Source organism: Dromiciops gliroides, chromosome 3, assembly GCF_019393635.1.
Source record: "Dromiciops gliroides isolate mDroGli1 chromosome 3, mDroGli1.pri, whole genome shotgun sequence".
NCBI lineage: Eukaryota > Metazoa > Chordata > Mammalia > Microbiotheria > Microbiotheriidae > Dromiciops > Dromiciops gliroides.
This window is the reverse complement of record NC_057863.1, coordinates 603643696-603715428: the sequence shown is the minus strand read 5'-3', so window position 1 is coordinate 603715428 and position 71733 is coordinate 603643696. Positions and strand designations below refer to the sequence as shown.

General features: G+C 41.8%; 1 protein-coding gene across 2 annotated transcripts; it reads left to right on the top strand.

The window, feature by feature from the left end:
• The first annotated feature begins 24718 nt into the window (after positions 1 to 24718).
• YTHDF2 (YTH N6-methyladenosine RNA binding protein 2) lies at positions 24719 to 64270 on the top strand. 2 transcript variants are annotated; one of them, XM_043994996.1, is made up of 6 exons: positions 24719 to 25051; positions 25491 to 25515; positions 26023 to 26102; positions 29037 to 30626; positions 52621 to 52686; positions 63402 to 64270. In XM_043994996.1, exons 1-5 carry the CDS (start codon positions 25025 to 25027, stop codon positions 52648 to 52650), a joined length of 1752 nt encoding a protein of 583 aa, XP_043850931.1. In that variant the 5' UTR covers positions 24719 to 25024; the 3' UTR covers positions 52651 to 52686; positions 63402 to 64270. The 2 variants fall into 2 exon arrangements, with proteins under 2 accessions (XP_043850931.1, XP_043850932.1); XM_043994997.1 differs by lacking the exon at positions 52621 to 52686.
• The last annotated feature ends 7463 nt before the right edge of the window (positions 64271 to 71733 follow it).

Here is a 71733-nt window from a genome sequence, read left to right as displayed (position 1 = left end):
TAGTCTGTTGTCTGCCCCCGTCTTTTTGGTACACTGAATGATAGCCTATTTCAAGCTGGAAGGGATGGGGGACTATATGAGGTAGGCCAATTCCCTCATTTTGCAGACGAGGAGCCTGAGGCCCAGAAGGTCCCACAACAACTGAGCTGAGATGTGAAAGCAGGCCCTCGTACTCAAAATCCAGCATTCCTGTAACATCTGAGTGCTGGACCTGGGAAACACATCTACATTCTAAAGCATAATAGTGACACTTAATTAGCATTAAAGGTTTGCAAACCGCTATATATAATCCCCCTTGAGTCTCACCATAACTCCAAGATAGGTGATATTTACCCCAAGGATGAGTCACTCGGCTAGTATCTGAGCAACATTCCAGACACAGCTCTACCTTACTCCGAATCCAGGACACTAACCACTGGACCACCTAGCTGCCAATGGGTCTGGAGTTTTCTCTCACTAGTTAGTGGCACGACAGGCCAACTTTGGCTTCCTCTGAAACACACACTAATCCCACAGGTTGGGTCAAAGGGAAGCAGCTCTGCTATGGGAGAATCTAGGTTCAAATCTTGGGTCTTTAATCCTAATTGGATGAAATTTATCTTTGAAGTCCTTTTCAACTCTAAAATCTCAGTAAGTAGCCTAAAGTGAAAAACACCCCCCCTCCCCTTGCACTGTTGTTCATGGTGCTTTCCCAACTGAAAGATCTCTAGCCAAAGGTGAAATCCATTTTTCTTCCCTAGCAGAGTTGTTCTCCTGATGAAAATAAATAAGCTTTGCTGCTTTTCCATCTTTTGCTAGCCCCTCCTAACCAGTCTGTTGCCAAGGCCAGGCTGAATGCCCATTCTTTCCTTGCAGCAATGGGTGATCTGCCGCCCAAACTTCCCCCTAGTTCACTCATCACTTCTCCAGTCAAGGGCTGAAGACCTGCCCTTACACATTTCTAAGCAGTCGAGTTCATCCGTGCAGAAAAGAAAGGAAAATAAATATGCTTGCTAGGTGCCCAGCACAGTGCTAAAGACTTGAATGAAAGCATGATAAAGCATTTACATGTTTACTAGATGCCAAGCACTGTGGGAAGTGTCTAGGAAAATAAATAACAAAAGCAGTTCTGCTGACTGCAAGACCCTGGGCTAACCACTCAAACCTCTCTGGGCCCTCAATTTCCTTTGTAAAATGACGGGGTTGGACTCAACCTCTAAAAGCCCTTGCCAGCTCAGTGGTTGGTAAGCTTTACAATTTTTAGAGCCAAGTGGGCAAGGTGGGTTGTGAAGATGGGAAGAGTTCTGGGAGGGAAGAACCATGGAGCTAAGAGTCAGAGTAAACCTTGTAAGTGCCTACTATGTGCCAGGCTAAGGACAGTCTCTTCTAGGAGCTCCCCATCTAAGGCGGGCAACATAAAAAGATGGGGGAAACTGGGGGGGGGGTGTCAGGTGGGAAATTATTTGAAGAGGTGTGAGACCCAGAGCTAATTCCATCTGGCAAAATGATGAGTTGGAGATCCGTGAAGTCTGGGAAAGCAGCAGGGTAGGAAATGAAGGAGCTTATTTAGCTCTTCTAGGACTGTCGGGTTTGGGGAGTGGAGTAACAATTCAAGAAGTTTCCCCATAGTCCTGCTGCTTCTGTCCCTGCTGTTGGGGTAACAGCAGGACCACATTGTCCTTCCCAGAGAGCCTCGATCTGGAGGGGAGCTATATGCTGTCTTCAGCCTCTGCTAAAGACTTCTCATTTGGCTAGGAGCCCAATCCTACCTTGGGAAGATGGCATCCACTGCTGATCCCCCTGCACCTCTCCAGGAATGAATGAGTGAATTGAAATGAAAGCATTTAGGTGGCGTAGTAGATAAAGCACTGGCCCTGGATTCAGAAGGACCTGAGTTCAAATATGACCTCAGACTATTGACTCTGACTAGCTGTGTTACCCCTGGGCAAGTCATTTAACTCTCATTGAATAAACACCTATGTGCTAAGCACTGGGGGTGTGAATACAAATAAGCAAGGCCGTCCAGCCAGCAAGGAACTTCCATTCTTTTTTTTTTTTTTTTTTTTTTTTTTTTTTTTTTTTTTTTTTTTGCGGGGCAATGGGGGTTAAGTGACTTGCCCAGGGTCACACAGCTAGTAAGTGTCAAGTGTCTGAGGTCGGATTTGAACTCAGGTACTCCTGAATCCAGGGCCGGTGCTTTATCCACTTCGCCACCTAGCCGCCCCCTAGGAACTTCCATTCTAATGGGGGAGAAACAGTTATTTGGGAGTGGGTGGCCTGGGCCCTGGGGGACTCAGAAAGTTAACAGGACATCTGGTGGGTGGGACTACAGTAGACTGATAACTCCTAAAAGAAACAAAGGCCAAGTGAAATTTTGGCTTGGGGCTCCAAAACTGGAAAGGGAAAGGGGGCGGAGGTTGGAGAGATGGTAAAAGAGGCGGTGGGAGCCTGCTGCCTGTTTTCTGCCCAGAAGCCTGAGAGAGACAGTGCAGTGGAAAACCCCGAGTTGGGATTCATTCTGGTTTTGTTGTTGTTGTTGTTTTGGGTTTTTTTAGTGAGGCAATTGGGGTTAAGTGACTTGCCCAGGGTCACACAGCTAGTAAGTGTTAAGTATCTGAGGCTGGATTTGAACTCAGGTCCTCCTGACTCCAGGGCCAGTGCTCTATCCACTGCGCCACCTAGCTGCTCCTCATTCTGTTATTTTACCCAGAGCGTGATTTTGAGCAGGTCCTTTCCCTTCTCTGGACCTCATTCCTTTGTCAGATGAGGGGCTTGGTGTAGATCAGGGCTTCATAAACTTTTTTCTGCTTGTGACCCCTTTTCGCTCAAGACATTTTTACTCGACCCTGACTATATAAAATGGGTATGCATAACCATTTACTGTTGCCAGATTTTTCACAACCCCCACCTTCAGTGGCCTATATGGGGTCGTGACCCATCATTTAAGAAGCTAGCATCTAGGTGATCTCTGTGGTCCTTTGGGTTTCACTCAGGTCTGCCGCTTGAAAAGCATGGGGAAGGGGGCCGAAGCAAAGAAAAGGCTGGGTTTTTTTAAGTGGGGAAGGAGGGAGGAGAGAGTTGGAGAATACAATTTTAGCAACTGGATGCTAAGGAAAATGGCACTTGAGGATGGAAGTCATGCTGTGGGGCCAACCTCTTGGTCTTTTAGACACCTCTCCTGTCTGCATCCTAACCTGCTTCTTTTCTTTTTTTTTTTTTGCTGGGCAATGAGGGTTAAGTGACTTGCCCAGGGTCACACAGCTAGTAAGTGTCAAGTGTCTGAGGCCGGATTTGAACTCAGGTACTCCTGAATCCAGGGCCGGTGCTTTAACCACTGCGCCACTTAGCTGCCCCCCTAACCTGCTTCTTTAGCCGGGAGACTCACAGGCATCTACTGTCCACTTACCTGGCTCACCCATTTGACCTCAAAAATTCTTCCCACAGCTCAGCTTGTTCTAAGGCAGTACACACTCCGGAGCTCTTCCCTTTCTCTGGGGACCAAGCAGGATCAGGGAGAGCCCCCTATAGTTGGCTACAACCCTCCCTAGGCTTCCCACCCCTAAGGCGCCCTCTTTCTGGGTTCTCAGTTGTCTGTAGGTCATTCTTCCAAGCTTAGAACTACCTTCCTTTCGCTTGAAATTCTCCTTAGGTCATTTCTGACACTTAATTTCCACATGTCAAAGATATAATTCATGCATTCATTTAACAAATATTAGGATAAAATAGAATCTCTGTCTCTCTGTTTCTGTCTCTGCTCTCTATCCTCTGTGTGTGTATACATATATACATACAGACATACAGAGAGAGGTATATAGGCTCTTGTCTTCTGGGAGCGCTCAGTCTTTTAAAGGATTAAGACACAAACAGACAATTTACTATGCTTGTTGGTTAGTGTCTTGGAGAGTTGCTACAAAATAAATACGTGTGAGGGGCATCTAGGTGGCGCAGTGGATAGAGCACCGGCCCTGGAGTCAGGAGGACCTGAGTTCAAATCCGGTCTTAGACACTTAACACTTACTAGCTGTGTGACCCTGGGCAAGTCACTTAACTCCAATTGCCTCACACACACAAAAATGTGCTCTGTCTTTACAATTATCATCTCATTTGATCCTCACAACAACCCCGTGGAGTAGGTGCCACTATTAACCCCATTTTACAGTTGGGAAAACTGAGGCAGGCAGAGGTTGAGTGACTTGTAGTAAGTGTCTGAGGCTGGATGTGGACTCAGGTTTTCTTGACTCCAGGCCTAAACCACCCAGCCACCAGTCTTGTGACTCCAAATTCATCCCTCCCCCCCCCCCCCACCATGGTCTCCCACGGCCCTGTCTGTTCACTTCACCCAACTCTAAGATTGGGATTAGGGCCTAAAGATAGAATTCCCATGTTTGGGTTTTTGGAGCTGCTTTCTCCTGATTATACAACAGGTGGACAGATTCCTACCAGCTTTACCACCCCCTCCCCTCTTTCTCATCCCAAGTATTGGCTGGGGCTCTGCATTACCCAAGAGCCTGTAGGAATTATAAAGACAAACCAGAAATACGTTGTCCCTGACAGAATGTAAGAGTCTTCCATGGCTGACCATCTTGTTTATGAGGAGGCACCTGCTGCTCTCTCTGGCAGGGTCATGGGATAGAGAGAGAATAACCCCTGGAGTCAGACCAAAGCGTTCCTCCGCACTAATGGCCTGTGTGTGACCGTAGGCAAGTCCATCCCTGAACCAATCTGGGCCTTGGTTTCCTCGTTTATAAGACAGCTCTCAATGCCTATAGTATCTTAAGGGGGTTGCTGTGAGGATCAAATGAGATAAGACACTTTGCAAACCTCTGAGAAATGTGAGCAGCAAACCCTGGCTTGCCTGTGCCTGAAATGGATAACAGATCCCACTCAGCACCAAAGTGAAAGGGAATAAGCATTTATTAAGTGCCCACTATGCACCAGGCTCTCTAGAAATACCTCATGTGAGCCTCACAAGAACCCTCCATAGGTAGGTGCTATTATTATCATCCCCATTTTACAGATGAGGAAACTGAGGTAGACAGAGGTGAAGGGACTTGGCTAGGGTAACATAGCTAGTAAGTGTCTTGAGGCAGGATTTGAACTCGGGTCTTCCATCAGGTCCAGGGATCTCTCCACCGAGCTAGAACCAAGAGTTCTGGCGCTGGGCTCAGATGACAAAAGGAATAACAGCAGGAGAGGCGTCCCTCAATCCACAAAAAGGGTGATGCCGCAGAAGCTCATTTCTAAGTGGGTTGTTTGGGAATTTTTTTTTCTTCCCCAGCAGAAGCATTGTGGTCCCCAGGGATGGCAGGGCTCCAGATCCTAGCATCAAAGCCCATCTAATTGACAATGTAGCTGAGGCACAATCTTACCTGAGAGGCTGCATGAGGTCATGCTTAAAAATCTGGACCTGGAGCCGGGAGCTGTAACCTCTCCTCTGAGGCTCAGACACCTCTCCAGGACCCTAAATTAGAAAATGAATCTGTGAAGCGTTCTGCTAAGTCCTGGAGATACAAATAGAAAAGTGAGACAGTCCCTCCTCTCCAAGAGCTCACATTCTCACAGAAGGAAACATCGCATGTAGGAGGTTTCAGCTGCAGCAGTCAGGCAGATGGTAATGCCTCCTCTATAATGTCATCCCCACTGATAAAAATCACATCCGTTCCTGATACCGAGCCCTCCAAGGTGCTGCTGAGAGCCTTCTTTCCAGAGTCTTTGGTTAGATGTGGCTAGGCCCATCTCCGAGATGGTGGCCACCCAGGAGTTTGGCTAGATGCAGGACCTGGCGTCTGAGCTATGGGAGAAGGGTGCTGATGCTCCCAGAGGCTCTTGGGTTTCCCAGCCCCCCACCAACTCTCAAGTTACAGGTCCCTAGCTTTCTCAATTCAGGGAGAAGGGAAACAGGAGGAGGAGAAGATGAATCTTCCTTTGAAAAGAAAATACATTTCTTTTAGAAATCACAAATCCTGGGGGCAGCTAGGTGGCGCAGTGGATAGAGCACAGGCTCTGGGTTCAAGAGGACCTGAGTTCTAATTCGACCTCAGACACTTAACACTTACTAGCTGTGTGACCCTGGGCAAGTCACTTAACCCCAACTGCCTCACCAAAAAAAAAAAAAAATCACAAATCCTTGAGGTACTGTCAGAAAGCTCAAGCACAACAGCTTAATGCCTGGAACTTGAACCTTGCCAGCCCAGCTAAGTATGTGTCTGTAGACAGAGGCATTTCCTGGTCCTGCCTGGGAAGCCAGGCATTATCTCTTCCCAGGTCCTGCAGGATCAGAGACTTGGGCCTCCCTCTACTTCTCTGTCTGCACAGAGGTGGGAACAATATCCCTGTCCTTCTCCGAGCTACTGGGGGTGCCTCCCTTGGCAGGGCCTGCAGAATGGCTGAGGGCCCCCAGGGTGAGGAGTCAGGATCTCTCCAGGCATAAGACTCAGTGTGTCTGCTCTCAACTATTATAGTATAATATATGGAGGACTGTACTGGAAGTCATGAGGCCCTGGGTTCAAATCCTACCTTAGGCCTGTGGGAGCCTGGGTTTGTTCTCCCCCTTTCTAAAATGTGGGAGTTTGACTCAATTTCCAATTCTAAATGTATACATCGTTCTGTGATCCCTTCTTTCTTACTTGAGGTCTGGTACATTAGCCAATTTTTTTTTTTTGGGGGGGGCCGTGAAATGAGGGTTAAGTGATTTGCCCAGGGTCACAGCATTAGCAAGTATCAAGTGTCTGAGGCTGGATTTGAACCCAGATCCTCCTGAATCCAGGGCTGGTGCTTTATCCACTGTACCACCTAGCTGCCCCCATTAGCCAATTTTATAATAAATAATAATAATAATAAAGCAGCTAGTATTTATATATTCCTTACTATGCAGCAGGCATAGGTACTAAGAGTTTTACAATTATTATCTCATTTGATCATTACAACAACCCTGAGAAGTAAGGACTTTTCCTATCCCCATAAAATGGGGATAATGAGGCAAACAGAGTTTATGTGATTTGCCCAGGGTCACACAGCTAGTAGGTGTCCTGAGACTGGATTTGAACTCAGATCTTCCTGACTACAGGCCTAGTGCTCCCATTTACTTCCCTCTGTTTTGTACTGCCAGGTATGGTTTCTTTCTTTCCAAGGCTCATTGCAGAAGGAGCTTGGTCTCACAGCTTCTCCTCAGCCTCCAGTTCCTGAAGGCGGCTCCTAGTCTTTTTGAGGTGTTTGCAGGCCTATTTTTTTGTTTACTGCTTAAGACTAAGAAATGGATTTTTTTCTCCTTTTTTTTAGAAATGGATTCAGAACTGCTACATCATTTCTGTGGAGAACTCCTCGGACAGATGCAGCTCAGTACTTCCTCTTAGACAGGGGTTTGGGGGGTATTGAGAGGTCAAGCACCGGCGGGATGGGTCACCCAGATGGTTTGTGTTAACTCTGCTGACACCATCAGGGCATCTTCCAGCGGCCTTGATTTGGAGGGGGCTGAATTGAGAGGGTGCTGACAACAATTGTAGTCCCTTCACGAGTGCAAAAATAACTGAGATTAGCACCTAGTTAGCAAGAATAATGAGTTAAAAATAGGAAGCCAACAGATGGCAGGATGGAATGAGCTTTTCTGGTATCTCCTTCAACCCCCACCCCCAGTTTGTTTGGTTTTTTTGTTTTATTTTGCAGGGCTATGGGGGTTAAGTGACTTACCCAGGGTCACATAGCTAGTAAGTGTCAAGTGTCTGAGGCCAGATTTGAACTCAGGTCCTCTTGAATCCAGGGCCAGTGCTTTATCCACTGCGCCACCTAGCTGCCCCCTCCCAGTTTTTTTGTACACGGGGAAGTTAAATGACTTTTCCAAGGTCTCACAGCTAGAAAGAGGATTGGGAAAGAAAGTGGAAGGGAGGGAAGGAAAAAGGTCTTCAGATAGTCCTAGAGTCTGCAGGTGGGAGGAGAAAAGGAAGTGGGGAAGGGGGTGGAATTCTCAACAGCCAAAGCTTGGGACAGGCCCAGAGTTTCTGAGACTACCTCCAGTGAGCAGCTGTTTGCAGTTGGCCTTGTTTGTAAGAGGGACTTACTGACTTGGGTAGGCATAAGCAGAACTCTGAGAGTCAGTCAGGTTTGGGATTGGGTTGGAGTTAGGGTGACCACAATGAGAACTGGGGCTAGCACCAGGTTTAGAAGAAGGGTGTGTGTCTTTAGACCCAAAATTCTTGCAGGAATTACGTCAGGAGAGCTAAGCATGTATATATATAACCTTCAAAATTTGCAAAGCTCTGTAACATTATCTCATTTGATGTAAACCAGACACATCAATGATCAGTTCCTGAGATCCTTGCACACCCACCAAAAGCATGTTCCTCTCCCTCAAACTAATTGCAAAGGTAATTTTCATTTTTCTTAAAAATTATCAATGACTTCATGGGGTAGAGAGGTTTTAAAAAGCCCATAAGTTGGGCCCGTGTGTCTCCATATTCAGCAATTCAGTTTAGTACGATCCAATTTTTATTAGGAATTGTGCTAAACCTGGGAATAGCCAGTTTAAAAAAAACAATGAAAAATTTACATAGTTTTTCCACCTTCCCCCCCCCAATACATCATGCATATTACAGATAACATAAGGGAGAAGGTGGGTTAAATACACAATGTGCAATCAGATCATTTGTTTTCATAATTTTGCCCATACTCATCAATCATTTATCAGTCGTGGGCAGCTAGGTGGCGCAGTGGATAGAGCACCGGCCCTGGATTCAGGAGTACTTGAGTTCAAATCTGGCCTCAGACACTTGACACTTACTAGCTGTGTGACCCTGGGCAAGTCACTTAACCCCCATTGCCCCACAAAACAAAACAAAACAAAAATCATTTATCAATATGTGTCCTGGCATATACTGGCTTGGGGGAGAAGTGATACTTATCATAATTATACTCAAAAATAGTAACAATAATAATGACTATTGAATAGGTCATATCAGTTATCAATGTTGGGGCAGCTAGGTGGTGCAGTGGATAGAGCACTGACCCTAGAGTCAGGAAGACCTGAGTTCAAATCTGCCCTTGGACACTTCCCAGCTGTGTGAGCCTGGGGAAGTCACTTAACCCCAATTGCCTCAAAAGAAAAAAAAAATTATCAAGGCAGTTCTAGTAGAATCCCTTATAGAATTGGGTTAAGGCTTCTTTATGAAATGGGATTATTTCATATTTATGTATATAGTTCCTAGCCTTAGCATAAGCACTTCATATATAACTACTTAATGATTGTTTCATGAATTGAACTGAACTGAATAAAGATCCGTGTACCAAATTTATAAATAAACTTCAACCTCTCAGGGGAAAAAATAGTATAATATGAGGTAGGGCACAATAGAAATAAAGGAAAGACTCAGAATACTCTAGGGAAGAGTAACAAAGGAGGAAGAAAATCCTGAGAGGGCAAGAGATCATGGAAGGCTTCCTGGAGGAGGCAAATCTTGAGCCAAGCAGAGCTGAGACTAAAGAAGAAAAATTGTGACAGGTAGAGACAATGCATTAGGTATGAGACAGAGTCCCATGCATTCAGGCATCTTGATATAGAGGATGGAATCCTGGGTTCAAATCCCATCTCTGACCCTTTCTAGCTGTGTGACTAAGTCACGACTGCTAGGAGTTTGTTTTTCTTTTTTGTAAAATGGGGGCAAATACCATCATTAAGCTCAGCAGAAATCAACTAGCAAGGAAAGCCACATCATTTCACATTTCCCAAAAGGATTCAGGCTCAGTGCAGTTGTTTTTCAATTGTATGTGACTCTTTGTAACCCCATTTGTGGTTTCCTTGGCAGAGATACTGGAGTGGTTTGTCATTTCCTCCTCTATAATATTTTACAGATGAGGAAACTGAGACAAACAGGGTGAAGTGACTTGCCCAGACTCACACAGCTAGTCTGAGGCTGGATTTGAGTGCAGGGAGATGAGTCTTCCTGACTCCAGGCCCAGCGCTTTATGCACTATGGTGCCCCCTAGCTACATTAGGTAGAATCCCATTAGACATTTTTGTTTTAGTTTGGTTTGGTCTTTGTATTTTCAGTACTTAGGTAGCATTGAGAAATAGCAATCGTTTATGTTTTGGCCAGAAACTCTGAGGGTTTTCCTCTCCCAGGTTGATTTTTTTTTTTGAGTGGATAAAAGAGGCCATTCTTTGCCTCGTTTCTTACTTAGCCTTTATCCTTGAATGGGTGTTGCCTCAGACAAACTGAGACCTGGGAAATACCTTAGCTTAAAAAGGCCAAGGTCTCCTAGTGCATCCGGGGCCATCTCCAGTCATCCTGATCTATATCTTGCCATTGGATCCAGATGGCTTCAGAGGAGAGAGTGAGGCTGGTGACTGCACAGCCCTTCCTCACTTAAATCCAATTCATTGCAAGTCATGACATCACCTCCCCATGTCATTAGTCTTCTTCAAGAATGAAGGCAGCTGGGGCAGCTAGGTAGTGCAGTGGATAAAGCACTGGCCCTGGATTCAGGAGTACCTGAGTTCAAATCCAGCCTCAGACACTTGACACTTACTAGTCACTTAACCCTCATGGCCCTGCAAAAAACAAAAACAAAGAATCAAAGTACGAAAAACTTAGGTAGTAATTGGCAAATTGTTCATCCCAGTCATGTCTATTCTCTTGCCATTTCCTTCTCCAGCTCACTTTACAGATGAGGAAACTGAGGCAAACAGGGTTATAAGTGCCCAGACTCTCACAGAGCTAGGAAGTATCTAGGGCTGGATTTGAACTTAGAAAGAGGAGTTTTCCTGACTCCAAGCCCAGCCCTCTATCCAATGCTCATCCCAGCTCCCCAGGATTGGAAGGGAAAATTATTTTGGTCCCCCTGGCATCAAATCCTGCCCTTTTTTACAGGGAAGACATGCAATGAGGATGGTGATGAATATGAAAACTATTAAGGAGGTGAATTCTACCAGACCCAGTAATTGATGGGATGTGAGAGACACAGGAGAGGGAAGGATCAATGATAACCCTAAAGTGAGTGGATACCACAGACCACAGCAGAAGTCAGAAAGGGGATCAGGTTTAGAAGGGAAGATAGTGAACTTGGTTTGGGAAATGTTGAGTTCAAGGAAGCAGGGAGGGGGACATCCGAGGGAACGACTGGAGGTAGGCTTGGGACTCATCGGTGCAGAGCTGATAGTTGGAACCTTGGGAATAGTAAATGAGATTGCCAAGGGGGTTGTAGCAAGAGACAAGAAGCTTGAGAACATACCCGGGGGGGACAAGGAAAGGGAGAAACAGAGGGCTAATTAGGGAGCTACAGGGGAACCAAGAGAACAGTGTTTCTGAAGCTAAGAGCAGAGATTATGGGGGAAGGAGCAGGAGGGAGTAGAGCGGGAGAAGAAAGAATGATTAATATGTCAAAAGCTGAAGCTGTCTAGGAGGATGGGGACTGAAAAAAGGTCACAGGATTAGGTGATTCGGGTCACTGGTGACCTTAGTGCAGTTTTCAATGGAGCAGCGAACAGAAACGCTTGTGATTGAATTAGCACGGTCTGAAGTTTCCAGTGAAGAGAGTATGTGAGTTCAAATCTAAGCTCTGCTACTTCCTAAGTCTGTGACCTTGAGGACAGAAGTCAATAGATAATTGGTAAACATTTATTAAGTGCCAACTATGTGTTGAGTACCTTGTGTTATCTCATTTGACCATTGGTCATATGGGTATTTTGGGGAAGGTGAGACAGAAGTCTGTGGGGTCATCACTTCAATTAGAGAGATGTTGAGGAACTCAAGTCCTGTGATAATTTATAGGAAGACAAAGAGCTCTTAGTCTCTTTTGGTCAGTTTGGCCTGGGTGAAAAAAACATGAAAACAGCTTGATTCAAAATTAGGTCCTTCATAACTGAGTATTCAATAAATGTGTTTAACTTTAAAAAGATAAAAAATAAAAATTTCCTTGGTGCCCATCCTAATGAAATGTGAAAGAGACATAAGGAACCAAAGAAGATATTGACCTTTTTTTTTGGCCCAGTCTCTGAGATTGGACCCTGGCCCCAGAAGCCAGAACTTGGGGGGTTCTGGGTCACAGGTTGCATCTTTATTTGAACTTCAGTCATTTTTCAGTCATGTCCAACATCCTTGTGATTTCCAGCTCATTTTACAGATGAGGAAACTGGGGCAAACAGGGTTAAGTGACTTGCCCAGGGTCACACAGCTAGTAAGAGGCCCCAACTGAACTCAGGTCTTCTTGACCTCAGGCCCAGCACTCTATCCATTGTGCTTCCTATTTAAACTGCTGTTATTATAAACTCTTAATAATAAAAACAGCTACTATTTGTAAGGTACTTACTCTGTGCCTAGTGATATACAATTATCATCTAATTTAATCCTCACAACAACCCTAAGAAGTAGGTGCTAATGATGTGGGATGGGATTTGGGGTCAAATTGATTGTGAGTTGTCCCAAAAGAATTACAAGACTCAGTGACTCAGTTTCCCAAGTTTTATTGCAATACTGTGGGTGATCACAGGGAGAGAACCAGAATATTGGAAAGGTATCTCTCAAATAGAGAAAGGAAAGACAGTCATATTTATAGTATAGATAAATTGATTATCAGTCTCATTATAATCTCCACCTTGGGGAGGTACAAGGGAGGGCCTGTCCTACTCATTATAATATTCTCCACCTTGGGGTGTTTCAGGGGAGGGCTTATCCTAATTTGGAGTTCCTGGGGTACCTTTTTCAGTGGAGGTATGTTTTGGGGGTTTACACGTCATAAGGTGAATCTGGTTTTGTTGGGGTTTTTTGTTTTTGTTTTGTGGGGTAATGGGGGTTAAATGACTTGCCCAGGGTCACACAGCTAGTAAGTGTCAAGTGCCTGAGATCAAATTTGAACTCAGGTTCTCCTGAATCAAGGGCTGGTGCTCTATCCATTTTGCCACCTAGCTGCCCCCATAAGGTGAATCTGGGGACAAATTTGGTCTTTTCTGTGCATGTCTCTTTCTGATTCCCATGGCTAGTTTCAAAATATAATCATTTTTTATTAGAATTTCTATAGGTTGTCTTTTCCTTTATTGTTATTTTGACCTGACCTGCTTTGGTCCGTTATGGATGCTGATTACTGTGGGTACGAGAACCTAGCATAAGTTATCCATTAACTGGGGTCTGACTCCCTTTTAGAGCTAATATCTGAATTAGAGGTTGGGTCTTAGGTTTTTCTGTTAACCCCTCTTTGCCTCCTACATCACTATTATTATCCCCACTTCACAGTTGGGGAAACTGAGGCAAACAGAAATAAGTACAGTTACTGTCTGAGGCTGAATTTGAACTCAGGACCTCCTCATTCCAGGGCTGGTGCTCTATTCACTTTGCCACCTAGCCGCCCCAGTATACACTTAATAATACACCTAGCCGCCCCTAAGTATACACTTAATAAATGCTTGTTGACTGAGTGATGTACAGAGGCCCCACAGTGGGAGGGACAGCTTACATCTCCCACACAGCAGGGCAGGGCAGAACACCTTGGCTAGGCTTCCCCATATAGCTGCACTCGATGATCTTCTCAGGTCTGGTGGACGATGGTCTAAGTCCTTTTCTTTTTCTTTTTTTTAATAGTGAGGCAATTGGGGTTAAGTGACTTGCCCAGGGTCACACAGCTAGTAAGTGTTAAGTGTCTGAGGCTGGATTTGAACTCAGGTCCTCCTGACTCCAGGGCCAGTGCTCTATCCACTGCGCCACCTAGCCCCTAAGTCCTTTTCTCCAGAACAGCCCGGTTCTTCCAGAGGCATCAGCATCCTCTTCCTTGGACCAGCAGAAAGTCTTCCAGGGTGTCTTGCCTCAGAGCTCTGCTGTCTCTCTAGCCACAGCCTCCAGGAACCAAACTTTCTTCCCTTTCTTTCCTTTCTCTCTTTGCCCAATCTCTGGGCTCCAAGAACTCTCCCCTCTCTCTGTTAAGACTCCCAAGGGTAGGGGCAGCTAGGTTGCGCAGTGGATAGAGCACTGGCCCTGGATTAAGGAGGACCTGAGTTCAAATCTGACCTCAGACACTTGACACTAGCTGTGTGACCCTGGGCAAGTCACTTAACCCCAATTGCCTCACCAAAACAAACAAACAAACAAAAAAAGCTGAAGACTCCCTAGGGTGCAGCTCACTTGCCTTTGTCTCCAAGGCTGTATTAACTGCTCCTGGGGGAAATGCAGGGATGGGGAGGGAGGAGTTTCCTTCTTTCCCTCCTTTAACCCTCCCAAGCATTCTGGAAAAAAAAGGGAAAGAAAGAAAAAAGCTACAAGGGAAAAGTTTTTTAAAAAAAGAGGTGCCTTTGTACAAAATTATGGGAAAGAAAAAACAGACATTAAATGCAATATTTTGTTTTGGGGTTGTTTTTTTTGGATGGGGCAATGAAGGTTAAGTGACTTGCCCAAGGTCACACAGCTAGTTAAGTGTCAAGTGTCTGAGGCCGGATTTAAACTCAGGTCCTCCTGAATCCAAGGCCGGTGCTTTATCCACTGCACCACCTAGCTGCCCCCTAAATGCAATATTTTACAAGCAGCATTTCCCAATTTCCGACCTTCCATCATTCCCTTCTGAGACAGCACATATCTTGTATGGTCCAGTTATCTCCCCAAGCATTTTGAGCTCTCAAGTTCAGGTACTGTGTTTTTGACTAACTTTCTGTCTTCCGCACTTAGCACAGTAACTGGTACATGTTGTTTGGTCATTTCAGTTGTGTCCCACTGTTCATGACCCCATTTGGGATTTTCTTGGCAGAATTCTGAAGAGGTGGGGCAGCTAGGTGGCGCAGTGGATAAAACACTGGCCCTGGATTCAGGAGGATCTGGGTTCAAATTCAGCCTCAGACACTTGACACTAGCTGTGTGACTCTGGGCAAGTCACTTAACCCTCATTACCACCCCCCCCAAAAAAAAGAAATACTTAAGAGGTTTGCCATTTCCTTCTCCAGCTCTTTTTACTGATTAGGAAACCGAGGCAAACAGGATGAGGTTGATGACTTGCCCAAGGTCACACAGCTAGCAAGTGTCTCAGTTATTCTGGTGCCCTGTGCCCTGCCATCTAGCTGCCCTCCAGGGCACGTGGTAAACACCTAATAAATGCTTGTTGAATGACTGAAGGACTGAGGATCACCTTCTAATTCCTGGAAGCCAAGCTTCTCTCAATGAAGTTAAAATGACCTAGAATCTAGGGAGCAACTGACCTTCTTTACAAAGATTCAATAGCTGCTACAGAGAAAGTAATAGGGCAAGGTTCCAAGGAGATTATCCCACCTCCCTTTCATCATCACATGCCCAGGCTCAGCTGAAGCTCTCTTTGTCATTCTCACTCATCCTCGTTGGAGATCACTATTTAGGGATTCTTCAAATACATCTGCATTAAATTATGATAATCACCTTGCTTTGGGAAATCCTCGTGACTTTTCTCTGAAATGTTTAAGGACCCCTCAGAGAGGAGCTGTGAACATGTACTGCTCTTCCTTCTTTGCAGACATGGGGGGGGCTATGAGTCTTGAGCGTTTTATATATAGTGTCAGATGCTATTTTAGAGGTCCTTGTAAGTGTCTATTCTAGGTTGGTGACAGTGGGAAGAAGGAAGGCAAAGATTTGAGGTCAAATGACCAGAACCTGGTAACTGATTGGATGTGAAAGGGAGAGGAAAGACTAGAAACTTGGGAGATCAGGTCTACGGTAGTCCCGTGGACAAAAGTGATGAAATCAGAAGCGAACACAGGTTGGGGTGGCAAGGAAGATGATAAACTCAAGTTTGGATATGTTGAATTTGAGGTGGCCAGGGGACATTCAGGTAAAGACAGCAGCCTGGAAAAGTCCGAAGTGGAGACAGTGATTTGAAAGTTAGTGGTGGCAGCTGAAATGAGGCAGGTTTGTGAGCAAAACAAGAGTCAGGGTGACGGAGGAGGCTAAACCCATCCCCCACATTAAGGGGAGAGACCCAAGTTGCAGTTCCAAGAAGTGGAAGACTCTAGAAGGGACCACTGCAGGGGAAGGGAAGGGGGAACAGACGGGAACTTCTGGGGTGCAAATAAAGTCACCTTAGGGAAGACTAGGAATATTGTCTTTCCTGGGACTAGAGAGAATGAGGAGAAAAGAGGAGGGGGACGAGAGGGAGTTATGATGCTATGCTACCGATGGAAAGTTACCAGTGGATTCTGAAGTCAGATAACCTGGGCTGGGGCACATCACTCCACTTCTGGCCTCAGTTTCCTTAAAAGCACAATAAGAGGGGGTAGGACTAGGTGGCCTCAGAATTCCCTTCCTGCTCTAGTCCTCCTCCACATATCTGTTTGCTGGTACCCCCATTAGATTGTGAGCCTCTGGAGGGCAGGGGCTGTCTTTTGCAATTCTTCTTATCAGAATTGCTGATAGGAAGGGCTTAATAAATGCTTATTGACTGACTGATCCTGGGAGACTTTGTGGGTTGGCCTGAATTGAGAGTGGTTTATCTGCTCTAAGGGTGGGGCTTGATAACTAGAAGGGTTGGGAACACTGTCCCACTGAGAGAACTGAAGGATGGTTAGAGGCAGATTTGTTGCCCAACTTCTTTTACAGGGAGCCTTTCTCAATTGCTCAATTGCTCCCAATTCTAGGACCTTCCCGCTGTTACTTTTTTCCTATTTATTCTGTATATAGCTGGCTTTCTATTTATTATCTCCTCCATTAGACTGGAAGCTTCCCGAGGACAGGTACTGTCTTTTGATCCTTTTTGTATTCCAGTGCTTAACACAGTGCCTGGGACATAGTAAATGTTTATTGATTGCATGTTAGAGCAGGAAAAGGATGAGTTTAGGAGAAAACAGACCGGTATTTGAATCCTGCTTCTAATACCTGTGTGACACTAGGCAAGTCTCTTGACCTCCCTGGGTCTCAGTTTCTTTATCTGTAAAATGAAGGTTTTGGACCAGATGGCTTCTGAGGTCCCTTCTACCTCCAAGTCAATGATCTTGTAAATCATGGGAGTTTATCCTGTGATTTCTTTCACCAAACCTCAGCTGCCCTGCCACAAGCATGGAGAAATCAGGGGGCTGGCTGGACTGGCCATCCATTGCTGAGATTAAAGGGGCTTCTGAGAAGACTTCAGAGAAGAGCAGGCATTGCTGAATGCAAGGGGTCCTTTCATTTGGTGTGTTTGAGGAGAGGCCACATTGCTGAACTGGAGATGAACTGGAGGGGGGAGGTACCCAGATAGTAAGTAGTAGAGACAAGATTTGAACGCAGGACCTCTCAATCTAGAACTGGTCCTTTGGTACCACTGTACTATGGTACCTGTTTGCCCGTCATCCAAGGGCCAAGGATCCTCCACTGAAAGAGAGGCAAGGACAATAAGAGATGTGTACTAGGGCAGCCTGCTGAACCCCATAACGGGGGCCAGGCCTGATACCTGAAGGACAGAGAAGGGACAGGATCAGGGATGCTAACAGGAAAGCTGAGGCACTGTGACCTTCAGGCTGTGGCAGGAAGAAGAAGAAGTCTATCATGGCCTTGTGAACAGTTCTTCTGGGCCAACACTGGAGATGTAGATAGGAAAGGGCTTGAATGCCACTCCAAACTTTAACATTTGGGTGTTAAAGTAGAGGGTGAAGGCTTTCTTTTGTTTTTCTTTTTTAGTGAGTCAGTTGGGGTTAAGTGACTTGCCCAGGGTCACACAGCTAATAAGTGTTAAGTGTCTGAAGCCGGATTTGAGCTCAGGTCCTCCTGACTCCAGGGTTGGTGCTCTATCCACTGCACCATCTAGCTGCCCCAGTTATTTATGTTTTAAACTAAGTTACTAGAGGTGAAAAGATTTGTGTTAAAGGAAAAGGTCAGGTCAGACCACCTCATTCCTTTATCTAATCCAATGATTTCCTATTGCCTCCAGGATCAAATAGAACATTTTTTGTTCGGCTTTCATTCTGTGAGTCAATAAACCTTCTTTAAGTTCCTGCTCTGTGTCGGAGCTTCCCAGAGAAGGGCTAGACTGTGCCTGCCCTCAGGGAGCTCCTGAGCTAACAACTATGCCTGAAGCAAACTAGATAAAGAACAGATAAGGAAATAATCAACACAAGCAAGTCACTAGAATGAAGAGGGGTTGGGAAGCCAGGAGAGCCAGGAGGCAGAGATGAGAAGGGAGAGTATGGGGAAAGCCAGTAAAAATGCATGGAGTTGGGGCAGCTAGGTGGTGCTGGAGTGGTTAGAGCACAGGCCCTGAAGCCAGAAGGAACTGAGTTCAAATTTAGCCTCAGACACTTACTAGCTGTATGACCCTGGGAAAGTCATTTAACTCTGATTGGCTCAAAAGAAAAGAAAATGCAGGGAGTCTAGACACTGGAAGGGAGGCCAGTGTCACTGGATCAAAGAATACATAAGGGTAGGGAAAAGGTTTAAGGGGTTAAAAGGATTGGCCTAACAGTCCACACAGAAACAAACACAACTAAGTGGATGAAGAATGTCAGTTGCCAAGCTTGAAAGGGTGGTCCATAGATTGAATCCCATCAGTACCTCTGTCTTAGACAAGAAAATGGACAAAGAACTAGGCCCAAAATTGAGCATGAGCATGAGGAGGAGGAAAGGATAGTCTGGAATTTTATCTGATAAATTTTACATCATTTACATAATTAGAAGATGTTCCCCAATGTAGAAACCCATCTTTCTTTTCTTTTTTATGTTTTTAAAACAGTAATATTCCCCATATGATGCAAATTGCCCTTGATATTTATGAGTAAGTCTCTCTTAACCTCTTCGAGCCTCTGCTTATGGTGGTAATAATAATAATAATGTAATAATAAATAATCTACCTTAGAACGGTGTTTCGAGAATCAGATAAAATCCGCAAAGCTCTTTCCAACCCTTAAAGGACTGGATGAATGTCAGCTAGTCATATCAGTGAGCCAGACCAAGAGTTTGATCGGGGAAGATCAAGCTGGTTTGCATTTGGGAAAATGCTCATTCATTTTGATGCTCACTTAAGCTCTTTCCTGAGAATAATTCACCTTTCTAATGCCCATCGTCTTCCAGTGATGTGATGCACTGGGGGTCATGGAGCACGATCACCTTGGAAGAATAAAGTTTGCAAGCCACTCCTAAGGGCACTGAGGACATCTGGTAGGTGGGAGGAGGCTGCAACACGTTTGCCAGCAAAGGCTTGTACATGATAAGTAGAGGGAGGGAATAAGTGTTTATAGAGTGCCTATATCAACTATACACCAGGTGCTGTTAAGTGCTTTTCACAAATATTATCTTGTTTGTTTTTGCTTTTTGGGTTTTTTTGCAGGGCAAAGAGGGTTAAGTGACTTGCCCAAGGTCATACAGCTAGTGAGTGCTTGAGGTCTGATTTGAACTCAGGTCTTCCCGATTCCAGGCACAGAGCTCGATCTACTTTGACACCAGCTGTTTTCCATGATAACCCAAGTGGCTGAAAGGACCTTAAGGATTAAGGATGTGTGTGACTAGAGAAGAAAGTAGACTGTAGGGCTCAGCAGCAGTTATATCAGCAGAGGGTAATAGGTAATAATAGGTAGCATTTACATAGTGCTTTAAAGTTGGCAACTTTACAAATATCATCTCATTTTGTCCTTCCAACAACCTTGTGAAGCAGGTGTTATTATTATCGCTCCTATTTTACAGGTGAGGAAATTGAGGCAGCCAAATTTAATGACTTACCTAGGGTCACACAGCTGGTGTCTGAGGCAGAATTTGAATTCAGATCCAATGCTTTAGCTACTGGCCATCTCCCTGCTTCTACCTTTCTTTCATCTACCACAATTTTTTGGCCATTCTTCAATAAATAGCTTAACACCTGCTTTGTTCCTGAACTTTCCTGCCTTAGATCCTTCCTGGATGCATGGAGCTGGACAAATGATTTAACCTCACTGAGGCTGTAAAACAGAGGTGACACCTGTAGGAGTCCTCTCACAGGGTTGTTAAATGTCTTAAATGAGCTCACCTCTTGTATTCAGAAGGAATTTTAATTTTTAATTTTTAGAGCTTTTAAGGGATATGTGTGAGTTGGAGCAGTGGAAACACAGAGAGACAAAGACAGAGACAAAGAGAGAGACAGAGCCTTCTTCATTTGAAGGAGGGAGAACTGCCGACTGGACGAGTACATCCTTACTCTAGGAGGCAAACTAAACCTTTGGGAGAGATATTTGATCCATGCCTAATAGCTTTGGGTTGTAACAAGCAGTAGCAATCTGATGAATGATGCATTAGGGAGGTGTCCACCTGACACCACCAGACAGAAGCCCAGATGCCTCTGAGTGGGCTTATTGCTGTGGGCACCATTTCCATGGATCCTTCTGGGGATTTCTGATCTCATCCATGAGATACTTCCCTCTAGACCAGGGCAGCCCCTAGCCAACAGTTGGTAAACATTTATCAAGCACCCACTAAGTGTTGGTCCTGGAGCTTACAAACTAATCTAAAATAATACACAAGAGGAAGCTGAAAAGGGGTATAGGGGTGTGGGGAGGGGGGACTCTTCTCTAGAGTATGAAGCACAGGCCTCCCTCTAAGTAGTTTCATATTTCAGAGGTCAAGGGTACCCAGTGTGATCCTAACCACAAGAATAGCTAGCATTTTTATAGTGCTCTATGGTCTGCAAAATGCCTTTTGAAAATATTCTCTCTCTCTCTCTCTCTTTTTTTTTTTTTTGGTGAGGCAATTGGGGTTAAGTGACTTGCCCAGGGTCACACAGCTAATAAGTGTTAAATGTCTGAGGCCAGATTTGAACTCGGGTACTCCTGACTCCAGGGCCGGTGCTCTATCTACTGTGCCACCTAGCTGCCCCAATATTCTCTCTTTTGATCTTCACAACACCCCCGTGAGGTAGGTGCTGTTATTATTACCCCCATTTTACAGTTGAGGAAACTGAGGCAGACAGTGGTTATTTCCCAGGGTTACCCAGCTAGTATCTGAGGCTCCCATTCTCTCCCTCTTCCACTCCAACTACTGACCTCCCTGGCTTCCTCTACATCTCAACTACAATCCCACCTTCTAGAAGAAGCCTTTCCTAGCCCCTCTTAATTCTAGTGCCTTCTCCCTTTTGATTATGTCCTGTTTATCTCACATATAGCTCAATTTGTAGGTATTTTTAGCATGTCAAATACTCCATTAGATTGTGAGCTCCTTGAGGACAGCTTGTCTTTTGCCTCCTTTCTGTATCCCTGGTGTTTAGTGGCTATGCATGGCGAATAGTGGGTGCTTAATAAACGTTTATTGATTGATTGATTGATTAGAAGAGACAATCATGGGGACAATTAGGAGTCACTGGATGTGATCCAGTGTCACTGGATGAAGAGTATGGGTTTTTGGGAAAGGGAGGAGGAGAGGGAGGTTTTAAAGGCTTTGAATGCCAAATAGAACATTTTGTAATTGCTGCTGGAAGCAAGAGGAAGCCACGGGAGTTTATTGATTAGGGGCAGGAGTGATATGATGTGTTCTTTGCTTTAGGAAAAAGACCTTAGCGGCTGAATGGAGGATGGATTGGAGTGGGGAGAGACTTGAGGCAGGCAGACCCACCCCGAGGCTGTTGCCATAGTCCAGGCTTGAGGTGATGAGGGCCTGCACCAGAGTGGTGGCAGTGTCAGAGAAGAGATCATTGCAAAAGTGAAATTGGCAGGTTTGGATATGGGGGGGTGGAGGGGAGGGAGAGATGGTCAGTAATCCAGGGCTGAGGGAGTGAGAGGTTGGTGTTGCCTTCTGCTGTGAATGTCCCTTTATTTTCCAAAGGGACCGATGACATCATGGGGTGATGGCTCGACTTGAGAGTGAATTGGAATTAAATGTGGCGGAGCTGCACAAAGTCCGCAGCCCCACGCTCTTTTCCAGAGTCACTGGAATCCAGGGGCAAGACAAAGACCCCCGATGTCCCTGAGTGCCGTGGATGACCCTGGCATCTTACAAGTCTGACCAGACTCTAAGCTGCTTCAGCCACCTTCTTGACTAGTTAGAACAGATTGTTCATATCCACCCATTCCACCAGGGAAACTCTTTCTACATGCTTGGGGTAGTCTCCCCTCCTCCCTCCCCCATTTCACTTGATGGGTTTCAGGCCTGTTGGGGTTATCCTCAACCTGGTTTAGCCCATCTGCTGACAAGGTTCACCGGAGCGTGGTTGCTGTGCGTGCTTCTTGGAGCCATGGGTGAGAGTTGAGTATTGGGTGGACACCAAAGGTGGATGAGCCGTCTTCCCAGGACTCCCCGTACACCCTGTTGCACTCTAAAGTACAAGGGAAGGTAGATGGGAAGGAGGGTTTAGGGGGAAAGATAATGGGTTCTGTTTTGAACGGGTTGAGTTTAAGATTGTTTAGACTGGGTATCCAATATAGACTGAAATGAACTGAAAGGCAGTTGGAGATGTGAGATTGGAGGTCAGCAAAGAGATTGGGACAGGAAAGGTAGATTTGAGAATGAATCATCAGCAAAGAGATGATGATTCAATCCATGAGAGCTGATAAGATCACCAAGTGATGTAGTACAGGGGGAAAAGAGAAGTCCCTGTGCCTTCCCTTTGTTATCTCCATGTAGCTTGATTTGTATATATGTTTCCACATTGTCTCTCCCATTAGATTGTAAACTCCTTGAGGGCAAGTACCTTTATTTTGGGGGAGCTCTTTTTGTATCTCCAGCTTAGCACAAAGTCCATCGAATAACAGACACTTAATAAATGTTTATTGATTGGATTTGAACTCAGGTCTTCTGAATGCCAGGCCCAGAGCTCCATTCACTGTGCCTATGCCACCAAGTTGCCTAAAAAGATTGGGATACTGTGTATAACAGGGTAGCATCTATTCAGTTTCAGTTCAGCCAAGTCAAATCTCTCTGCAGGTGTGGGGGCATCCACCTGGGTTTTTCTGTTTGGGGTCTTCTTCAAGTCTAGCTTCCTCTCTACAGGTCTTGGGTGGATGGGGTGGGGGACTTCTTGGCTCTGAAGACTTCCTGAGTGATTTTGTTCTTAGTGAATGGTTCGGAGTAGTGGGGTAAGGACCAGCCTCTCAGGTTTTCTCTCTGGCTAGTGTGCAGCTCTATGGCTTGCTTTCTCAGCAGAAGGTGAAGTACTAAAGAAATGAGGAGGGCAGCTAGGTGGCACAGTGGATAGCGCACCGGCCCTGGAGTCAGGAGTACCTGAGTTCAGATCCGGCCTCAGACATTTAACACTTACTAGCTGTGTGACCTTGGGCAAGTCACTTAACCCCAATTGCCTCACTAAAAAAAAAAAGAAAAGAAATGAGGAGGGTCCTGGGTGGTTGGGGGATGCCCGAAGTATTGACACAAGCTGTGTGTGGAATAGGTACAAAGTCCAGGTGGACTCTGAGTCTTATCTAAATATTTCCAGCCCCTCTCTCCCCACTTTCTGTATGCAATTAAGACAGCTTGGTTTAGTGGGAAAAACCCTGGATTTAAATCAGAAAACCTAGGTTCAAATCTCAATTCTATTACTTTTCTCTTCTGGGCCTGTTTCCCCAATCTGTAAAAAGAGGGGACTGCTTCAAACCATACACTTTTCCAGCTTTATGTTGCTTACTAAAAATAACCTCAGCTTTTTGTAGTTTAAGTTTGGTCTTTTAAGGAGACACATTAGGCCCCATACCACATTGGGTGGACAACCCAGGGTCACACAGCTAGTATCAAGTGTCTGAGGCTAGATTTGAACTCAGGTCCTCCTGAATCCAGGGCTGGTGCTTTATCCACTGCACCACCTAGCTACTCCCCCCCCCCCAATTAGCTTTTTTAAAAAAGAAAAAGGGAAGGGGAAATCCCCAAACCAACCCACTTTGAACCTGAGTTTAGTTTCTGCCACCCCTCCTTAGATGCTTCTGCCTTTTCTGGGACCCCTAGGTATTCTTTGTTTACGTTTGTTTGTCCTGTTTGTACTAAGCTGTTTGCACGTTCTCTCTCTTAGTAGAGTGTGGGGTCTTTGAAGGCAGTGCCTGCCTGTCTCTGGTCATTTTTTGTATTTCCAATGTTTGGCACAGTGCCTGGCATTTAGTGGGCACTTAATAAATGCTTACTGACCAGACTGCTACTATTGCACCAGCGAAGTGTCTTTTAACAAATGAAATAAATTCTTGTAGGGGTCCACGTTTGAGAAACGAGCATGGAGATGTCTTCATTCTCAATTCTCCTTGGCCCCGTGAATACTCCAAGCTGTCGCACGGCGGCACCCGGCTGTGTGACCTTGGGCAAGTCCCTTTCTTCTCTGTGCTTCGGTTTCCCCCGTGCAAAAGGAGGCGGCTAGGCTGGATGACCTCTAAGATCCTTTTTCTAGTTCGGGAACCCAGGATTCCAGGTGTTTTGGGGGACTCCGCGGGTTGGGTGGGGGTCAGGGCTACGAGTCTAATCGGTCCTTCTGGTCTCGCGCCCCAGGCAGCGCTGTCCGGAAACCCCCGAGGCCAGAAGCCGGGAACTAGTGAGGGCGGGGGTGGGGAGGGCGCCTTTCTCTCTCCCTTGGTCTCTCTGTCGCGCGCGCCTGCGCGCGGCCCTTTCTCGATCCTCCCGCCCTCTAGAGGGCGCTGCGGGCACCTCGCCGGCTTGCTTCCCGGTATGCCTTGCGCTCGTGAGGAGAGGCGTGGGGGAGGGGCTCCTTCCGCGTGTGTGAGTGAGTGAGGAGGGACACCGAGGGAGAGGGAGAGAAGTGGGGGGAGAGACGGAGACAGAAGGGAGATAAGAGAGAAAGAGAGAGACGGACGGACAGATAAGAGGAAGAGGAAAGGGCGCGAGCGGCCTCGAGAGGAGCGCGCGCCTCCCCCACGCTCCCACGCGCGCGCGCTTCCCGCCCCCTCCCCCCTTCCCCCGCCCCCCGCCGCCTTGGCGCCCAGAGCTCGTTCGGGCCCAGCGGGAGCGCGCGCCGCAGGCATTCGAGACGGGGCGTTGAGAAGCCGGGCTAGAGCGTCGCGGAGTCGGAGGCAAGAGCCCGAGCCCGAAGCCGCGCGCTTGTGTCTCCGCCGCGTCCGCCGAGGCCCCCGGAGCGTCAGGGACAAAGCCGCTGCCGCCGCCGCTGCCGCTCCGCTCCCGCTTTCGCCGGGGCCCATCCGCCGCCGCCGCCCTGAGGAGAGCCCGCCGCCGCCGCCGCCTTCCCCGCGGATCCCCGAGCCATGTCGGCCAGCAGCCTCCTGGAGCAGGTACGGCCCGGGCCACCCGGCCCGCATGCCTCGGCCATTGTGTGAGGCGGGAGCCCGACTAGGCCCCGGCGCCTCAGCGCGGCCGGGCCGGCAGCTCCCCTCGCCCCGGTGGCGTCTCGCGTGGGCTCGGGCCCGGACCCGGGCCCGCTCTGCCCTCCCTGCCTGCCTCCCGCCCCGCCGCCCGCCCCCGTCCCCAGCCTCCCCCCTCCCTGCCGTCCTCCGTGCCTCCTCCCCGCGGCCCGGCCCGGCCCGGCCCGGCCCGGCCCGGCCCGGCCCGGCCCGCTCCTTTCTTCCCCCTCGGCGGGCCCGCTCTCATATCTCGTGTCTTTTTTTTCCTCCCTCTCCGCTCCCTGTCGGCGGCTCCTCCGGACAACCTGGTGCCTGGCGACGACTCTTCCTCCCGCCCTCGCTCCCTCCCGGTCTGGGCTCGTTTCTGCAGAGACCGAAAGGTCAAGGCAACAAAGGTGAGCCGCCCGGGGGGCCAGGGCATCCCGGGGCGGGCAGCGGAGGTGGGGTCCCCGGGAAGCGCCCCGCGGAGGGGGGGCTCTCCTCGGGCTCCGCAACCCCGGGCGGGCCGGGGCGCCTCCGGCCGAGGGTGTTTGGCTTCTTTGGGAACAAGGAGCAATTCATGGCCGCCCCCGGGGTGGGGGCGGGCTGGGCTCCGAAATGTCCCAGGTCTTTAGTTTCCTGTAGGTCTTAGAGGGCCTTTTGTTTTTCCTCCCGGTGGATCAGCCTCTGGAAGGGCAGGCTGGGGATGGGGGGGAAATGGGGGTCTGGAGGAGCCAGGAGAGTGACCTTTCAGACTGGGGCGGGATTCACTTTCGTTAAAGGAATCGCTGTGGAGTACTTGCCTTTATGTGGGCTTGCTGGGTTGGGGGAAAGGGTGGGGGGGTGTCTTTATCTTGAGTTCATTTGTTAAAAAATAGACCGCAGCGCCGAGACACACTTTCAATTGTGACTTTTTTCCTCAGTACAAAATGGATCTGTGCATCAGAAGGATGGATTAAATGATGATGATTTCGAACCCTACTTGAGTCCACAGGCAAGGCCCGTGAGTAGTCATTAACTGTTCACCTCCTTCGGCTTGAGGGTTGTAATAATGCATTTGATGGCCTTCCACTTTCTTTTCCTGGGAAACCCACTTTGGAGGATGGGGGAACACCTCTCCTCCTCTTCCTGGAATTATTTGTCTGGCGTTTAGGTGTAAAAAAGGAGCTTTAGTAGGGAACCTTAAAATCCGTAAACCCATATTGTCATTAAACATATAGCATTATGATTTTATTTTTTTAAAGTGAGGCAATTGGGGTTAAGTGACTTGCCCAGGGTCACACAGCTAGTAAGTGTTAAATGTCTGAGGCAGGATTTGAACTCAGGTACTCCTGACTCCAGGGCTGGTGCTCTATCCATTGTGCCAACTAGCTGCCCCATAGCACTATGATATTGAATCACTTTGAGACAATATCTCATAATGTACTGTCTGTATTATCATAATGTATATCTGCTTGAGGACTTGATTTTTGAGGGCCATGAGAACTAGTTCCCATGAATATGGCCAGTTTATAGAAATTTTTTTCCAGTGAGCTGTATGTTCAACTGGAGGTTTTCTCTAGGAAAATCAGAAGTTATAATAATCAGGTGAGAATTGTACTATCAGAATAATAGTAACTCTTTTTGGTCACTTAGAGCACTTAGTTATGGAGATGATTAGTATGGTTAGTGCCCTGTAGAAACTTGGTTGGCTTGCATGAATTCTCCTGTATTGTCACATACATATACAATACTAAATAGCTTTGTTTTCTCCTTTTGTCTGGTCATAATTGAAAATGTTACTTCCCCTAGCACTTTGCTTAAAAATTCAGGGATTTCTAAACATGTTTTGAATGAACTTTGAAAATAATGTATAAATCATTGTCTCTGATTAAAAAAACATGGAATTCTTTTTAAAATAACTTCCTATGAGCTAAGTTGCCTCCAATTTCTACATAAAACTTTTTTTTCATTCCTTTAAATCATCACACACTAAGGTTTGGTTTTTTAAAAGTTAACAGAGACTGACTAGAAAAAGTTTCTTGATTAGAAAGCAACCAGTTAATCAGGAAAAGTAGGGAAGGAAATAGAGGAATGAACTAATAGCTGCCTCTTGCTAAATAAGTAATTTGCTTACGTGTTTATTATAATGAGAATAGTGGGAGCATTTAGAAGCTCTTAATTCCACGTAGTTCCTATAAAACATTGTGTAACTCAGATGTTTTTAAGTTCAGGAGCATGTGAGAGCCTGCCAGTTGAGGTACAGACAGCTATTCTTAACTTGGCAAGCCATGTAATGTTTAAAGGGGACTTGATTTTTCCTTGTTTCCCTAGAATTAAAAAGTTAAGTATGGGGCTTTTTATACCAAGAAAAAATTTCTTATATTCCAAAAACTAAGAAGTAGAAATGAAGGACAGGATGAAAATCTGTTCTCTACTAGACTTAGATAATTGGGATCTGTGGTGTCTTAACTGTGGGTATTTTGCTATTGCAAATTGCATCCCATTTTGTTGAACTCTTGCCCACGTCCTCCTGTAAGTTTTGAAGAGGGGTCCTAGAGTTCTGTGTAGTAACCTATTCCATGAAACTACAGTTGGCACTTTTCAATACTTTGCCTGCCATTAATTTCTAATACTTTTCAAGTAAAATATGCAGAATTTTTCTCCTAATTTATTACAGACATCTATAATTTTTTATTTTTGCATGAGTATGAATAAAGATACTAATCCCTTTCCCCCTTTCAAATAAGATACTTTATAGCAGGCAAAACACAAGAAAACCCCATTTTATTTTATCAGACTGAATCAGATGGAAAGATTTACTTTCTTGACCAGCTGAGAAGTCTGGTTGCTACAAGTACTGATGGCCTTGGTAACATAAGATTAAGACTTCAGGTAGCCTTAGTCATCTAAATCTTTTAAGGACAGGACTATATATTAACTAGTCTGTCTACTAATGGTTTTTTATTAATCAAATTGTTTGAGTTATGAAATCTTTTCTTTTTTTTTAAGTTTAGATCTGACTACATTTACAGGAAGTACCCTTTTTTGTGATTGGCTCTTCACCTAAGAGATTATTCTGTGCTTTAAAAATACAGAGAGGAAATATTCATAGAGATTAAAATGATTTTCATTCTGTAACCTAGTCTAACAATATTAATAACTTGACATTAAAGTTCATAATGATGTTACTGCTGTATGGGAATTCTCAGATGCCTTCTCCCTGTTTTAATTGCAAAGTTATCCGTTTATTGGCTCTTAGAGGTAAAGTAGAAAATTCAACAGTATTTTTTTGTGGTTTCAAAATGTGCTGTTCAGAAGCCATTATGAATTTCCCCTCCTAGTTTTAATTAAGGCGGGCAGAACTTCGGATAATTCCAAGTGGAATTAAGAGTAATATTCTCCATTGTAGGTTGTATACTTTATTTGCTGTTTAGTTTCTTAGAGAGTTTTGGTTTTTTAAAGGATGGAAGCATGGTTATTTGAGCTAGAATCTGAAGTTCCAGTCTGACAGTTTAAAAAAATAACTATTAGCCATTCATGACTTTAAAACAATGCTTTTTAAGGGGAGGGAAAAAATCCCTCTCTTCTGAACTCATCTACTCTGCTAAGATGCATATTATTACAGTCCAAAGAGCCACCAATACCTTTGCCACATCTGGGTTTAATTGAAAGTAGTTATCACCTGCCAAGGTTTCTGGAGAGCATGACTTGGGAAAGCATTAAGCCTACTTTTGGTAGATTTAGAAAACCTGAAGTTGATTTTTTAAAAATACTAAACTGGAAAGTAGACTTTTCATGATAGATAATTTTTGATAGCATAGAATGCTGCTTTTTGGGTAATAGTTATGGGTAGGGAAGGAGGAGGGCTTTGTGTTCTTATGTGTATAAACAAAGTGTTTATTTCAGTTTGTATTTCTTTGTTCTGATTTTCTTGCTTTCTTCTCCCCCCCTACAGAATAATGCATATACAGCCATGTCAGACTCTTATCTACCAAGCTACTACAGTCCTTCAATAGGCTTCTCCTATTCATTGGGTGAAGCTGCCTGGTCTACTGGGGGTGACCCACCAATGCCCTACTTAACATCTTATGGACAGCTCAGCAATGGAGAGCCCCACTTTCTACCAGATGCTATGTTTGGACAGCCAGGGGCTCTAGGCAGCACTCCATTTCTTGGTCAGCATGGTTTTAATTTCTTTCCCAGTGGGATTGACTTCTCAGCTTGGGGGAATAACAGTTCTCAGGGACAGTCTACTCAGAGCTCTGGATATAGTAGCAATTATGCTTATGCACCTAGCTCCTTAGGTGGAGCCATGATTGATGGACAGTCAGCTTTTGCCAATGAGACCCTGAATAAGGCTCCTGGTATGAATACTATAGACCAAGGGATGGCAGCGCTGAAGCTGGGCAGCACAGATGTTACAAGCAGTGTTCCAAAAGTTGTTGGCTCTGCAGTTGGCAGTGGATCCATTACTAGTAACATAGTGGCATCCAATAGTTTGCCACCAGCCACTATTGCTCCTCCCAAACCAACATCTTGGGCTGATATTGCTAGTAAGCCTGCAAAGCAACAGCCCAAGCTGAAGACCAAGAATGGCATGGCAGGGTCAAGTCTTCCACCACCCCCAATAAAACATAACATGGATATTGGAACTTGGGATAATAAGGGTCCAGTAGCAAAAGCCCCCTCCCAGGCATTGGTTCAGAATATTGGTCAGCAGCCAACCCAGGGATCACCTCAGCCCGTAGGTCAGCAGATAAACAATAGCCCACCAGTGGTGCAGGCTGCGGCAGGCCAACAACCACAGCCTTTGCCTCCACCACCACCGCCCCAGCCTACCCAGCTTTCTGTGCAACAACAAGCAGCCCAGCCCACCCGTTGGGTAGCACCCCGGAACCGTGGCAATGGGTTTGGGCATAATGGGGTGGATGGTAATGGAGTGGGGCAGTCTCAGAACAATTCCGGGTCTGCTCCTTCAGAACCCCACCCAGTGTTGGAGAAGCTGAGGTCCATCAACAATTATAATCCCAAGGATTTTGACTGGAATCTGAAACATGGCCGGGTTTTCATCATCAAGAGTTACTCTGAGGACGATATCCACCGTTCCATTAAATATAATATCTGGTGCAGCACAGAACACGGCAATAAGAGACTGGACGCTGCTTATCGCTCCATGAACGGGAAAGGCCCCGTTTACTTACTTTTCAGTGTCAACGGCAGTGGACACTTCTGTGGCGTAGCAGAAATGAAATCTGCTGTGGACTACAACACATGTGCAGGTGTGTGGTCCCAGGACAAATGGAAGGGACGGTTTGATGTCAGGTGGATTTTTGTGAAGGACGTTCCCAATAGCCAGCTGCGGCACATTCGCCTAGAGAACAACGAGAATAAACCAGTGACCAACTCCAGAGACACTCAGGAAGTGCCCCTGGAAAAGGCAAAGCAGGTGTTGAAAATCATTGCCAGCTACAAGCACACCACCTCCATTTTTGATGACTTCTCACACTATGAGAAACGCCAAGAGGAGGAGGAAAATGTTAAAAAGGTAATGTGCTTACTGCTCTGCTAATGTGTTTAGGGGAGGAGGAATCAAGGGAAAATTGAGTGAAGTAATTCATAACTCTTCTGGAAATAAAACATATCTTAGCAGTTCTGAGCCCTCATGCCTTTGAGGTTTTTATGTAGTCTTTGTGAAGGAGTGTGAGGATCTGAGCATTGGGAGAGATTTTGGGCAAAAGATTGAGAACTTTCATCTCATCTCTTCTGCTCCTCCTTCCCAGGTGGTGAGGGAGTCAGACCAAAGGAAAGGAGGTTAATGGAAGCATTAGGAATAAAATGAGAAGAGGGCTGAAACATAGTTGGAGTTGTGAAGAACGAACTTCAAAAAGAAAAGTACTGAGCATTGAGGGAGAGAGAACCATAGTGTCTTGGAAATTGAAGCTGGAAAAAAATATTTTGAGGCTTTAATGGTGAATTGCCTGTAATATGTTGAGAAGAGGTTAATTTGCATGAACCACTCTGGGATTGTTGGAAGTAGGTCCACACAAAGCTCTACAGGGGTGTCCTATGAGGCCCCCTACTTTAACCTTGATAGCATTGTAAAGGGTCGTTTTACTACTTGCTCTGCCATGACTCCCTCTTCATTGTGTTTTAATGATTATTTAAAGGAGTTATTATCCTCCTAAACTTTTGCCAGTTTCAGAAGTGGAAAAAGAGGTTCCGTTAGCCCAAAACATTTTAGGAACCTTTACAATAAGAGTTTTATTGGATTTATGAAGGAAGCAACTGAAATACAAGATAATATATTTATAGTGACAGTTGTGCAATACCCACTCTAGATGTTCAGTAAATGACTGAATGAAGGAAATTGAATGTGAATGTGAGAAAGGTAATAAGGAAAGAGGAAGAGGTGAGTTAGGTTAGATGGTAATAGGTAGCAGGGAACTGGCCATTTTTACACATAAGAAGGAAACAGCCATATGTGAGATGATTAAGACAAAAAATTTAAAAGACTTTTACATTTAGCATTAGAATGGCTTAAAGAAGACTAACTGCTTGTCCAGACCAAATGAAAATCATCCCTAAACTAATTGAGTAAAGTCTTTACAGAGTTGTCCCATTTAAGTGATCTTTCATGATCTTACTGAGTCAAGGACCTAGAAATTCTCAGTTGTGCCTCTGGGAAAAGCTTGTTTCTTCTCTCCCTCTCGCCCATTCCTGTTTTGGGTGCAGCATTCTGAGAGGGCTCTTGACTGAATACCAGTCTCTGAAGTGCTAGAAGGAACTCTTAAACATAATTGCTGAAGTAAAAAAAAGCAGGGTGATTGCTGTCTTACTTGAGTCTTTGTAGATGAATAGCACCATGCAAGATAGATACAAGTTGATGTCACCATGAGTATTTGAGCCAGAAAGTTGAGCAACTGAAAGAAAAAAATACTAATTTTTATGTCTTGTATTTATTGTCTACTTCCTCATTGAATTTAAAATTTTACATTATAGACCTGCAGGGATATTTTCGGTTTAGGTAATTCACTGAATTACCTAATGCCTAAGCATTTCTTGAGTGTTCCACAAAGCAAGGCATTTGATGCCTTCTAAGTTTCTTGTTTCAGAAGACTTAGGGGAAACAATTTGAGACCATAACCTTTCCAGAATAACAGTAGTGTAGTGGGTTGTTAGAGCTCTTTGTGAATAGAGTCTAGGGATTTCAGAGTATAGTTGTGACAATTCATTGCTACAACTAGAATCTTTTTTACAACTTGACAAGTGGTCATTTAACCTTTGTTTGGAGGTCTTTGGGAGAGAGAACCCACTACTTCCTCAGGTACATTCTATTTTAGATAGCTCTGGTTGTTAGAAAGTGTTTTCTTATGAGAGAGAGAGAGTGTGAGTGTGAGTGAGTGAGAGTGTATGTGGGGGGGGCGGCTAGGTGGCGCAGTGGATAAAGCACCACCGGCCCTGGAGTCAGGAATACCTGAGTTCAAATCCGGCCTCAGACACTTGACACTAGCTGTGTGACCCTGGGCAAGTCACTTAACCCCAATTGCCTCACTAAAAAAAAAATTTTTTTAAAAAGAGTGTATGTGGGGGAGTGAGAGAATGTGACGAGAGAGTGTGTGTGTGTGTGTGTGTGTGTGTGTGTGTGTGAGAGAGAGAGAGAGAGAGAGAGAGAGAGAGAGAGAGAGAGAGAGTTGGATCAAGCACATGAGCATTCCTATATGTATACTTCTTAACTTTCCTGCATTGTTCCTTGTTTTGTCTATTGGGGCCAAAATGAACAATCCTTTTTTTACTTAAGCATGGCTCTCATTTCCCCCTAAGTCTTCCACTTTTCGGGTTAAGTAAGCATCCTTAGTTCCTTCAACTGATCATTATGTGGAATGAGTTTCTCAGAGTCCTTCTCAATTGCTCTTCAGCTTAAGATAATAGCACATTTATATGTTGCATTAAGTGTTGTTAAAGTGGTTTACCTGTGTTACTGTTTGTTCACAATTTTGTGAAGGTGTGATTATCTGCCCATTTTACAGATGAGGAAACTGAAGTTCAGAGTTTAAGTTTATAAAATTGGGGGGGGGGTGTGAGGCAGTGAGGGTTAAGTGACTTGCCCAGGGTCACACAGCTAGTAAGTGTCAAGTGTCTGAGGCTGGATTTGAACTCAGGTCCTCCTGAATCCAGGGCTGGTGCTTTATCCACTGTGCCACCTAGCTGCCTCATAGCTTATAATTTTTAAAGTGTATCACTCATAACTGAAAATGTTTGACCAAAGCAGTGTCAGCAGACCTACCACCCTCTAGTCTTGGAGAGTGCAGCCTAAGATTAACCTTAGGTTTCTTGGTTGTCATATTACATGTTCCTGCTGAACTTGAAGTTCTCCAAAGTCCCTAGAACTTTTTTTCATTAACCATTGTCCAGTCATACCTCTTTCTTGTACTGGTGAAGATTATTTTATAAAATATGCTTCCAAGGCTACATTTAACCATGTTAGATTTGGCCCAAGGTTGCAGTCTCAAACTCTGTCAAACAGTATGTTAACTTTCTTTCTCAGCTTTGTGTTATCTATAGATTTGAGAAACTTGCTGTTTGTCTATCCAAATCAATTGATGGAAATGTTAAATAGCACAGGATTCCTTGGGGGCATGCCATTGTAGAACTTTGAAAGTTGACATGGAACCATTGACAACTTTGCGAGTCCTGTCTTTCAGTTCTGCAGCCAAGCCTGCATCTTTGCATTTATGTTTTATATACTGTGTACATCCTTTCCTTGCTTTTGAAAATAAATTTGTTTTACTCTGTTCCTTGAGCTCAGGAATAAAGGGGAAGACTATAGGGTTGGATGTAAAGGGGAGAGGTAAGTAGGTAGGTGTATGTGTATATATCTGTTTTGAGAACAAAGTTAAGTTGTTTGAATTAAAATCACTTGGTTAAATTTGGGTCTTGTTCACACCTGTCAACTTGTATTAGCTGTGTTTTTTTAACCAGGTTCTTTTACTTTGGGCAGTGGTGAATGAATTAGTGCTTGGATTTCAGGAGCCTAGTGCACTTTTACTCTGTGGTAGTAACCAGGGGCTTTTTTAAGTAAGCTATTGTCCTTTATTAAAAAAAATTTAAAAGCCTCTAATGGACATCCTAATTATTCTCTTTGTTAACTAACCTCCAAAAAAGCTTTATATAGTTTGCTGGTATTACTTTCTTACTGTAAGAAAAAGCCAGCTTTCAGGAAAGTCCTTAAGATTGTTCTGGATATTACTTACCTGTGTGCTGCCCACCATTATTTTCCTTTACACCTTTGTGTAACTTATCTTAAACTGCCCTTTTGTACTTTTTGTTGAGTCTTTAAAACAGAGTTGATTTAAAATAGTTGAAATGAGGGATTGGACTGTTTTAGTATTGTTTTATATTGTCTGTTTGGCATGAAGCTTTTAATGAAACTACCTTAGTAAACAGGAAAAAGCCTTAAGAAATTTTATCCCAACTATGATGTCAAAGCCTTTTTAAAATTCCAAGGCTGAACATGCTTGTTGGCAGTACACACAAGCATTAAGGGTGTGTGTGTGTAGGTCTGCACACAACTTTCTTTGGGTGCACTATTTATCACTGACTTGCTTGGTATGTTATGTGAATCTGTAGCCTTACCATCAATACTGCAAGGAGTAATTTGGAGTAGTGGAACCTTCTAATTTCTGACTCTGGTAATTTTCAGTGCAGTAAACTTCCGGATTGCTGTCAATATATTGATTTTTTTTTTTACCCATCTTTTCACAATCCTTTTTTTGTAATAGGATGATTTCATTTTTTTATTTTTGGGTACCAAAGGAACAGAAAAGGCCATAAGTTTCCCTGCTTTTTGATGAGTTGTACATTTATTAGACTGAAGAGCAAGGCACCAGTTAAAGAGTTAAGAACAGGCCTGCTTCAGAGCCAATCTTTAGCTTTGTCTGTGGTCCGGTAAAATGCCCACATAGTTGGAATGTGGTTGTTCTTTCCCCTGGCCTGCTTTTTAAAATCGTCTACTTTTGTCTTCCCCTTTCATCCCTTATAATTTCACATAAAAATAAAGGGAAACAGAAAGGACAAGACTATGTAAATCTCTTGTTATAGCATCTACCATCATCCTCCAGTAACTGTTGTTTGGTTTAGAAGCTGCCTTCACTTTCTGTAATAGCTATTTGACTCTTTTTTTTTTTGCGGGGCAGTGGGGTTTAAGTGACTTGCCCACGGTCACACAGCTAGTAAGTGTCAAGTGTCTGAGGCCGGATTTGAACTCAGGAACTCCTGAATCCAGGGCCGGTGCTTTATCCACCGCGCCACCTAGCCGCCCCCGCTATTTGACTCTTAATAGAGTGTGTGGGGGTGGGAGGACTACTAGATTTCTGCTTCAGAAATCAGTTCTTTAGTTTGGATTTTTCACTCATTAAATGAAAACAAGGCAGAATTGCTAAAAATTTTTAAACAGTCCTTTTCCAATCTCTGAAAGGGTCAGCGAATCCTAGACTTGAGTTCCTGACAGTTTTGAAAAGCACTTATTATTTAGAGTTTTAGATACACTGTAATATAGTGGAAAGAACACTGGATTTGGAGACGAGTTTCTGATTTTAATTACTGGTTCTGGTATTTTACTGCCTGCGACCTTGGGCAAGTCACTTTTTTTGTTTTTTTTGCAGGCAATGGGGGTTAAGTGACTTGCCCAGGGTCACACAGCTAGTAAGTGTCAAGTGTCTGAGGCCGGATTTGAACTCAGGTACTCCTGACTCCAGGGCCGGTGCTTTAACCACTGCTCCATCTAGCTGCCCGAAAGTCACTTTTGAACCATACATTACTAATCTTTAAAATGAGAAGACTAGGGGCAGCTAGGTGGCCCAGTGGATAGAGCACCGGCCCTGGAGTCAGGAGTACCTGAGTTCAAATCCGGCCTCAGAACATTGATACTCACTAGCTGTGTGACCCTGGGCAAGTCACTTAACCCCAATTGCCTAAAAAAAAAAAATGAGAAGACTAGACTTAGGTCAAAGCTTTTTTTTAAGTGAGGCAGTTGGGGTTAAGTGACTTGCCCAGAGTCACACAGCTAGTGAGTATCAATGTTCTGAGGCCGGATTTGAACTCAGGTACTCCTGACTCCAGGGCCGGTGCTCTATCCACTGCACCATCTAGCTGCCCCAGGTCAAAGCTTCTTAAACTGTGGGTCTCAACTCAATATGAGGTTGCCTAACTAAATGTGGTAGTCTTGAAAAGTTTGGCAACAGTAAAGAGTACCCAGGGTCACCTAAAAATTTCTCAGATGAAAAGGGGTTGTGAGTGGAAAATGCTTAAGAAGCCCTCACCTAGGTGACCTCTGATAAGGTCTCTTTAGATCTAGATCGATAAGATTCTCCGGGGTCTGTGCTTGGGTACTGTATCTTTGTGGTTTCCATTGAAGCGCTTATGCTATGCTTCAGCTTTAGAAAGAACCTAAAAGCTGTTAACATCACATTTTGTTAGCAGAGGAGGCCAGCCTTCATAGCTAGCAGTGGTGAGAAATATTTGTCTTCAAGTAGAATTCTCAAGTTTCCTATGTGGAAAGACAACTTATGAATACAAAACGTGTTGTAGATCTATAGTTTGGTAAAAATCAGCATGAAAAAAGGGGGAATTGTCTCCTTTAAATGACTTCGTCCAAAAAAGCCCTGAACGTTCAGGAGGAAGTGATGAGTAGGTCCAGTTCTAGTCATCTTCCTGGGATGGGTTCCATTGGGAATAGGGGAGAAAGAATTTGGAAATAGGTAAGTTAAGTAGGCACTTTTAGGCAAACTGATTGATTTTGAAGATGGGGGTGGAAAAATACAAAGTTGGTAGAATGATGCTTGACTGGAATGAAAAGCAGGCAATATATATAGAACAGGTGGAAAAAATAAGTGGTGGAGAGTTAAGTATCACATGTGGGATATGGAAGGTGAGAGACTCTTGTATGGTTATAAAGCATATTTTCATTGCATTTATTTATTTAGTTTATATATATATTACTTATGGTGTGCTTGTGAGATGGGGGGATAGCAATTATTTTCATTTTATAGGAGAAACTGGGTTGGTTTGTTTGAACTAACATCTTATGTTACTGGGAAAGATAGAATTAAGTCCTAATTACTTTATTTTTTTAAATATATTTATCTTTTTTTTTTTTGGTGAGGCAATTGGGGTTAAGTGACTTACCCAGGGTCACACAGCTAGTTAAGTGACAAGTGTCTGAAGCTGGATTTGAACTCAGGTACTCCTGAATCCAGGGCCGGTGCTCTATCCATTGCACCACCTATGCCCCCCTAATTACTTTAAAGACAGGTAATCATGATTTCTTCTGTACTGCAATTTCCTACCTAAAATGTGTATGACACATAAGAAATCATTGGCTTCTGCCTTATTTATAATCCTCACCCTTACCCTTTACTTTAGATCTTTAGGTTTCAGTACTTGGGGGTTGGGGTGAAGGATAGAAGGAAAGGAGTCATGAAACCTGGCGAGAAAGGCTGGTGGATTGGCAGACTAGTTGAGACAACACTGCATGTTAGTAGTCATGAGATCTTGGTCCTTTTCCCAGCTCTGACATTTTACTCTAACTATGGATGGATGAGTCTTTGGATCTGTTTTCTCATCTGTATAATGGGAGCCTACATGATTTGTGATGCAGTATATAAGTGGATTGCATTTTATACAATAGACAAGTAACTAAAATTTTTATTTATTACATTTCTATAAAATGAATCACTTAAAATGCATTAGTTATTTAAAGGAATCCTTTAAATCACTTATGTAAGGTAAAAAACTTCATAATTTAAAACCTAGATTTATGAAATAATGTCATTTTCTTAAAGTGTAATGTATAACAGTAATGAAGTTCTTGTTTTCATCTTTTTTTTTTTTTTGGTGAGGCAATTGGGGTTAAGTGACTTGCCCAGGGTCACACAGCTAGTAAGTGTCAAGTGTCTGAGTCTGGATTTGAACTCAGGTCCTCCTGAATCCAGGACCGGTGTTCTATCCACTGTGCCACCTAGCTGCCCCTCTTCCTCTTTGTAAAGTATTTAAATTCAAGTTGTACATAGTGCAGCTATGCTAATTAATTCTTTTCTCTCTGTTTGGCTTTTGGCATTTAAAAAACTACATTTTGCTTTAAAAATAAATGAAGCTATTGATCCACGTAAACTTAAGGGTTTAGTTTATTTTCTACCCTGTAGTAAGTTTAATCCAAAAGTCTGGCATAAATATTTGTGGCAGGAGAGGGGATAATAATTCTTGTTTTGTTGCTTACCATCTTCATTGCCATTTGAGGATACTGTTTGCCTCTTTTCTGGGCAGGTGGTGACATCTCCTGGGAAGAAAATAACACTTTCATCCAGTATATACCGTTTAGACTTTAGGGTGTAAATTGCTGCCTACACACCTCAATGCTTTCCCCACAGTGTCTGTCCATTTCATTGTTTAAAAACTTAATTTAGTCTTTTATCACCCCCTGCCTCATTTTTTAAGTCACTTCATTGACACTGCTTGAGTGGACCTTCTGTTTTGGCCAGGGGGTGGTTTTGACCTTTTAAATGTACAAAGTTGTGGTTTCTTTAATGGAAAGTACTGCAGGGTAGTACATTCTTACCACCTTCATCACAAGATGAATAGAGTAGATTGGGTTGCTCTCTTATAGCACAGCTGGTATGTCTCAGCAGTTAGAAGGCTTTAGTAAAGGTAATTTAGGATAACAATTACAGGTTCCATAGTCTCTGGTCTCTGTAGTTAGCTCTCCTCCCCCAGTCAGTCTCAGGGCCTTGGGAGCAGGTCACCACAAGTGTGAAATTGATTGTGCAACCTGCAGTCAGCTCTGATTTCATGCCTGCTTTGTATACTGGTAGGTATTTAGTCAATTAGAAGTCTGAAGAGTTCAAAGAAAGATTTTATTGACTATCAGAAATGCTTACTCTTTTTGTTAAAGCCAAAACCAATCTAAAAGAGCTTACGTGTTGAATGTTTTAAATTTTTTTTCTTAACTAAAAAAAGTTTCGGGCTAGGGAATTTTCAGTGCAGACCTATTCTACTCAGCTATCCCTTCCTGTCCTATTTTATTCTCTAACTTTGGCCTCAAAGATAGATTAGTCTATTTGGATTTCTGGCTTAACATGAACTTTGGAAAGAAGGGAATGGTGTGTCTATGGTTTGGAACTGAAGAGTGTGAGGTCTCTAAGCAGAAAGATCTATAGTCGTACATCTGGATTTTGGATTATGTGGGTCTACGTAGGGAGATGGGGGGGTGTAGTATTCTCATTCACTTCTCTGATTTAAAGGATGGTGTTAGGATTACTTCATGCCTGCACACCTGAGTTTTCTAATGGAGGAAAATTTTGCTCACTTAAGACAAACAGGTGATGCTTTACTGTCTTGGTCTGGTCTGGTAACACTTGTTTTCTGATTTGTCCAGACTTCCTTTTACAGGTGGAAATCTGTGCATAAGCTAAGAACTAGGTGGGGGAAAAAGTATTTCAGTGGCTACCTTTTTATCTCCCCTGTTTATAGCCTACTGGGAAGTAAGGAGGAGTTTGAGGGATAAAACTGTGCTTCCTTGCTTTTAACAACTAGCCAGCAATAGGATGACAGCGATCTTCCCTCCATAGTTAATTAACATATGGTTGAGTTACCTATTACATGCCTAGCAGTATGCAGGACAGAAAGAAAATATGATATAACTTGCTGTAAACAGAACTGAATCTGGTTGGAGAGACAAGCTCACATAGAAACAATTTAAGGAGACTGTGTGTATGCATGATATACACACGACAAGGTGTTAATAGTACAATGGAAGACTAAATGTAAAAATTTAGGTAAAGTTTAGGTTGGAGTTATCAGGGAAATCATGATGGAGGAGTTGAGACTTTGTGCAGGGCATCGAAAGATTGGTAGGATAGCTACAGCAAGATAGAAGGAAATAGCTCATCACCTTATGGGTCTTCTCTTCCATCTAGGAAGGGGAAAGAAGAGAGATGCTAGATGCTTGTTCCCAAGAATGGGCTGTATTTTACAGTTGTTGATTTATCAAAAACAGTGGAATTCTTTGAAAGATTCAAAAGCTACCCCATCCCTTTTTGGATTGAAAGTTTATATCTTGTTTTTATCAGCAACATTTACAAATAGGGGGAAGCTAGGTGATGCAGTGGATAATGCACGGGCCCTGGATTCAGGAGGATCTGAGTTCAAATACAGCCTCAGACACTTTACACTTACTAGCTGTGTAACCCTGGGCAAGTCACTTAACCCTTATTCTCTCTCCCCCCCCCACTCCCCCCAATTTGTAAATAAAGTATCCTGGTAAATGTCACCTGTCACAATACAGGGCAGGTGTGTGGAAATTATATAGTTCTTAACACTGTGTAATGAGGTTGTATACAAAGATTTGCAATTTGAAGTTTCACCAGCAGTATAATTTTTGCGTGTGCTTGGTTTGTTGAATAAAAGTAGACCATTAAAGATTAAAGTCCAGTTATTTGTCTAAAAGGCTTATTTAAGCTATTCTTTTCAACAAGCTTCTAAATCCACTACTTTTGAATTAGAACTGCTCTCTAGCTTTGCCTCTCTCATGGATCAGTGAAAAGACAAAAGGTAGTAGTAAGAAGGGGGAAGAGAAGCCAAGGACCTTGATTAAGGCCTCTTTTAACTTGTATTCTGTGAAATGATCTGGCAGTGTGGTATTGAGTATTACATTTGGAATAAGATGTGGGCTTGCCTCTTGGTTTGGCCTTTGGACAGAGTGCTGTCAGTTTCTTCATTTTTTTGTAGGTCTTAAATCATTTGTGAACGGAGGTTATGAAGAAATCTAGTCCCCCTCCTTTTATACATGATAAAATTGAGGCCTGAAGGTATTGTAATTTATCTAAAAGTTATTAGAAATAGAATCCTTGTGATTGTGAATAATTGGAGGAATTTCCCATCTTTAGGTTCTCATGTTTAAATGTAAAAATGACAAAGTGATAAGATTGTTTATCACAGTGGGAGTGTTAGGAATTAGATTTTCTATGAGGCTTTAACCCCCCTTCCCTCCTTATTGTGTTGCTTTTTGTTTTGACGTCACCATTACATCCTAATATAATGGTGCCTGTTTCATCCTGTTTTCCTCCAAAACCCTCTGTACCAGTCAAGTTACAAGTAAACCAGACCAAGCTACTTAAGAAGCGTCTGATGAGAACTGTTTTGTTCCTCACCCATAATTCATCACTTCTTTACTGAGAGAGAGAGAGAGAACAAATTTAGGATTATAGTTTAAAGTTGGAAGAGACCTTGGACTTTTTGTGGATGAGGAACCTGAGGCCCAAAGATTAACTTTTGGCCCAAAGTTACCTGGGAACTCAGTAGCAGAGAAAGGATTTTAACTTAGGTCCTTGCCTAATCTTTCCATTGTGTCACATTGCAATATGTTATATCAGATCATTTTTTCATTAGAATAAATGTTTACATTCAAATCTCTCATCTTAATACAGAAGATGAAATACCTGTTTTATATTAGGTTCCATGCCCTGGGTCTTGTGTGTGGATTGTGGATTTTTCATGCATGTCCGTGGGCACCAGTTTTTCCTTCAGGTTCCTATACTGTTTTCCCCACTGGCTTGGTGTGTTTCCTTTCTGCCATTGGTTGGGTTAACCCCATTCCATGTAGATAGGAGCCAAATTCTGCTTTGTTTGCTTCTGGGTCTTCTCCACAGGGAAGAAATGAGCTGGAATTTAGGGATGCTTTTGGAGTATCGTATGTCAGTGCAGTGGATTTCCTTAGTGCCAAGAATACCTTGAGTAGCTTGAGCTATAATAATTTGGTTATCTACACTATGAAGTAAAATAGGAAGCAGTAGTATCATTGTGTTTTTTTTTGGGGGGGGGTGAGGCAATTGGGGTTAAGTGACTTGCCCAGGGTCACACAGCTAGTAAGTGTTAAGTGTCTGAGGCCAGATTTGAACTCAGGTCCTCCTGAATCCAGGGCTGGTGCTCCATCCACTGTGCCACCTAGCTGCCCCAATATCATTGTGTTTTAACTCACTTGACATCACATGGACTCCCACAACTCCCAAACATATACCCTTTGACAGAATATGCTTTTTAATTTCTTTTCCTCTTAAGAGAGTACTGTCAACTCCTTGAATATTCACTGTCAAGAACATTGACAATGCTTAAGCACATTGTAGATGCTTAATGTACTGTGTAGTACTCTTCCTCTATTCTTACTTTTCTGTTTAATGACCACATTAAAACAAACAACAATCTATGTACCTCAGAACTTTAGTTAGTACTTTCTTTTTTTTTTTTCAGGGCAGTGGGAGTTAAGTGACTTGCCCAGAGTGGGTCACACAGCTAGTGTCAAGGGTCTGAGATCGGATTTGAACTCAGGTCCTCCTGTATCCCAGGCCAGTGCTTTATCCACTGCACCACGGAGCTGCCCCAGAGTTAGTACCTTTTAAGGGATATGGTTGTATTATCTAGAGTTAGGGTGTCCTAAAAATTGTTAAAACTATATTTTGGAGCTAGCTGTTTGCCAGTTTTTAGAGTAATAGTGCCTTAAGGTTTACAAAGTTCTTGCTTTTTATTTTACTTCATTTGATCCTCAGAACAATCCTCTATTCTCATTTTACAGAGGAGACAAAGAGGCTGAGAGGGGAAGTGGCTTGCCTAGGGTCACAGAAAGATAGTATGAATATGTACATGCAAACTACAGGGTAGTTTTTTTTGGGGGGGGGCATGCAGTGGTGGGAAGGAACTAGCAGCTAAAAGGATCAGAAAAGGCTTCATATAGAAACGAACTGAGTCTTGAAGGAAACTAGGGATTCTAAAAGGATGGAATGGAGGGAAAACATTCTAGGCATGGGATGTATGGCCAAAGCTTGTTTAAAGATGTGTACATGGGAATGGGATATTATTCCTGCAGAGTGTGAGCCATGAGTGATAATGTTGAAAAAGTAGGTTGGAGCCAGTTTACAAAGGGCCACTTGCCAGCAAGTTTGTATTTGATCCTAGAGGTAATTGGGATCCCTGGATTTGATTGAGTAGGGAAATACTGTAGGGAAATCACTTTGACACCTTTATAAAGGTTGCAGTGCAGAAAGAACTGCCTTGTTGAGTCAGAGAGACCTATCAATGTCCAGGTGAAGGGTGATAAGGGTCTAAACAGTGGTAGCAGGCTGTGTAAGAAGGGAATCAATGAAATCATAGGTCCCAAAAAAAAAAATCTAGTGTAAGAGATAGAAAGGGCCTTAGAGACCAGGAATTATTATTATTATTATTATTATTGGTGAGGCAATTGGGGTTAAGTGACTTGCCCAGGGTCACACAGCTAGTAAGTGTTAAGTGTCTGAGGTCAGATTTGAACTCAAGTCCTCCTGACTCTAGGGCTGGTGCTCTATCCACTGCACCACCTAGCTACCACTATGAATCTGTTTTTAAAAAATATTCCTTGTATATTATTCTGAGAGGAGATCCATAGACTTAAGCAGAGACTGCCCAGGGGATCTAGAACATAAAAGATTTAAGAACATTTGAATTAGTACATTTTATTTTGTAAATGAGGAAATAGAGGTCCAAGGAGGTTAGTCCAAGGCCACTGATGGTAGAGCCTGTATTCAAACTCAGGTCCTTTGACTTGTTTCAGAGCTGTTACTACTGTACCATAATGTCTTCTAATGACAACCCAAACTCTGGTGGTTATTCCCTGATCTGGTATTGTATACTCTCACTTCTATGTATTTTCTCAGGCCAGAAACCCATTCCTACCTTTTTTTTCCTTTCTTTCTTTTTGGTGAGGAAATTGGGGTTAAGTGACTTGCCCAGAGCCACACGGCTAGTAAATGTCAAGTGTCTGAGGCTGGATTTGAACTCAGGTCCTCCTGACTCCAGGGCAGGTGCTCTATCCACTGTGCCATCTAGCTGCCCCCGTTCCTACCTTTTCTAACAGTTGAAATCTTTCTTCTAGAACCAGCATCTCCAAGAAGATTTCCATAGGCTTCCCCACTACCCCCAACATAAAATTATTTTCTTCCCTTTTCATATTTTCTTAGATCTGTATTTTAATTTCGTTTATTGCACTTTACCATGGTTATTTATTTCTATATGTGTCTTATCTACCTCCTTCAGGACAGAAGCTGTTTATTTTCATGTTTGTATCCCCAATGCTTAGAACAGATCTGCTCAAAGTAGATACTTAATGTTTGTTGAATTGAGGTGCCTAGTGATGGATTTTTCTTTTAAGGTGACATACAGTGGAAAGTATAGCAATTGAAGGTTCTATTAGCAATCAGATTTGTAGCCTCAGGCAACAACTCATGTTTATAGAGTAGTTTATGGCTTACAAAGCATTTACCTTTACACTCCTGTGATTAAGTAGCATAAGTATTATGTGAAATGACATGCCTAAGGTAGTAGAGTTAAGACTTTTTGAATCCAGGTCCTCTGATTTCTCCCTTCTCCCCAGCCTAATGTTTTTTCCATTTTCCCATCACACACTATTTTTCTGCACCCTGGCCCTTTTTCAAATCTTAGTGACAGTTCATTTGAAGTAGGAAAGTTGAAGGGGACAGCCCTTTTCACTTTAAGCTTGTTTCACTTATGATTCCTTTCTCCAGTTTTAGAAAATACTTAATTTCCTGTTTTATTATCTCCCAGTTTTCAAAAGTTATACCCATTGTTATTGTTCTCAAACTTCATTAAGTGTAAAGCACTATGCTTTGAAGAATCCAAAGGTGTGGAAAGCCTGGTGCTTATAGTTCAGTAGTACTACTTAAATTTGAATGATCACATTGTGTACAGTGACTTTTATTTTCATTTTCTGTATTTAATCCAGGTATCTCCTTCCTTCATTGCTGCCCTTGCAGTGGAAGTGGAGAAAATGAACACTTAGCCATGACAAAGGAGACTAATTTGTCTACTTTACAAAAATCAGTAAAGCACTAACCCTTGTGTACTGTTTTAGTTTGTGATTTTTAGAAATTCACAGTTCACCAAATAAAATATTGAAATGACTGTGATATTGAGGAAAGAACATTTGCTGACTTTGGAGTCCAAAATAAAACCTGAATTTGAATTTCTTGCCTTTGGAAATGAATGACCTTGTATCCTTGGGCAAATCACTTGAGGAAATTGAGGCTGTAGTTTTTTAGTGGATTCTTTAAGTATACCATTGATATCATCTGTACAGTGTGATAGTTTTGCTTCTTCCTTGCCTATTCTGATTCCTTCACTTTTTCTTTTATTGCTAGGGCTAACATTTCTAGTACAATATTGAATAATGGACATTCTTAATTTCCTCATCTCTAAATGGGGATGATAATACTTATTCATCAAAAGATGGTTGTGAGGATCAAATAATATATATAAAGCACCTTGTAAACTGTAAAACACTATGTAAATAGTGCTTATGACCCTGCTTAGGGGGCTCTAGAAAGCTAGAGTGGACACCTTTATCACTCAATCTTGTACAATATATCACCCTAAGCTTTATTGTTCTTCTAGCTTACTCCCTGGTCAGATTTAGTTGATCCTTTCCAGGTGGTGGCACAGATTTTTTTTTTAAACCTCAGTAGCTGAACATTTGTGATTGTTAACATTTGAATCACATGACATTGAGTAAGCAGGGGAAGTGATCTAAGATCTTAGACTTGGAAAAGGGAAGGGAATAAGCATTTATTAAGTGCCTGTGAAGTAGGTGCTATTTTTTCCCTTTTTTTTTGGTGTGAGGCAAAGGGGGTTAAGTGACTTGCCCAGGGTCACACAGCTAGTAAGTGTCAAGTGTCTGAGGCTGGATTTGAATTCAGGTCCTCCTGAATCCAGGGCCAGTCCTTTATCCACTGCATCACCTAGCTGCCCCAAGCAGGTGCTATTTTTTTTATCATCTCCATTTTGCTGTTGAGGAAACTATGGTAGATCGGTTAAGTGACTTGGCCAGGGTCACTGTGCTGTTAAATGTCTCAGGCTCAAGCCTTCCTGACTCCAGGTCCAGCTACTGTTGCCACCTGGCTGCCTAGAATGTTAGGTCATTTTATAGATAAGGAAATTGGAGCCTGCTGTCATGGAACTGATAAACCAAAGTCATGTAATTAATAGCAGAACCTAGGCTACAACATTGGACATCCATCCATCCATCTAGTGCTCTTAACATAACATATTGCCTTCTAAAAGATGACAATATCAATAGGGCTGCTGTTGTAGATCAGTAAAAAGATAATTTTGCTGCAGTGGAGAGAGATTCTGGGATAATATGACAGATCATTTTGTCTGATTAGTATGAGGTAAAAATGATAGACACCATATTAAAAAAATTGTATATGTTTCATATCCTGAAGCTTTCCCTGTATCCCATTTAACTCTGTCCTCACAGAGAGCTATCACTATTAATTAACAGAACTTTTTTTTTTTTTTTGCAGGGCAATGGGGGTTAAGTGACTTGCCCAGGGTCACACAGCTAGTAAGTGTCAAGTGTCTGAGGCTGGATTTGAACTCAGGTCCTCCTGAATCCAGGACCGGTGCTTTATCCACTGTGCTACCTAGCTGCCCCCAACAGAACATTTTTTAAAGAAAAAGGAAGGGAAAAAAATCACAGCTGATTATACATTATACAAATTACATGTCACAGATAGACAAATACATTGGAAAACATCTGACAGTTTATACAGTGTTCCATATTCAGAGACACTGCATAGGAGTATGGAGAACTGTCTTTTATATCTCCTCTTGGTAATATTGCTGCATTAAATTTTTTCTTTTTGAGGGAAAATTTTTTTGGCGGGGGACAGGGCAATGAGGGTTAAGTGACTTACCCAGGGTCATAGTAAGTGTCAAGTGTCTAAGGTCAGATTTGAACTCGGGTTCTCTTGAACCCAGGGCTGGTGCTTTATCCACTTCGCCACCTAGCTGCCCTTGCATTAATTTTTGATTGTTTTACAGTTCTTTTCTCTTATGATGTTGTCACTGTATATATTGTCTTCCTGGATTTGATTACTTCACTTAAAATACAATGACATTGGGGCACCTAGGTGGTGAAGTGGATAGAGCACTGGCCCTGGACTCAGGAGTACCTGAGTTCAAATCCGGCCTCAGACACTTAACATTTACTAGCTGGGTGACCCTGGGCAAGTCACTTAACCCCAATTGCCTCACTTAAAAAAAAAATACAATGACATCTCCATTGTTTAGTCATTCCCCAACTGATGGACACCTATTTAGTTTCTAGTTCTTTGCTACCACAAAAAGTGTGGCTATAAATATTTTGATATATTTAGAGCCTATTGTCCATGACCTTTTAGGGGTGGTGGTGGCTGTGGCAGTGGAAGAATACATGGTGGAATCTTTGGAATTAAAGGGTATGGACATTTTAATCACTTTGCATAATTCCTAATAGCTTTTCTGAATGCTTGTACTAATTCACAGTTCCAACAGTCTAGCCATAATAACCATGCTAACATTGACCATTTCTTAATATTGTATTTTTTGCCAGTTTGCTGGTTGTGTGAGGTGTTTTGATTTGCATTTCTTTTATCAGTGATTCGAACATGCTTTCATATGTTTGTTAATAGTGTGCAGTTCTTTTGAGAACTCTTCTTTTTTTTTTTTTTAAGTGAGGCAATTGGGGTTAAGTGACTTGCCCAGGGTCACCCAGCTAGTAAGTGTTAAGTGTCTGAGGCCGGATTTGAACTCAGGTACTCCTGACTCCAGGGCTGGTGCTCTATCCACTGTGCCATCTAGCTGCCCCCCTGTTCATTTCTTTTGACCACTCATGTTATTCAGTCAATAAGCGTTTTATTAAGTGCCTACTGTGTGCCAGGTACTGTGTTAAAAGCATTGTGCTTTCTTATTGAGGAAAGGCTTCTGGAACAGAACCTTTTTTTGTTATTATTAAGATACTTATTTACATATTCTTCTAGAACACTAAAATTTTCTGTACTAAAATGCCTTTTTTCTTCTTTTATCTAGTCATTAGTCAACTTTTAGTTACATTGAACTGCTTGTCCAGTTGGTGAATTCTCCTAATTTGTTTCTCCTACCGTGGTCTGGGTAATTAAGTCATCCTTATTTCAGGCAAGATGGGAAGCGATAGGCATACTTAATAGCAGCTTTGCTAAAATAGTTAGGTGCTAAGAGATTAGTAAAATGCCATTTGAGTTTAATAGTCTGGAGGAGTTATTTTTAAAATTTTTATATAGTATTTAATTTCTAGTTACATATAATTTTCACATTCGTTTTTATAAGATTTTGAGTTCCAAATTTTTCTCCCTCTCCCTTACCTCACCCTCTCCAAGAGGGTAAGCAGTTTGATATAATTTATATATGTACAATCACATTAAACATATTTCCATATTAGTCTTTTTTTGTGAAAAAAGAATCAGAACAAAAAGGAAAAACCTCAAAAAGGAACAAAACCGAAAAAAGTAAAAATTAGTATGGTTCAATCTGCATTCAGATTCTGTAGTTCTTTTTCTGGATGTGATGAGCATTTTCCACCATGAGTCCTTTGGAATTATCTTGAACTGTGGGGGAGTTATTTAGCCATGTCAGTTCAGCTTAACTTGTTACTAAATAAGAGGGTGATAGTCTCCCATTGTACTTTGCCCTCATCAGAGTACCTGTATGTTCATTGATAAGCTGGAGAGGACAGTCAGGATGTTGAAGAGTGTTAAGTCAGGGCCTTTTTGAGAATTAGTTGAACAAACTATTCATAGGCAACCCATCATTCCTCTTAATTATCAACTTTCTGTGTAGGACATAGTTACAAAGTAATGAGGTAGATAGATTTCACAAACTGTTATATTATAATCACCCCAAAAGAATTCATTCTGTTGTCTGTATCAAAGCTCCTAACCCCATATGGGTTCATATAACTGAATGGGGGGGGGGTCGCAAAAATTTGGCAGTACATTTAGAATTTGTATATCTACTTCATATATCTGGGGTCACGAAAAAATTTCCTGGGTGAAAAGGGGTCATGAGTGAAACAAATTTAAGAAGTCCTGATGTTTTTTCTTTCTTTTTCTTGGGGCGGGGGGGTGGGGTGGGGGTGGGGCAACAGGGGTTAAGTGACTTGCCCAGGATCACACAGCTAGTAAGGGTCAAGCGTCTGAGGCCGGATTTGAACTCAGGTCCTCCTGAATCTAGGGCTGGTGCTTTATCCACTGCACCACCTAGCTGCCCCTGACATTGTCTATTTATAAAGACAAATTTTCTAATTGCTTTTCTTTCTACAGTATGTTTTTATGTCTTTATAACACTGAGTGGCAAACATAATTGAATGAGAGAAAGAATCCTCTGGCACCCAAATCGTCCAGCCCTGTTGTTCTTAGCTGCCATTCATGCACCATAACAATATTTTGCTACCTAAGCCCTAATTCATTATTGAAAAATGAAACATTTCTGTAGTGCTTGAAATTTGAGAAATTCCTCACAAGTCCTGTGAAGGCAGGTCTTAGTACATGCCTTTCACTTAGATCTACAAAGTACCCTGGGTACTTCTTCTTCTTCGTTTTTTTATTTTAGTGAGGCAATTGGGGTTAAGTGACTTGCCCAGGGTCACACAGCTAGTAAGTTGTTAAGTGTCTGAGGCCGGATTTGAACTCAGGTACTCCTGACTCCAGGGCCAGTGCTTTATCCACTGCACCACCTAGCTGCCCTGCTGGCTTCTTTTTAAATTAAGTCACAGTGTGTTTGCTCTTTCTTCATCTGTGCAATGCGGTTAATACTAATATTGCATTATTTCCCATTATTGGAGGTGGGAGAAGAAAGAGTTCCTAAATTGCAATGGTCTATAGAAATGAGTTGTTGGTGGAATCTCTTCTCATCCAGATAATAGAAAAGAACCACTATGGGGAAGGAAATAAACCCAAAACTTTGCAAGTAAAAAGGCTTCTATAGAAATCTGACCTATATTTCAAAGTAGTTAAAGATAATGATCTTTATGTTAGGATAAAAATAGGTTTAAAAAAAAGATTCTATTCAAACAATATTAAGAGATTTGCCTCTACCTCCTAGGCAGGAATTATCGTATTTGTTCACCAAAGTATCCTTACTTCTTTCTAATAGAGCCTGAATGGGTTTGAGACGATGATCTTATTTGAGAAGGATATAAATCTGATTAATTCTCAAATAATGTGTTTTGGGCTTTTAAAGCAGCTAAGCTGTCTGTAGAAGATTTAGTAAGAACTGCCATCATGCCAACTGTTGAAATTGAGGTGCGTGTTAAGTGGAGGGAGTTACAGAACAGTGAGTAGGCTCATGAGCACTTGTATGTTGTGAATGATTTTCAAAAGTCATAAAATCTTAGCACTAGCAATCAAAGGAATTGTAGAGAGCTTATCTTTCAAGATCATTTCATATATAAGGAAACCTTGGTCTAGAGGTTAAAGTGACTTGCCCAGGGTCACTGAAGCTGGTAAGTTTCAGGACTAGTAATGGACTTGTGTCTTGTATCAGGTAGCCTGAACTAAACACTGTTGAGCTTCAGTCTTCTTTAGAAGGGAGTGCAGTATATAATATACCAATGTATGAATTGAATAGTAAGCTTAATAGTGAAGTCCTAAGGAGTTGTCCAGTGTCACCAAGCTAAAAATTGTCAGAGACAATATTTGACTCTCCCCAGGTCTTGCACTCTATTCACCAAATCAAGATGTTTGCCTGTGTCTTTTTTTCTGTCTGAGATGTGTGTATTCAAGAATGCACTTTATCGCTTAATATCGGCCAGGATTTTATATTATGCTTTTATTAAGGTAAATTATCAGCCTCTTCTATGATCAGGATTTCTGACTGAACTGCACATTTCTATGACCCCAGTATCGATTACCATATTCCTTGTGTACATCTTACTATTTAAAAGCCTACTACTGATAACCACTTCTGGAGGGTCTAAAAGATTACTTGGTTCCCTTTTGGTGAGTAGATCTAGGCTTTTAACTGGTCTAGTAATTTAATATCTTTTTATGTAGCTAAGATTGTGATATAGAAGGTAGTGTACAGATATTCTGTTTTGCAGAAGCAATATAAGGGTTGCCTCATTTTTATCTCTTCTCATTATGTGACTGACCCGCTGCCTTTTCTCTCTCTCTTTTTGTGTGTGTGTGTGGGGGGGGGCACAGTGAGGGTTAAGTGACTTGCCCAGGGGTCACACAGCTAGTAAGTGTCAAGTGTCAGGTTCTCTTGAATTCAGCCGGTGCTTTATCCACTGCACCACCTAGCTGCCCCCTCTCCTTTTCCATTTATATGTATCTTTGGTTTATTTTATGTCACTTCTTTTGTGCAAGTTATCTTTGGTAAAATATGCTGTGGACTCTTGATATACACACCATGTATATTTGTCCTTTGAGTCACCTGTAAGTTTGACTCTTATCCATGATTTCTATCCATATAGCATCACTTAGAGGTTTTCACTGCTCTAAGAAGTGAACTTTTGTGGTAGAGATGAGTTTGGTCAGCTGTTGAAAGTGTTCTGCAGGTTCCCAAATACAAACCCGTCCATTCTTTTGCAATTCGATTCTGGGCCCAGCTCATTGTGGCCATCTACAGGTCCCTTATGTACGTACACCCATCCAACTGCATGTCATCTAGGTCAGAGCTTCTTAAACTTTTTCTACTCTCTCCCCCCCCCCCCCCATTTATACATGAACCTGGGTATATAGATAAACTTTTAGTGTTGCCAAATTTTTTGTGACTCCCACTGTCACTTAGGCAGTGCCATAAGGGGTGGCGACCCACAGTTTAAGAAGCTAGGATCTAGTGTATTTTTATGTGTTTTTTCCCCCCTATGTTACACAGGGCTTGATGCATGGTAGATGTTTAATAAATGCTTCTTGATTTGACTCTGTTTACAGTATCTGACTGGGAAGATTGGTATTCACTGAAATAATCAGTCCATTGTCTTGGTTTTTTGGTTTTGGGCAATGAGGGTTGAGTGAGGTGCCCAGGGTCACACAGCTAGTAGGTCCCAAGTGTCTGAGGCCGGATTTGAACTCATGTCCTCCTGAATCCAGGGCCAGTGCTTTATCCACTGTGCCACCTAGCTTCCCCCTATAATCAGTCCATTGTCAATGCAAACAGAAGTATCTAGAGAATTTTCATATCTATAAGGAATCTTCAAGTTGGACATTATACAGGATAGTCTCTATGATATTAGAATAGTCTTTATGTAGTTTTACTTCTATAAGGGAATAATATTTTAACATATGCAAGGAAAATGTGTTGTTGGTGGAATATGTATATTTTCTCTGAGTCAAATGGTGGGGGTTTTTTGGTGTTTCTTGAAAGCATGAGCAAGATTGTCTTGTCTTTACATAGCCGATATTTTGGTGTGTTGAAAGTCTGTCTTTTTTTCCCCCCTCAAGTTTTCATTAAGGATACTTTTTTCACATATCATTTGCATGAAGATTTTATAGCTGTGAAAAGAATTTTACAGATGTTCTTATTTGCTCCTTTTTTGGGGTAATGTTTGATCTTTTGAAATCCTCTTTGAGATATTAAATTACTCCCAGAGTCACATTAAAATTGTTGTCTTCAGCATGGATTTTATTCTTTATGTATTTGGTCAGGTCCAGCTGTTCTTCCTGATGTCATCTTAAGTGCCATTTCCACTTTTAGCACATCAAAGAATTGAGGTGAGTTACATTGTCAATAATGGGAATAGATCAGTAAAGAAATGGTGGCAAATGTTTCCATTGCACGTCTATTTGTTGTCTTCAGAATTCATCTATATATTCTTTGAGGATATAGATGAAATGAGGATGTGACTTGGTTGGTAGAGGCAGCCTCATAGATAGTACTGTTCTTTGAATGAGGTAGAACTAGATTTGAATCCAACCTTAGACATATATTAGCTTTGTGGCCCTGGAAAAGACATTTACACTATTTGTGCCTGAATTTTCCCAGTGGACATAAAATGGCATCTCCTTTATATGACTGGTTTGAAGAGTAAATGAAATAATGTGAATGAAGCATTTTACAAACCTTAAGGTACAATATAAATGTCAGCTATTATCAGGGTAGGTATAGTTTATTGCATCTCAGATTTTTTGCAAGTTCATTATCCTATCCTTTTTGCTGTTTTGTGAGGTGATGCTGGTAGGTGCTGGGACTACAAAGACAAATATAGCCTTTTACACATGGAGGCTACACTTTAATGCAGTCAAGAATGACATACACACACACACACACACAAACACACACACAGATTCATACAGTACATGGATTGTTGGGGTGAAAGAAAAGAGACCTAGACAAGAAGCTCTAGGGTGGCTACATGGAAGAACTGGAAACTTGACTGGAGGCTTTAAGGAAAATAAGAATTCTGATGTTAGTATTCCACATACAAAGAATGTAATGCATGGGGGAGGGAGAGGGGATGGTATGTTGAATTCAGGGAACATCTACTGGTCCATTTTGGCTGTAGGGTAGAGTCTATGAAGGTAAATACTGTGAAAGGCCAGAAGGGTACAGGATCTTGAATGTCAGGGGAGCCATTGACAGGGTTAGACCTATTTCTTAGTAATATTTTAACAGTGGTGAGGAAGATGGATTGGAGAAAGGAAGAATCCTAATGTATTTTTACCTTCCATGAACTTCTATATTGCTTGTTCATGAATTCTTCCCCTATTTATAGACATGATAGGTAATTTCTTCTGTACTCCCCTAATTTGCTTACCATCCTTTCTGTCTAAATCATGTACTCGTTTTGAGCTTATCTTGGTGAATGGTGTGAGGTATTGGCCTATTCCTAGTTTGTACCATATTACTTTCCAGTTTTGTCGGCCGTTTTTGTCAGCTCGGAAGTTCTTGCCCCAGTAGCTGGGATCTTTCAGTTTATCAAACAAGTAGGCTACTGTGCACATTTGTTTCTTTATATGGTGTACCAAATTTGTTCCATTAATCACTGTATTACTTATTCAGTTCCAAATTCTTGGTGATGATTACAGCTTTGGGGTATATTTTGATAACTGGCACTGCTAGGCGCCTCCTTCCTTCACATTTTTTCTTGACTGATTCCTTTGACCTTTTGTTCCTTCAGATAAATTTTATTATTTTTTTTCTAGCTTTGGCGTTTTGATGATATGACACTGAATAAGTAAATTAAGTACTGTGTCATTTTTATTATATTGTTTTGGCCCATCCACAAGCAAGTAATATTTCTCCAGTTATTTAGATCTGTCTTTATTTGGATGAAAAGTACTTTGTAATTTTGTTCATGTAGTTCTATGTGAGGTTTGGCAGATAAACTATTTTATACTGTCTTACAGTTTTGTTTTTTTTTTTGTTTTTTTTTACTGAGGCAATTGGGGTTGTGACTTGTCCAGGGTCACACAGCTAGTAAGTGTGTGTTAAGTGTCTGAGGCCAGATTTGAACCCAGGTACTCCTGACTCCAGGGCCGGTGCTCTATCCACTGTACCACCTAGCTGCCCCCTACAGTTATTTTTAAATGGTATTTCTTTTTCTACCTCTTCCTAGGATTAGTTGGTAATATAGAAATGCTTTTGATTTGTGTGGGTTTATTTTATATCCTGCAACTTTGATGAAGTTAACTGTTTTGACTAGTTTTTTTGGTTGACTCTACAATTCTGTAAGCAAATTGTCATATCTTAAGAAGGTGATAATTTTGTTTCCTCCATTGCCTATGCTTCTATTCTTTTGCTTATTGCTTGCTATTGGTGTTTGTTGTTTAGTTGTTTCGGTCATGTCTCTTTGTGACCTCATATGGTGTTTTCCTGGCAGAGACATTGCAGTGGTTTGCCATTTCCTTCTCTAGTTCATATTACAGGTGAAGAAACTGAGGTAAACAGTTCTGTGATTTGCCCAGTGTCACATAGCTGAGGCCAGATTTGAACTCAAGATGAGTTTTCTTGACCTAGGCCCAGCACACTATCCACTTCACCATTTCATTCAGGCACATACATGCATATATATGCATTTATGCACAGATGTATAATTCTAATACAGTACTGAATAATGGTGATAATCTTTGCTTCATCCCTGATATTTTCTGGTTAATCCCCAGATGCTTGCTCGTAGTTTTAGATAGATACTACTTATTTTAAGAGAAGCTCCATTAATTTGTATGCTTTCTAGTGTTTTTAATAGGAATGGATATTGTAATGTGTCAGAAAAAACCTACCTTGTTTCTTGGATTGGAACCACATATTCCAAATCTTTACCTCAACCCGGTTCTTTCATTTTGAAATCACTAAGTTAAAGTAAATGTTAAGTTGCTTTGGGAGAATCTTGGTGTTTTTTGTAGATTTCCTTTTTCTATTCTTTGCAACAAATCATTTTAGTGTACAAGTTGAACTTGTGGTTCAACTCAGTTGAATAGTGGTTGGTTTGCTCACACTTGTCAATGAGCACAGCAAGGTAAAATGACCCCCAAAAATGTTTGTTGCCTTTAGGCATACGCTACTACCCTTCTTATTTTTTCCTTTTTCTGAGGAGCCTTTTAAATTCTACTGACATTTAGCTGTGACATCTTTCTATTGGTTTTACTTTATATCATTAAGGATCTGATTTTTGTTCCTCCTGGGAATCAGCTCATATTTGCTTTGACAGATGTCAACATTTAGAGTGTCTACAGGTCTTTTGATGTAGGTAGTCCCCAAACCATGTACTTTAAGGCACCTTTTATCTCTCTTTCTGACTCCCGAACTGAGGACAGGGATTGTAGAGGTCTGAGAAACATTTTGTAATTTTATCTTTTGGGTACCGTTGTAAATTCATCCATCACTGAGTGGCCTTCCTTCTGGTTATGATCTTTTTTGTATGCAGCTCATGTGGTCCTCAGACAGAAGTCTTGTGAAGGTTGTACTTGGGAGCTTTCTTAGCTTAGTAGAACCTGCCTTTCTTCACATAACATACTACCTAAGTAGTATGAAGCCTAAGTTAAGGTGAAATTCAGTACTGAATTATTGACCTTTGCTAGATAAATCCAGAACCACATCTTTTCCCTGTTACTCTTTTAAACCATCACTGAAAGATTGGATATTAAACATTGCAATCAGTAAAGTCTCTACCCTTAATGGGTCTTCTTTTCTTGACCTACCTTTCTCCTGTGTATTAGCTACCAGCTATAGCCAATATCCAGTACAGAAAACAAAACTGGAAACTGGATACCGTTCATCTCTTCGGTCCTTTTACTCTTTTACCTGTAGAATCCTTTTTTTTTTTTTTTTTTTTTTTTTGGTGAGACAGTTGGGGTTAAGTGACTTGCCCAGGGTCACACAGCTAGTAAGTGTCAAGTGTCTGAGGCCGTATTTGAACTCATGTCCTCCTGACTCCAGGACCGGTGCTCTATCCACTGCACCATCTAGCTGCCCCATGAATCTTTTTTTTTTTTTTAAAGGGGCAATGAGAGTTAAGTGACTTTCCCAGGGTCACACACAACTATACTTGGTCTTAACCAGAACACAAATAATATCACCTCCCTCATATTTGTAACCATGTTCTATTAATATTGTCTAAGATCATGTTAGGATTTTGTACTTTGTGTTCTCTTCAGCTTACAATTTATTAAAATACTCGGTTCTTGTTATCTATCTATCCATCTATCTATTTTTTTTGTGGGGCAGTGAGGGTTAAGTGACTTGCCCAGAGTCACACAGCTAGTAAGTGTCAAGTGTCTGAGTCCAGATTTGAACTCAGGTCCTTCTGAATCCAGGGCTGGTGCTTTATCCATTCCGCCACCTAGCTGCCCCCTCTTTTTATTTAAAAAAAATGTTTTTATATAACCTACATTTCCTAATGTATCCATCTGTCACCTCTCAGAAGTAACCCTCATCACAAAGAATAAAAGGGACAAAACAATTCAGCAAAACTAACCAATGCATTGAAAAAAAAGATCTGACATTTTATTGGTAGTATTCTGTACCCATAGTCACCTACCTCTAAAATGAAGGTGGAAAAAGGTACCCTCTCATTTCTCTTCTTTGGGGCCAAATTTGGTCACTGTAATTTCATAGCATTCTATTTCAGTTGTTTAAGTTTTTCCATTTGCATAGTTGCGATCATTGTGTAATATTGTTTTACTGGTTCTGCTTTAGTTTAGTCCGTATAAGCATCTCTGTATTCATCGTGTTCATATCTTATAGCACAGGAATAGTGTGTTGCCTTTATTCCACACCCCAATTGATGAACAGATATTTGTTTCATTTCTAGTTATTTGCTACTACAAAAAATGCTGCCATAATATTTCAGTGTAGTTGGGGCTTTTTAACCCTTTATTTTGGGGGGGGGCAATGAGGGTTAAGTGTCAAGTGTTTGAGGCCAGATTTGAACTCAGGTCCCCCTGAATCCAGGGCTGGTGCTTTATCCACTGCACCACCTAGCTGCCCCATAATCCTTTATTTTTATCATTAACAGTTTTGGGCCTATATTCGGAGCAGCACAATCTCTGGGTCAACTTTTATGGAATAATTCTGAATTGTTTTTCAGAATGATTGGACCTATTTGAAGCTCTGCTAACTGCATTTAATGTGCCTATCTTACTACAACTCCAGCATATACTGTACTCATTTTTTTTTTTTTTTGCAGGGCAATGAGGGTTAAGTGACTTGCCCAGGATCACACAGCTAGTAAGTGTCAAGTGTCTGAGGCTGGATTTGAACTCAGGTACTCCTGAATCCAGGGCCGGTGCTTTACCACTGCGCCATCTAGCTGCCCCTATACTCATTTTTTATCTATCATCTTTGGTAGTTTGCTGACTTTAAGGTGAAATATCAGTTTTTTAAAAAAATTGTATCTTATTTATTTGGAGCCTGTGGTATCAATTAAGAGGGCAGCTAGGTGATGGTGCAGTGGATAAAGCATCAGTCCTGGATTCAGGAGGACCTGAGTTCAAATCCAGCCTTAGACACTTGATTATTTACTAGCTGTGTGACCCTGGGCAAGTCACTTAACCCTCATTGCCCTGGGCGCCCCCCCCCCCCAAAAAAAAATCAGTTAAGAAACTGAAAACAAGGAGCAGCTAGGTGGCGCAGTGGATAGAACACCAGCCCTGGATTCAGGAAGACCTGAGTTCAAATCCGGCCTCAGACCCTTGACACTAGCTGTGTGACCCTGGGCACGTCACTTAATCCCAGTTGCCTCACCAAAAGAAAAAGAAAAAAAAGAAACAAGGACTTGAAACAAGTAGCAGCATGTAGAATATGTCCAAAAAACGCAATGGATTTCTGCAAAGCAATAATAAAATACAGGACAGAATAGTAGAAAGGGAAGTCCCATTTAAAATAACTATAACATGCATAAAATCTAGGAATTGGTACTCAGGTACATTGAAGACTGTGTAGATAGGAAATAACTGCAGGGATATAGTCAGTGCTCATGGCTGGGCTGTGTCAATATAGTAAAATGACACTTCTATGAATTTAACTTACATAATTGCAAATTAATTTGAGGGAGCAAAAATCTGGAATTACATTTCTTCTTATTCTGCCTATTCTTGCTTTTTCAGAGTTTTTTGTCTCTTGTCCATTTTGTTAGCTATGTTTTAAAGGTTCTTGTCATTTCCAAATTTGACATAGTAGATAGGAATAAATTAATATGTGTATATACACTCATACGACAATAAGACTAGCACATAGGGAGTAATAAACAAATGCATTCATAAAGCACTATTTTGAGACTTTGTTCTGTTAATCATAACTTGGAAATGTCAGTGCTGCACATATACTTATTTAAGCCGGAGTTACTTTAGAATGAACCTAGGATTAAGAATTTTAGAATCCAGAATAGGACTAAAAATGTAAATTGGAGCAGATAAGTTAAAATTTTTCATGCCTTAGATCATGTCTCTGGAAAATAGTGATGATAATGTCTTTCTCTTTCAAAGCGGGGGATAAACCAAGAGAGTAGTTAAGAGAGTAGTTAAGAGAGTACTTAGAAATGAGATTATTTGAGTGCATTTTTCCTCCACAACTTGCAGTCAGTCCATGGAAATTACAGTTTAATTGGGGAAATAAGCATAACAAAACACAATTAAAAATATAAGTTGTGAGCTACAGGCTTTCATGGAAATTCAGAGGAAAAGTAAAAGGGGTAAGTGAAAGGATGGTGGACCTGGGCACCCCTTCTGGGGTGGTCTTCTCTATGCTTATTGATTGAAAGTAGGGTTAATATGTTTGTTACCTGGTCCCCTGCAAGGTTTTTGGTGCAGATGAAATGAGATAATGTGTATAAAAATTTCATAGACTTGAAAGCATTATATAAATGTCAGTTAATTATCCGTGAGAGGGATAATAGGATTTTGGGGGGGGGGCAGGGCAATGGGGGTTAAGTGACTTGCCCAGGGTCACACGGCTAGTAAGTGTCAAGTGTCTGAGGCCAGATTTGAACTCAGGTACTCCTGAATCCAGGGCCGGTGCTCTATCCACTGCACCACCTAGCTGCCCCACTGGACCACAAGGATGGTTTTTTAAAAGAGCTGGGTCTTGAAGGGGGGAGTAGAGAAAGCTTCCTATCATAGGAAGGAATTAGGGTGGCTTATTTATGGGACAGTAAACATGCTGGCTTTGTTGGGAATAAGGTTCTGAATTCTAGAGAACCTTGATTTGGCTTTTTTGTTTTGTTTTTGTTTTTAGTGAGGCAATTGGGGTTAAATGACTTGCCCAGGGTCACACAGCTAGTGTCAAGTGTCTGAGGCCGGATTTGAACTCAGGTACTCCTGAATCCAGGGCTGGTGCTTTATCCACTGTGCCACCTAGCCACCCCGATTTGGCTTTTTTTTTTTTTTAATTTTTTTATTTGACATTTTTGAGAAAAAGCCCACAATATAAAAAATTAGTTATTTGTTAAATTCTGAAGACTTTTGATATCTTACTTTACTTCTGATGGATTCTGAGGTGTCATATGTTTAGGCATTCAAGCCATCCTCAATGAAGGCACAGACCTGGTGGGTTTTTTGCTTCTCTTTGTCTTTGTGTGTGGTAACTAAATATGTTGAATTCATTACCAAGATGGTTTCATTCAGAATTGGTCATTTCAGTATCCATATTGATAGTTTTTTTCTTTTTTTTTTAGTGAGGCAATTGGGGTTAAGTGACTTGCCCAGGGTCACGCAGCTAGTAAGTCTTAAGTGTCTGAGGCCGGATTTGAACTCCTGACTCCAGGGCCAGTGCTCTATCCACTGCGCCATTTAGCTGTCCCAATACAGTTTTTAAAGATTTTTATTGATGACTTTACTGATGGTTTTTACTTAGATCACTCCCTGTATGTTCCCCCTTCCATCTTCCAGAGAACTCTTTCTTCTATCATTTTTTTAAGTCGGGAAAAGGGAAGAAAAATTGTTAAAAATTGATTAACAGGGGGCAGCTAGGTACCATAGTAGATAGAGCACTGGCCCTGGATTCAGGAGGATCTGAGTTCAAATCTGGCCTCAGACACTTGACACTTACTAGTTGTGTGACCCTGGGCAAGTCACTTAACCCTCATTGCTCTGCAAAAAAACCAAAACAAAACAAATTGATAAACATCAAGTGGCTACTTATATTCCTGGCACATAGTAGGTTAAGCATTGAATGTACAAAAAGAACTCTTACTGTTCTTTGTAATTTTGCAATGTTTTCCATTGTATTCTGTAGTGTGTAAAAGTATATGTGGTCGCCTTATTTCTGTCCCAAGTTTGGGGAAAATTAGCTGGGATTTCTAATATGTTTGTTACTTATATTTAAAGTTCGTCCTCCCCGGGCAGTGAGGGTCAAGTGACTTGCCCAGGGTCACACAGCTAGTGTCAAGTGTCTGAGGTCAGATTTGAACTCAGGTCCTCCTGAATCCAGGGCCAGTGCTCTATCCACTGCGCCACCTAGCTACCCCCATATTTGTTACTTATAAATAAGAAGCTTTAGCACCAGTTTTGGGCATTAAGCATTTATTAAAGCATACCAAGTATTAATAAAAAGAGAACACCCGGCTCAGAAAGTTAAGCCTATCTAGCCACCACCTCTGAGTCTCAGGCTAAAAAGAGGAACTTCCTTTACCTATGAGAGCAGAAGCTACCTCTGGGTCTGGATGAGAGGCGGCCCCTAGCTAATTGGCTAGCATCACCCAAATCCATTGGTTCACTGGACTTGAGGGCGGTCTATGAGCAGAATGCCTGGGTCAGGACCCCCCCCCCCCCCATGCTCTTAGGTAGGTGTGGCTTCAAGTGAGTTAATCAGCAAAGTCAGTCTAATCAATCCCAATATTATCCCCTCAAGGAGGGGGTCTCTGGGGCATCCCAAAATCCATTATTTTCTAACAATTCTTCTAAATCCATCTTTCTCTGCATTTATTATATTTACATAAGCATTAAAAGCATAGGAATAGTCTATTGCATTCATGTACCACAGCTGGATTCCAAACTATTATCCAAGAAATTTGATAAGAGGTTTTTCCCAATTACTTTTTTTGCAAAAGCCTTTTAATTTGTAATTTAAAATTTGTAATTGCTTTCACCTCTTGTTTGGTTAAAAATTATCTTCTCTCTGTGCCCATCAAAGGTATATGATCTTACTTTTTTTTTTTTTTCCTTTTTTTTTTTTTTTTTTTGGTGAGGCAATTGGGGTTAAGTGACTTGCCCAGGGTCACACAGCTAGTAAGTATTAAGTGTCTGAGGCTGGATTTGAACTCGGGTACTCCTGAATCCAGGGCCAGCGCTTTAACCACTGCGCCATCTAGCTGCCCCCTGATCTTACTTTTTAATGGTATGGTTTCTAGTATTCAGGTCACATCCATTTTGAATTTATTGTGGAATATGGTGTATGAAGTTGTCCTAAGCCTAATTTCTTTGTTGCTTCCCAGTTTTCTGAGCAGTGATAATTTTTTCCCTAACTCATTTATTGAACTCTAGATTATTAAGTTATTGTTTGATTTTCCTTTGTCTAGTCTGTTGATCAGTTTTCATTTAAAAAAAAAAACCTAGTAAACAAATATCTGCTGTATAAAATATGGGTCGTCATCCTAATTGGTAGCACTACTACTAAAGATGACATAGTGTAGAGCTTGGATGAAGCGCTTGTCTGGGGCACATGATAGCTCACTACCTATTCCATAGTTTAAATCTGTACCTACTTTGATGGGAGTTAGGACAGATATGGAAGAAGTTCTTTCTTCCTCCCTATAATCCTTGAAGGTAGATTTAGATTTTAAGAAGGAGATTTTTAACCACATTATCTAATTTCCCTCCCACAAAATGTGTGTGTTTCTCTGTATATCATACTTCCGTGCTCCTGTTTGGCTGTTATTACTACTGCTGCAAGCCACATTTCTCTCTGCTCCTGTACTTTTAGAAGTGATAGCACCTGAAAGAGCTATTTTTTCCATTTGTGGAACAAGGATAATATGAATAATTAATCTAAATTCACAAATCTTACCTGTTTTCCCATATAAGTTCACCTTTCCCCCCAGACTTTTGCTTAAAAGGAATACTAGTCATTTCAGTGTGTGTGTGTGTGTGTGTGTGTGTGTGTGTGTGTGTGTGTGTTTTCATTCTCTATACCAAAACAGAGTGCAAGCACATTTTGGGTGGTTTCATGGGTTGCTCAGACCAAAAAAAAATTCATCATCTGGTAGGTAGCCAGTCTTCTGGTTAATAAGGCTCTTCAAGTTTAAGTAGAATGCTCCTAGGATAAGACACTCACCCTAAGCCATACAAAACCTTTCTGCCTTTGATATAGGACCCCCTCCAACTTGAGCTCAATTGGCATAGCCCAGGGTCATGTCTAAATAAACAATTTTCTTTATTATAGTTTTGCTAATCCCTTTTGGGTTTGGTGGGGAGAGGGAGACAGGACCATAATGACCACTAGGAGCACTGGGCAGATATGTAGCTGAAGAAAGAATTCTAGATAACCTTTAAATTGGATTGTTGGTTTTAACGTCACTGAAATGTCAGTTTCCAGGTGTGGGGACTCCTTGTAGTAGACCTGCAACTCAGCAGACCAATTTCTACCTATCCATTTCCCTCCCCAAAACAAACACCGCACCCCCCCCCCAAATCCAACTAGTGAATTAAGAGTTCCAAAGGTGGAGAAATTGGGGGGGAGGGAACCATGCTTAATAAGTTTTGGGGGTTGAATTTGTCAACTTTTGGTTTTTCCATAATACCTCTTATTCCCTCCTTTCTCTATATACTTGGCAACTTCAGATCCGTATTACCTCTGATCTGGACTTTTATTCTTCGTTCTAAGGTCTGTTCTAGCTCTAAATCTTATTTTCCATATTGTCCCTCACTGACACTGGAGTATTTTCATAAACTTAATCCTATAAACAATGAATGAAGTTTTAAGTTTGCAAACAAACCTTGATTTGAGTGGTAATATTAGTTGAAAGATTTTCAACTTGTTCTCTTTCCTTCTACAGGAACGCCAAGGTCGTGTGAAATAAAGGCAGCTCTCCTGCAAAGACTGCAGCAACGGTTGCACCTGAATATCCTTCTGAGAGAAAGAAGAGAAATGACCTTTGAAAGAATTAGGACTTTTTTTCTTAATTTCATTGACTTCAAAGAGACGATTGCAGACTTGCAGTTAAAAGTATTGGAATTTCACAAAAGACATAGGACTTAACTGGAAAAGAAAAAAAAAAGAAAAAAAAAGAAAAAACTAAACAAAAATTCCCTCTAGGTAGTTTAGGTGAAAAAAACGTCCCCTTTATTTTGCCTTTGGTTGTGATTTCAGAGCATAATGCTTTGTTTTTTGTCTTTTTACTATGTTTTTCGGATTTTAAGGTCCGTAAGTGGCATACAGTTTTTCTCTAATTTTTAAACCCTTTCCTCCCCCCATTTTGACATTTGCACTTGGAACACCGAGTTGTGAAGGTTTTGGACATCCACCCCAAAAAGTGGAATTGGTTTTTCCTTTCCGAACTGGAAGAACATTTTTATGAAGAATTTTTTGTCTAGAAGAATTGAGCAGAGTGTTACCCAAGGTTGTGTCTCTGAGGGTGGTTCATTTTCTCTGACCCTTTGTTACTCAAAGTAAAGTACTAGGAGTCCTAAGAAATGTTCTGTTCTTGTACATTATACAGATTAAGTCAGGATTAATTTGATTTCAAAGCTAAGAACAGTGGTAAAAACTTGTTTACAGAAAATGCATTTTGGAAGAGAAAAATATTGTAAAATGTGTAGTGAATGTTTCTTCAGTTTCTTGTTCAGCCAATGAGGAAAGGGCACTGCCTTTCTTTTTACCATTAATCACTTCTCAATAATAAACGTGAGATCCTGTTGAGCATCACTTCTTGTACCATTTCATGTTGAATATTTAAAAGCCTACTGGAAATTGGAGGTGTGTACTATGTATGAATTTATTGTGACTTGTAAGGTGAAAGGGAGCTGTAGACTTAAAAAATGAAAAGCACTCAGGTGTGCTTTTACATTTTGGGCAAGATGAGCTCTCCTGTTGAGGGTGGGTAAACATACATGATGATACACTGCTACTTGGCGAGTAGGCAAGTAGGGAGATTCTCTGGGAAAACAGCTCACAATGCCAGTTGTCCCACAGCCCTAAGGTAGTAAGTGCCCTCTTTTTACTCCAGAACACAATGTGATGATTCCCTTGTGCAACAGAGTATATTCAGAATGTACATACGTGTGGGACTTCAGACATGCTTTATCTTAATAAACATCTATGATGAGGATTTCGCTGACATTTCATGGGCCCAGGAGCAAGAAATTATAGTAGGGTTAGGCTTGATCCTTGCAACCATTAGCAATATTCCTTTTTGCTTTTCTCCTCAAACAGGTGGATTTTAAAATTGGAATTTTTAAATTCAAAATCACAATTCTAGTTTCATGCATAATTTGAGAGTAGTAGAGGTTTGTCTGCATCAAAATTAACATTGTTAGTTATCATCCATTGAGTATCAAAAATAAGCATCTTCTACCTTAGTAAAGTTTTCATAATATAAATTTGAGTTTTAGTCAAGATTCTTCCATAAGATAGGGAAAATTAGGACAGTGAAGTAAGAAGCAATTTCCGTAAAAGGAAAACACTCGAAACGAATACAGGTAACCTTTCTAATATAATCAGTGTTGACACACTCTTACATACTTCTGGACAGTTTTAAGTGTACTTTTAAAAAACTTTGCAAAAGAGAGCCTTTGTCAGGCCAGATTTTTTTGACTACTGGCAAACTGACTTTATTTTCCTATGTTGCAAGTAGCCAGCTTGCCCAGAGCAATTGATCTCTGGTTTAATGCCTTGTCTCAGATAATTCAGAGGAGGAAGGAGTGCCTATAGATATATGCTAATCTCTCATTAACTTGGGTCCCTACTTAAGGGGGATTTTCTCTACTTAATACAGGTAAAATGCAGGCATAATGAAGTGCTCCTGTATTTTCTCTATTTCTAGGAATCTTAAAGAACATTTTTCTCCTGAGACTAGGGAAGTCCTGATGTATTCCCAAGTCAGCTGAAGAAGATTTGAGATAAGTTTCTCCATCTAGAAATATTAATAACTGGATACTTGAAACTCCTAATAACAGCTGAAAGTTTTGTGAATTAGATCCTATTTGTACTTAAATGCAAAATCAACTACTGTACACAGCCTTTGGTAGCTTTGGTTTGATGTGTAATCACAGGTATATGAAAGTAAATTCAGGAGCAGTTTTAATCTGAGTTTTCAGACTTTATTCAAGTTGGATATGATGTTATCCAAGATGCTTTTCAGTTTAATTTGAAATGCTTGCATTGCAGAGTAGTTTGAGTAGTTTGATTTATAAAGTTGCACTTCTTTAGCTGTTTAATGAAAATGTCAGGTTTTTTTTTCAGCTGCATCAATAAAAATGCTCTCATCCCACTGTATTTCTCATAATGTGCTTTTTAGATTTTGAATGACTTTTATGATGTTGAGACTTCCTTTGTGTAGCTTGGTTGATTTGCCATGTAGAAAACAACAAAAAGGGATCCTTTTTTAGCCAAAGGCAACTTTTTCCTAGGAAAATGACTCAATTTTAGGGCTTACATATTACTTCTGAAGGCTTTATTTCAGTTCTCTTTAGTTTGTGAATGTGATGTTTAATGTCTGACCTATCATGTTTATTATAGCAATTTAAGATGTATCTAAAACCCTTTAAGATTTTTCTCCTTCATTTATAGAATTACACCCTTAAAATATGATGGCATTATATTCAGAAATTTCTGGCTAGCGCATTAATAGAAGAGACTGTGGCACACATCAAATTTTTAGCTTGAATTCCATTTTAAATATTGGTGACACTTTTCCTTGCTTGCCCAAGTATTGTAACATGGTCCTTTTGCATGTTTAACAAATGTCAACTGAAGCCTACAGTTTCACAGTGTGCTAAATTAGTAAAATTTTTTGTTGTTGATGTAGAAAGTTTTGAATACAGGTACTTTCAATTGTTTTTTCCCTCCTCTGAGTCTAAGATGCTGAATGCTTAAAGTTGTATTTTTTTTCTCCCATGTAGCAGCCCTGAAATCAGACAACTGGTATTGAGAGTGGGGTATGGTATATCTCCCTAACCCCTATAAGGAGCTGTGATTTTGATTTGCCCAGGGTCACACAGCTAGTAAGTGTCAAGTGTCTGAGGCTGGATTTGAACTCGGGTACTCCTGAATCCAGGGCCGGTGCTTTATCCACTGCGCCACCTAGCCGCCCCCAACCTATGCATTCTTAATCCCATTTTAGAGTTGAAAAGCAATTTCTGTGGTCATCTAGTCTAACTGATGCTTAAACAATTCCCACTTTTGATATACCTGACAAGAAGTCATACAGATTCTCCTGGAAGATGTCTTATGAAGGGAACCTTCATAACATCCTTGGGCAGTAAGTGATAGTTTTCTGATGACTAATTGTTAGGAAGTTTTTTCTGATATCAAAGCTAAATTTGCTTCTTTGCAACTTGTTGCTCCATGTAGAATGTGTCTAATTCCTGATTCACATGTATGTCTTTGAACCTGAAGATTACAGTTAGTCCACTGCCCTCAAATCTGTCCCCTTTTCCAGATTAGGATCCCTGGTTCCTTCAGATCTATTTATGTAATAGAATCAAGACTTTTCATCCTAATTTCCTTTCTCTGAATCCTTTTCCAAAAGCAGTACACTCCATAAACTCTGAAATCCAGAACTGAATGGTATGACTAGGGCAGAGTTCAGCAGCATGATTACTCTTTCTGGAAACTGTAATATCTATTATATGCCTCCTCTGCTAGGGATTAGAAGACAAAAATTATAGTTACTGCCCCCAGGGAGCATTTTATAGAAAAAGATAAATACGTACCTACGTGCATGCAAAGAGAGAGAGAGAGAGAGAGAGAGAGAGAGAGAGAGAGAGAGAGAGTGTGTGTGTGTGTGTGTGTGTGTGTGTGTAGGTGGTATGTCCCATCCCTCTGGGAATCTCTTGTAAGAAGTAGTAGTTCAGATGGGGAAATGGGAAATGGGGTTGAGTTGCCTAGGGTCACACAGCTAGTGTCGAGTGTCTGAGGTTGGATTTGAACTTGTCCTCCTGATTCTAGGGCCGGTGCTCTATCCACTGTGTCACCTAGCTGCCCCTGAGAACTAGTAAAACTTAAGTGGGCAACTTAGATGGTCTGAAGTGAATTTTTAAAAAATAAGTTGCTGGGGTTTAAAAAATTATTTTTTTAACACAGTCAATATGAGATATATTATGCCCCTATCCTCGACTTTTCATGAAAGGCTTTAGTGGAATTCAGAAAGAGATCTGGGTTCAAATTTTGTCTCAAACATTTAATTGCTTGTGTGACCCTGGACAAATTTTTTTAAAATTAACTTTCATTTCATTTTTTATTAACATTTCATTCAAATTCTCTGCCACCCATTGAGAAGGTTTGCAATAAGATAACAATTCTTGTGAAATGCAAAACATTTTCATATTAGCCATTTAAAAGAAAGTGAAGAGATTGTACTTCAGTTTACACTCAGTTCATCAGTTCTCTCTAGGTGGATAGCATTTTCTCATCATGAGTCTTCTGGAATTGCCTAAGATCATTGTATTGATCAGAGTAGCCAAGTCTTTCACAGTGATCAGAATTATGACGTTGCTTTTACTGTGCACAATGATTTCCTGGTTCTGCTCACTTTACTTTACATCAGTTCATATAGGTCTGGCCATGTTTTTCTGAAACCACCCTCCTTGCCATTTAGGGGTTAAGTGACTTGCCCAGGGTCACACAGCTAGTAAGTGTCAAGTGTCTGAGGCCAGAATTTAACTCAGATCTTCCTGACTCCAGGGCTGGTGCTCTATCCACTGTGCCACCCAGCTGCCCCTTCCTTGTCATTTCCTATAGCACAATAGTATTCCATCACAATCATGCCATAACTTGTTCAGCCATTCCCCAGTTGATGAGCATCTTCTCAATTTCCATTTTTTTGTCACCACAAAAAGTTGCTAGGAATATTTTTGTGCATATAGGTCCTTTTTCTCTTTGGGATACAGAACTAGTAGGAGTATTACTGGGTCAAAGGGTATGCATAATTTTATAGCCCTTTGGGCATAGTTCAGAATTGTTCTCTATAATGATTGGACTAATTCATTTTTCTGCCAGAAGTTCATTCATGTATACTTAATTTTCCTTCATCCCTTCCAGCATGTCATTTTTGATAGGTGTGATGCAGTATCTCAGAGCTGTTTTAATTTGCATTTCTCTAATCAATAGTTTATAGCATTTTTTGAGGGTTTGTTTTTTTTTTTTTTTTGGCTGGGCAATGGGGGTTAAGTGACTTGCCCAGGGTCACACAGCTAGTAAGTCAAGTGTCTGAGGCTGGATTTGAACTCAAGACCTCCTGAATCTAGGGTTAGTGCTTTATCCAATGCACCACCTAACTGCCCAGCATTTTTCATATAACTATAAATAGTTCTGATTTCTTCTGAAAACTGCCTATTTATATCCTTTGACTCTCAGTTGGGGAATGGCTCTTATTTCTCCAAATTTGACTCAGTTCTATACTCAGTATATATTTGAGAAATGAAGCCTTTATTAGAAACTTTCTGTAAAAATGTGTTTCTTAAAATCATGATGTAATTTCCCTGATTATCTCTTTTAAGGTCTATTTTTGCTTTGAGATCATGATGTCTTTTTTACTAAAGCTAAAGCATTTTAGATTCTGCTCCAGCCCATTATTTTGTTTGTGTTTGTCTGTTTCAAATGGTCTCTTGTAAACAATATAGTTGGATTCTGTGTTGTTTTTTTTTTAAGTGAGGCAATTGGGGTTAAGTGACTTGTCCAGGGTCACACAGCTAGTAAGTGTTAAGTGTCTGAGGCCAGATTTGAACTCAGGTACTCCTGACTCCAGGGCCGGCGCTCTATCCACTGCGCCACCTAGCTGCCCCTGGATTCTGGTTTTTAATCCATTTTGCCATCCACTTTTATAGGTGGTGAGCTCATTCCATTCACATTTGCAGTTACGATTACTGTATTTTTTTCCATTCTATTTTTAAAAATTTCTTCCTCTCATTCTGTTCCTCCTCAAAGGTCTTTTTTGCTTCAAACCACTGACCTTATCCCCCCCAAGCATATATTCCCCTTTTGAATCAGTTCTGATGAGAGTGAAGCTCAAACTTTGCCTGCCACCTACCTCTCTGCCCCCATGTTCCCCACATTGTAAATGTGCTCCTTTTTTATGTGAGAACATATCTTCTCTCCCTGTTTCTCACCCACCCCCCCTTTTATTTTTGGAGAGCATTCCAATAACATTGACTCACACCCATGTCTACATAGACTTCTGACCACCCTAATAATGATAAAATTCTTAGGAATTAACATGTCATCTTCCTATATAAGAAATATAAACGGGGGCAGCTAGGTGGTGCAGTGGATAAAGCATTGGCCCTGGATTCAGGAGGACCTGAGTTCAAATCCAGTTTCAGACACTTGACACTAGCTGTGTGACCATGGGCAAGTCATTTAACCCTCATTGCTCCCCCCCCCCCCCAATACATTAGAAATATAAACAGTTTAACTTTATTGATTCCCTTATGATCATTCTTTTATATTTCCCTTTTGTATGCTTCTCTTGAGTCTTGTGTTTGAATGTCACATTTTCCATTTAGCGCTCTGGGTTTGTGTTGTTTTTTTTAATCAGGACTGCTTGAAATTCCTCTTTCATTAAATATTCATTTTCTCCCCTGAAGCATTCTACTGTTTTTCTGGGTAAATGATTCTTGGTTGTAATCCTAGTTTCTTTGCCTTCTGGAATATCATATTCTAAGCCCTCTGCTTCTTTAATGTGGAAGTCACTAAATCTTGTGTGATGTGACTGTTGCTCCATGATATTTGAATCTGGCTGCTTGAAGTATTTTCTTTTTGACCTGTGAGCTTGGAGTTTAGCTATAATACTCCTGGGAATTTTCATTTTGAGATCTCTTTCAGGAGATGATTGGTAGATTCTTTGAATTTCTATTTTACCTTTTAGATAGAAAGTATTAGAGCAGTTTCGCTTGATAATTTCTAGGCTCTTTGATCACAGCTTTCAGGTAAGTCTGGTTTGGTTTTTTTTTGGTTTTTTTTGGTGAGGCAATTGGGGTTAAGTGACTTGCCCAGGGTCACATAGCTAGTAAGTGTTAAGTATCTGAGGCCGGATTTGAACTCAGGTCCTCCTGACTCCAGGGTGGGTGCTCTATCCAGTGCACCACCTAGCCGCCCCAAGTTTGGTAATTCTTAAAGTATCTCTTCTCAGGCTGTTTTTCCATGAGAGTTCACTTTTTCTTCTATTCATTCTTTTGATGTTGTTTCTTGATGTCTCATGGAGTCATTAGTTTCTACTTGCCCAATTATAATTTTTAAGGACTTGCTTTTTTCAGTGAGCTTTTGTACCTCTTTCATTTGGCCAATTTTGAAGAAGTTCTCTTTTTGTGCCTCTTAGATATGGCCAGTTCTGGTTTTTAAGGTATTCTTTTCTTCAGTATTTTCTTCTGCCTCTTACCAGCCTGTTAATTCTCCCCCCCCTCCCCCCCCCTCCCCCCCATATTTGGCAATTTCAAAAGTGGAAAACAAAACAGAACTCCATCTTCTTCACCATTGTATTCTACCCCTTCTATGAACATTAATTCTCTCTCTTTTTTTTTTTTTGGTGAGGCAATTGGGGTTAAGTGACTTGCTCAGGGTCACACAGCTAGTAAGTGTTAAGTGTCTGAGGCTGGATTTGAATTCAGGTACTTCTGACTCCAGGGCCGGTGCTCTATCTGCCCCACCTAGCTGCCCCGTTAATTCTCTTTTAATAATTTTCTTGCATCACTTTCCCCAATTTTTCCTCTACCGCTCTTCTCTCTTTAACTCTTCCAGAAATTCTTTTGGGGGTTGGGTCCAATTAGCCCTTTTCTTTGAGGCTTTTTTTGGTATCTGTTTTTGTGTTACCTGCTCAGTTTGTCTCAGCTCTTTAGGAATATCACCATGGCACTTGTGTGGAAAATGGTTTTGAGAGAAGATGAGGCAGGGAGAAGTTGGGAGCCTGTTCAGATTGTCTGGGTGAGAGATGATGAGTGCCTGAGCTAAGGTAGTAGTTATGTGAATTGAGAGAAGGGGATAGATGGGAGAAATGATTAGATTTGGAAGGTGAGGGGAAGGTGAAGATCAAGAGTAATGGATTGTCCTGATGATTGGAAGAATGATGGAGTTCTCAACAAGGGACATTAGGCAGAGGTGTAAGTTGGTGTGGGGCAAGGGCAGTCAAGACTAGTTGTTTGTTTTTTTGGTGAGGCAATTGGGGTTAAGTGACT

Excerpts from the sequence above, each read along its gene's own strand:
- YTHDF2 (XM_043994996.1), top strand. The coding sequence starts at position 25,025 with ATGTCGGCCAGCAGCCTCCTGGAGCAG. Across the intron at positions 25,516-26,022 it reads GAAAGGTCAAGGCAACAAAG|TACAAAATGGATCTGTGCAT; the intron begins GTGAGCCGCCCG and ends TTTTTTCCTCAG. Across the intron at positions 26,103-29,036 it reads TGAGTCCACAGGCAAGGCCC|AATAATGCATATACAGCCAT; the intron begins GTGAGTAGTCAT and ends CCCCCCCTACAG.